The sequence below is a fragment of the Microcebus murinus genome, chromosome 6 (genome assembly GCF_040939455.1).
Source record: "Microcebus murinus isolate Inina chromosome 6, M.murinus_Inina_mat1.0, whole genome shotgun sequence".
In the NCBI taxonomy this organism is placed as follows: Eukaryota; Metazoa; Chordata; class Mammalia; order Primates; family Cheirogaleidae; genus Microcebus; species Microcebus murinus.
The window spans coordinates 30,881,128-30,937,412 of record NC_134109.1 but is presented as its reverse complement, the minus strand read 5'-3'; the positions used below and the strand labels follow the sequence as shown (position 1 = coordinate 30,937,412).

The following is a 56,285-nucleotide window of genomic DNA, read 5'->3' as shown; positions in this document are numbered from 1 at the left end:
TCTATGTATAAGGCTTTGGGGGATGGAAGGGATACAAGTAAGATAACAAATGTCAGCAATTGCTTTCAAACATTATATAAGGACAGAATGGTACTGCTACTGCTATTGTTATAGAACATTTAACCTAGTGTAATTTCCTATTATCCATAACGGAAGGTTGTGACAGTATTTTTGAATCAAATTGAATATAATAAACTTTATTTTCTAGAATGGTGGAAGAGCAGTGGACTTCTCATTGGCTTGAAGTAAATTCCCAGGTCTTGCACTGACTAGCTATGTATCTTGAGCAAGTTATAAACTTAAGCATTGAGTTACCTCATGTATAAAAATGGGAATATTGATACTGCTTTGCACTACTGTGAACATTTGATATTAATTATGCAAAAGGATGGCCCAATGCAGTTCCTGATGCCATGAAAAGCAGAAGATAGTACAGTGTTGTTACGGTTATTTGTGTAGGTTCTGAAGCTAGACTGCTTGGGTTTAAATCCCAGTTCTAGCACTTAATAGCTATACAACCTGGGCAATTTACTTAACCTTTTGATGCCCTACTTACCTCATCTGTAAAATGGGAATAACAGCAGTTATTTTACAGTTGTTTTGAGGCTTAAATGAATACATGCAAAGGGCTTAGAACAATAGCTGGAATGTTGGTAAGAACTCAATAATTGTTAGTGTATTATCATTTGCAATAACCAGTTCCTTATCTCCTATGTCAAAGCCAAGCCTCAAATTGATCATTTAGATTTCTTTCCTCTTTTCTTTGTTCTGTCAGAGATGTTGCTCTAAGAAGTTAGCAGAAAAATAATTTAGCCAACAGTTTCCAAAGCAAGGTGAAAAAAAGATTGTAAAGATTCAATGACAAATTCAACAAGTTTTTATTGAATGCCAATACTGGCTAGGCACAGTTAGGTACACTATTATTTCATTTGCTGTTATCTGGTATCAAATAGCAAAGCTTAAAAGAGATCATCATAGATTTTGATGGCTCATTAACATATTTAATCTGTAGTTATATTCTCTAGTGTTTTATGTCCACATGTCTTCCAAGTTGCTCTTCATAGGGCTCTATTAGTACTGAGAAACTGACTGCTGTTTACATCCACAGATGTAATGTGACATTAGAATCAAAGTAGAAAGGCAGCAAAACAAGGTAAGTTTCATAAGGAAAATAATTTTAGAAGAACATAGCCTGGAGGTAAAATGCACATGTATCCAGTAGAAATTTCATATTCAATCAGCATTGTAGATACAAGATTAAAATGGGATTCAATTCTGTGTCTCCACTTGAAAATCTACACACTAGGAAAAAGGATCATCCCATTTTCCTGTGATTAGTCAATAAATTTAATGATTACAGCAAATACGAAGTTGTTTTGTAAATGACTGTTGGTTGATAATTGACTTGCATTTAGAAAACATACATCCCTCTACCCTTCCTTTCCCCCTGCAAAAAGAAAAAGAACATGAACATTGTGGAAAACTTTTAGAAACAAGACCTAGTATTTGCTATAACTTGATTCCTTAGAAGCAGCAATGCCTTCTTATAATATAGGTTTTTATACAGTATCATTAAGTGCTTCAGGTAAGCAGATCAAGTGCTTTGTATTCTATACATAAATATCAACATCACATGAAAGTCTATGGCAGTTAAGAATCTGGTTCTGATCAGAGTAGAATTCCTTAATACTGTCTTCCTTTTGATCATAATTGCCCTTTTGGATGTAAAGATTTACAGTTAAAAGGGCTTAACCCAGGATAGCAACCAACCTAAACCTATTATAGGTAAGAGGTAGAGAGCTTTATAACTGAATCTTCTAGGTAATGTTAGAAAAATACTTTTAACATCAAGAGCACCCACAAAGATCCCCCCACTCTAATATGCTGAGCTATTTCAGTTTAGAGTGTATCTTATTTATCTTTGTATCTTTAGTACCTAGCACACAGTAAGCAATCTTCAGCTATTTGCTAAACGAAGAGAAAAAAATCCTCTGTTCAAAGATAAATTTCCACCAAAATTGATTAGAATAAAATCTTTGGCTCTACATGAAACTACATGAACTCTACTTCCCCATATACTTGACAGCCTTATAGTTCCTTATGTTCCTTCACTTCTTTAAATATATTTTTAAAATTACTTATTTACTGTCAAAAAACATATGTCCCTAGTTTAAAACTATTAGAATTAGTCCCAGAACTCATCTGATTGGATTACATTTATCTTTCTCAGATTGTTCTGTGGAATCTTCCAGTAATGATGCTTGCAATACGTTTTAGCAGTCTATCAGTTTTCTGGTCTTTATTCAGGCCCAAAGAGAGAAGATGGAAGTGGACTGAGATAAAAAGGATAGTTTTGTATGTGTTTATGTAGTAAATACATTCAAGACCTAAATATGAGACAGAAAGTTCACCTCTGCAACAGACTAGTCTTTTCATAGTTAACTCACCTCTCTAAGCCTTGATTTTCTCATCTCTAAGACAAATTCATTCTAGAATCTTTCTGGTTCCTTAGTAGTGTCAATGTTCTATGACTTGATTCTAATTTTACAGATGTACAAACTGAAACATTCACTAATCATACATTTTGCTGTAGGCTCATCAGTACTTAGCAAATCAGGAGTGAAAGAATGTTCCACTTCTTACTTAGGACAGAAACTCAGAGAGCTGGGCTCTGAAAAGGCCCAAGTGAAGTTTTTCATTTTGGCTGGAGCAATGTCTGTTTATAACTTAATAATTTAATATAGTGGCTAGGTTTAAATGCCATAGAATGTTTTCAACTAAGGTTGCACACTGGAAACACTTGATGAACTTAACTTTACTGCTGCCTCAGTCCCATCCCCCGAGATTCCTACTTAATTGGTTTGGGGTGCAGCCTGGGCATAAGGACTTTTCCAAGCTCTCTGGGTGATTCTAATCTGAGAAAGAGGGACAATTAATTATTGGTACAGAGCAGTGAATCTTAAACTTTAGCATGAATGAGAGTCACTTGGGGGGATTATTAAAACACAGATTTCTGGGTGCCATGCTCAAGAGTTTCTGGGATGAAGTTCAATAACTTGCTTTTCTAACAAGTTCCCAGTAATGCTGCTGCTTTTGTCCAGAGATCTTGCTTTGAGAACCACTACCAGTGAAGAAGTACCATTGATCCCGGCACCAGAAGTCCTGAGTTTAAGTCCTGATTCTATTATTACCACCTATGTAATCACAAGAAGTAATTTATTCTCTCATCTTTAGTCTCTTTCTAAAAATACTTAAATCTCAGAGTTGTGAGGCATGAGCAAATAGTGTACCAATTCAGGTTTGGTACAGTCCCTGACATAGAACACAGTAACAAATATTAACTTCTTTTTTCCATTATACATGGCTAGATGACACAATTAAGTTAAATCAATAACACAGAAGTTAAAACTTTGCAGGAAAAGAAAATAGAGACAATCAAAGCAAACAATATCTTATTGGAATTATATACAATACAGAATAAAAAATATAGAGAAATGTTTTAAAGTATAGGGTTTTAAAAATACCTTTCTTCAATTTTCAAAACTTTGAACATAATATTTAGGTAGTAGAAACATTATTACAATCTATAAAGTGGCAGGAATATTAGATTCAATCTATAAAGAACATAAATTTTTTGACAACCTATAATGGATTCTAATACTATATCTATGATAATTTGTTTTCTATAAAAATCAGAAGAATATAATTAGTGTACCTGCCTAAAACTTTAATATATTGATCTTTAAATGCTATTTGATTTCTGAGACAATCTAAATTATTAAAGTGCATCAGAGCCCCTATTCTCAACCAAAGCAAAACTTCTACCAACAAAGGGATAGGGTTAGTGTTTTTTTTTATTTACATATACCTACAAACAAAAACTAAAGAGCTTTTCTTTCCTGCTTGCCATTTGTTTCACTTTGAATGTCTCAAAGTCCTCTCAGGAGTTAATGTCCAAACCCTGAGAAGAATCCTAGGAGGTAAGCACGCGCACCATGGAAGCGCCTGCACCTTGAGCCACAGAGCAGGCCCTAGAGGCTGTGCCTCCATAGTGTGGCTGGTTGGACTGAGAACTGGAATACTGTCAGTGTTTTTCCGTGGAACCTACCATGAGTCCAGCTGTCTAAGTGAGTCTCAAAGGTACTGAACAGTTCAGGTTAAAAGGCAGAAGAGTTAGGCCAGGATTGTTTAAAGCAAGTTTCTCCAGATACCAACAGTTGACCAAGAGGCAGCCTGGTCTTACTGGACTTTTTATTTTTAAAAGCCTTCTCTTTCCAATCTGGTCTGATGCCATTATGTGAAAGCTTTCTTCTTCTGAATACCTAAAAAAATATGATGGTTGGCTGCATATTTTCTTTGTTACTACAATGTGTTCTGCATGGTACCATTTCTTTTATTATTTTTTTTCCAATTATTAATCTAACAATACTTTTAACTTTTCACCTATTTATGAATTCTCTGAACTATGAATTCTCTGAAGCTTCTCAAGGGTCCTTAACTTGTTTCCTTCCTCCATGGAACTTTCTCAAATGCCCCAATTCTCAGAAATTTTTTTCTCTTTTGGTTTCTGCAATGTAAACTTGACACCAACTTACATTGTCCTGCTTGTGTGGCTAATTCCTTTTTAAGCATTCTCTTCTGATTGGAACCGAAAAGCCCTTTGGGATGGATGATATAAATTTTACTTGTTTGTACAATGTTTTGACAAAGTTGATGTCCAATCAATATTTGTTTAGTTACTAGAGCAACCATGCTAAAAATTGAATAGAATTCATTGCCTGATGGAAAGTCCTCATAATCTTGCTGTCAAAATTATATAAGGCCTACGTATGCCCAGTATATTTAGAGAACGAAAATGACTTTCTTAAAGCTACAAAATTCTCTTGGTTCAGCTATCCTTAGTGCTTAAAACCAACCTTAAATGAATGAACATGAACAAGATACTTCCCGCCTCACCAATGTTGCTGGTATTCCCTAGTATCCATTCATCCATATCCTCCTTCTAGGCCCCATGAAGCACCCACCAAATTTTCCTCTCCCCTAAAGCAAACAAAACATTTTTCCTCCCTTTTCATGCAAAACAACTTATTAATTAAAAGCTATAACCAGTGTTTAGCACCTTCAAAAACTACCAATCCAGGCCCTCTCATTTTAACTAAATCAGAAGCAGAGCTGAGTTCATGCCCATCCTACCAGAGAGGCGGTTCCTTCTCTCAGCTTTGCCTGTTACTAGAAACCAAGAAGACTGGTTGATAGCCTGAGGGTTCAGGTGCTACCTTGGAGGTACTATCTTTTGTTCTTTTGGAATTTTCTCACTGGGTTATTTTGGCCCCATCACCATAGCCCTGACAATTGTTCCAGCTGATTCTTTAACAGGACTGTGAGGTACCAAAAGAGTCACTAGCACAGCCCTGATACTGGTAAAATTTACCTTTACCCCTCAAAGGTTTTTGATAGATTGACACGAGCAGAGCTGGATTATGGCAACTTACCTCACCATTGCTATTATGAGAAGAAATGCCGTTTTTCTAATTTTTAATGAGTCACTTTATTATTTTTTAAATGACCCAGATTGAATGTCCTCTTTTAAGGCTCACTCCCTCATTCCTACTATACATGCTCCCACAAGTATCTTCACTGAGTAGTTTTCTTACCTCTTTACTTCTCCATAGGCATCACTATTATACTATCATCATCCATGTATGTGTGTATGTATGTATTTGCTTTTTAAAAAAAAGTAAAAATGCTCTTCTCATTCTCCTTTTTCTGATATAGGCACTAGGTATGTAGTTAGAAATTAAATAAAGGCCACAAAAACTTTCCAAGAAAGATTATTAAAAAGAAAAATCCTCTCTTCCTCTAATATCACACAGCTGGCCTTTAAGGTATATCCACTAAAAAAAAGGGTATCACCATGGTAACAGGAAGACTGGAACTTTCCCTCTTTGGGTAGTAGCTGAATTTCTATTGAAAGTCTTAGTAAAATATGTAACTCCTCATTTGTTCTAAGCAAGCTTTTTCTTCAGCTTTCCTTTAAACAATACCTTTACTTTTCCAATAGAATATGAAGATTTGAAGATTTTGAACAACAAAGTTCAGGGTTGGTAGCAGTCATTTAAAATCATGTGTTGGCTATGCAGAGAGGAAAAGATATGGGAGAATGGCAGGGGAGGAGGGGAGGAGAAATGTATCTTCATTGGGAACACTGAAAGACAGCAAGTTCTTCAGAGTTATTGCCGGTATCTCATGAAGGCCCAGGCTGCTACCATGGTGAGGGCAAACACTGGCACCAGCACCATAAATATGGGAATACCACTCGGGTCCCCTTCACCTCGATGTCCTATAGGTCCATTCTGCACCTGTAACTGGAAGGGAAAGAAAAATGTTAATTCTAGTGATACTGTGTGTTGAACCACAACTAAAATGTCCAGGTTGACATATTACCTGGGTCTATAGTCTGTTGACCACCCAAAGCTGTAATCCCCAAGCACCATCTAGCAGAAGGATTCCCTCTCTTTGTCCTGAGCTGATGCATCTGTGTCACAGAATTTTTGGAAAGAAAGTAGGTCTGATGGGGAGGTGTTTAACCTTGGACTGCTACTGACCTAAAGGAACCATTGCAGTCAGGTCAGATAACTTCTTTCTGTATTGCCTCCACCTTGCTATCTGTGTATCAGGAAAAAGAAGATCTGAAATTAAACCTACTGCTGGGGTGGGGAGGAGGATCCTTCTGAAAATGCATACTTAGAAAGATTATCAGCGATCAAAATGTAATAGAGCAGATCTGGGCAATGTCAACATAGCTGTAATGCCATCACTTGAATATGCTTTCCAATTCCCAGATGGTACCTACTCTCTCCTAAAATGGGGTCTTGTCCTTCATCTCCTAGTTTGTAATACTAGACAGAGATAAAGGTGAAACCTATATGGAACAGAGGTTAAAAAAACCAAAACTCTGAGGTAAATAAGTAAAAATAAATTATATCCTAGTGGTTATAATTTTCTATTGCCTAAGTGCTTCCTTTTTGAGGTTGGATGGTCTTCATTTCAGTCATTTTTTTCAGGGTGGCTCTTCTTAATACCAACTTTTAATAGCTAACTTGTAATAATTATGGTACCATCTTGTTCTAGTTAGATTTAACCTCCTCATAACAATCCATAAAACTCTGACCCTTCAATCTGAAAGGGAAGACGAACTACCATTATGCCCCTTATTTTACCTCTACATCTTTTATTTGCTGAAGAGATATCCTGAGAGGGCATGGTCAACAGGAAGACATGGTTTTTAGGGCTAGGCCAATTCCCTGAGCAGAAGGGTCTGTTTTATTAGGAATGATTTATGGATGTTTCCTAAAAAATGAACATTGGAAATCACTTCCCACATACCTTCAAAAAGAACTGTAATCATATCTGAAGTGTGTGTCTATATTTACTTGTCTTTATCTAATGCATAGTTCTCCCATGCTTTGGAAACACAGAAGAGCCAAGGTAGAAGCAGCTGATGACCAATACTGTGTCTTACTGACCTGTTTCCTAATCCATTACACCCAGATTCTGCTTGCAACCCTGGTTGTTTTCTCAGACATCTTTCATGTTTTGCCTTCTCTACTTTTTTAGGAGTCCTCTCTATCTTCTTCAGCTTGTGAAGCCTTACTCAGCTGCTGAGTAAGAAAAACCATGCACCAATTTCAGAAGGAGCAACTTAAAGGCATACTGAACCTGTCTTGTGAATACACTCAGAAATCCTCAGTGATATAGGAAGAATTATGTCTACTCAGGCTTCCCTTCACATCATCCAAATTATAAAACACAAGAAAATAAGAAGTAGAGATAGGGACAAGTGCCGCCTTGACTGAATTCTGAATGCCATTTCTTTTTTCTGGGACCCCTCCTTTGAACACTAGGGCTTTGGTCAAGAGGGTCACCCACTTAATAAGTGAATGGTTCATGGCAGTGATAGGAAAAAACATATAGTAGGTACCAGAAAACTCACCGTCTTTGTAGTTGGAGTTTCATTTTATCAATTATTATTTTTTAGAGATAGGATCTTGCTCCATCACCCAGGCAGCGGCCCAATCACCACTCACAGTAATCCTGAACTCTTGGGCTCAAGTGATCCTCCCATCTCAGCCTCCTGAGTAGCTAGGACTACAGGTGCGAGTCACTACACCTGGCTAGTTTTTAAATTTTTTGTAGGGATAGGGTCTGCCTATGTTGCCCAGGCTGGTATGGAACTCCTGGCCTCAAGTGATCCTCCTTTCTTGGCTTCCCAAAGTGCTGGGATTACAGGTGTGAGCCACAGGCTGGACTATAAATTGGTTTTATAAATAAGATCTCAAGGGTAGACATGGTTTCTTTCCTACAAAAAGTAAAATGGACTCTATTTTTTTCATCATCTATTTTAATTTGGTTTTCAAGCTTTATCTTTAAGGCATATTACTTTGAAGCTAGGACCTGGGTTGCATTTCCTTAATGATAAGCAGAAGTACCAGAGGACCCCTTCCTGTGTCAGACAAGCTCTTCAAATGAGTGACAGTAAAACAACAACAAAAAACAACACTGAAGATTACATCCCTAGGTTATTCACAAGAATGGAGCAAAAGCCCGAAGCCACGTCTCTGGCTATAAGTGACACCTACTCTGTGTTGTACTCTCAGGGACACAGCATAGCCTGCATTACGAAAGAGGTCTACAGCATCCTGGTGCAGCAGGTTCTTTAGGTCTTGGCCATTTACCTGTCAAAACAGCAAGAAAGGATAGTAAGAACAGCGTAATTCAACAATTTATTTTCATGAGTCCAAATTTTTAAAAAACAAACTCTTTCAGAGCAAACTCCAAGGGTGAGGAGCATGGGCAAAGTTACTCAGAACTTTTTTTCATTTTCAAAGCTATGTCTTCCTAGAAGTGACTTCCTAGACTGTCACTTCTAGGAACTTGTCCAGAGGCACATAGAATGGAAGTAGCAAAGCTGGAATTCAAATGTAAGCAGTTTGGCTCCAAGCCTTCACTTTAAAACACTAACCTATACAAATTTACATTGTAAGCAAGGATTTTATTTCAGCCACATATCACTACCTATCATATTTATGCTGTAAATTATTGGCAGTTTTGTCATATTTTTAAAAATCTTGGGGTGTATAAAAACATACGGTATTTATGTATTAATATTTTTATTCATTTGTATACACTGTATACACTGAAGTAGCATTAAAACTTAAAAAGCAATTTACTTAAGCACCATTTCATTGACAAGGCCTTTCTAGACAACTTCATTAGATGTGATTTACTTTGAATCTGCATACTATGTATCTCAAAGTTTAAATTGAACTGCCTTATATAACTTTATATTCTCCTGTAAGTAACCTGAAGAGGTGGTATCTCAGCTCATTATTATAACCCCTATAATAGCTGATAAGCACTTTGTACATTTAAGCATAATAAATGTCACATGTTTCCCTGAAGTATGACTGCAAAATGTACACTACAAAAGCCATGAGTACACATGATTCAGTGTGTAATCTTACCCCTCATTTGAGTCTTTCTGTTAACAGGGAAGAAAGACATTGTGACATAGGCAAAAGAAGGTGCTATAAAGGGTATAAGCCAGTTATATCAATATGCCTTTCAACCCTCCCAGTTAAGCCTAAAGGTATTCTAATACAAGAGAAGTTATTCTAATTATTATTCAAAAAACAAAACCCCAAACAAGGCCGGGCCTGGTGGCTCACGCCTATAATCCTAGCACTCTGGCAGACCTAGGCGGGCTGATCACTTGAGGTCAGGAGTTCAAAACCTGAGCAAGAGCAAGACCCTGTCTCTACTAAAAAATAGGAAGAAATTAATTGGCCAACTAAAATATATATAGAAAAAATCAGCCAGGCATGGTGGCGTATGCCTGTAGTCCCAGCTACTTGGGAGGTTGAGGCAGAAGGATTGCTTGAGCCCAGGAGTTTGAGGTTGCTATGAGCTAGGCTGATGCCATGGCATTCTAGCCCAGGCAACAGAGTGAGAGAGACTGTTTAAAAAAAAAAAAAAAAAAAAAAACAAATAACAGACTTTTTAGAAACACAAAGGGAATTCTTTTTTAAAGACCCATTTTTCATCCTTTGACCAAGGTAAACAGCCCCATAAAACATGTCATGATTATGACTTTCTCCCTTGACAATGTCTACTCTGAAGTTGAATTTGCTCTCCAATACTGACCTCCTCTAAGCAGCTGTACATATTCCAGTTGCCTAGTGACTAACCACCAATTTCTGTAGATTTTTACCTCTAAATATCTATGGAATCCACTCGTTTACTAACATAGACCAGTGGTTCTCAAAGTGTGGCCATCATTACTAACATAGACCAGTGGTTCTCAAAGTGTGGCCCCATGACCAGCTGCACTAGTATCACCTGGGAATTTGTTAAAAATGTAAATTTTTAGGCTTCATCCTTTGTTTTAACAAGCTCTTCAAGAGATTCTCAAGTCTGAGTTAGTTTTAACCTAAACTGCCTAAACGGTCTTCTAAGTGGTCTCCACTCCCAGACTACCTCTCTTGCATCTGCAGATTTCGTCAGTGATTTTCCTTTTACTAGAGTAGTAATTTTTCAAATACGGGTCTGTTGACCCATTACAGAAGATTGTGAAATCAATCCAGTGGGTCAGTATATAAGTTTAATATATACTATATAACTAGTATATAATTTTAAAAAAGCAAAATTGGAAGAAAATACAAAATAACAGAATATCACTTATAGAAAATTTTTGTTTCAAATATATATATACACACATACACATTCTTACTTGATGAACAGGAAGTTCCTATTAGTTCCTAATAGTTCCTATTAAGGTCATAATTTAAAAGCTTTGAAAAACACCCACAGCAGTGGTTCTCAAACATTGTTGTGCACAGACTCAACAGATATTGTTATAATGCAGATTTTGATTCTGTAGGTCTGGGGAGTCCTGAGAGTCTGTGTTTCTTTTCTTTTCTTTCTTTAAGAGATAGGGTCTTGCTCTCTTGCCCAGGCTGGAGTACAATGGGGTGATAACAGCTCATTGCAGCCTTGAACCCCTAGGCTAAAGCAATCCTCCCCACCTCAGTCTCTTGAGTAGCTGGGACTACAGGTATGTGTCACCACACTTGGCTAATTTTTCATTTTTTGTAGAGATGGAGTCTCATTATGTTGCCTGGGCTGGTCTCAGACTCCTGGGCTCAAGCAATCCTCCAGCCTTGGCCTCCCAAAGTGTTGGGACTATAGGCATGAGCCATTGTGCCCAGCCAGATGCTGCATTTCTAACAAGCTCTCGGGAGATGGCCAGACTGCTGGTCCTTGGACCTCACTTTAAGTACCAAGAGCAACTAGGTGAGTAATCCTAGAATTGTTAACTTGCTACTTCAACTTCCTTAACTCATGGCATAATAAGTTTTACTGAACCCAAGATATGCAGATTTGCAACATGCTAGAAAATTTTGATGACTCTGAATGTTCAGAAAATCAGGTGGTGTTATTCTATTAATAGTTAACTGATAGGGAAACAAATTTTTTTTGCTTTAACTCTGGTTGTTAGCACTCTTTAAAAATATGTTTCCTATTTTCTGCCTTATGAAATAAGCTGAGTTAAAATTAGTTTTAAGAATTTTGAATTGCCTCAGAATAATCTAAAGTAGGAGTTCTGAGCATAGAGCTCTAATTTAAATGCAGATGGAGAAGCATAGAGAAAGAATGGGTTCAATTGAATGAGCATTGACCTCAGATTATATTCTGGATATTTTAGTTTTTTACCAAGATCCTGAAATGAATTAATTATTTTTAGTCTCTTTTTTCTTCAAGGTTGAAGGAATAAAAAAAAAAATAGATTATCTCGATCCAATTAATCAGGCCCAACCAAAAAAAGTCAATGCATAATAATGAGGTGGTTAATTCACTGAACAATTTATTAGATGTTTACTCTGTACCAGACACAGGCCTAGGTGCTGCACATGGACAGGTGAGAAGGCAAAGACTCTTCCCTAGAGGTAAACTGTCTAATGGATTCTGTTATACCCAAGGGCCATCTGGAAAGTATCCAGCCATTGTTAATATAATGAAAATAGTTTGCCTGCCATCGATGTAACCTGGCAGCCAAGGAGAGTGGGACTGGAAATGTACATATGTGAACAATGACACCTTCACTGTACTAGTCAGTGGGGTGCTAGACACCACTGAGTGAGCATGTGTACTGTGTGGCCATCACATTCAAAATGACTGAGCAAGTACAGCAACAAATCTGCGTCAAATTTTGTGTTAAGCTTGCAGAAACTATTCGGATGATTCAGAAGGCTTTTGGAGACGATGCAATGAGTACAGTGCAAATAAAAGTGTGGCACAAACACTTCAAAATGGTCAAGAATCTGTTGAAAGTGATCCACATTCTGGAAGACCTATAACAAGCAGAACACCTGAGACTGTTGAACATGTGTACAGGTTAGGTTAGAGACTCTGGGAGAACTGTGTGAGGTCCCAAGGCGCCTACTAAATGGACTGAGGTGTCATTGTCCTATGTACAAGTTTCTTCTATCTTGTATCTTATTCAATAAATGTCTCTATTTTTCATATTACATGGCTGCATACTTTCCAAACAGCCCTGGTATTTCAATGTCTCTGCAGCGTCTTTCCAATTAATTTCTAAGCTAAGGCCATAGACCAATCTTTCATTTTCTTTGCAACTTTCTATAGCTCCTGGCATAGTGCTCTGAAGGCCATCAAGTACAATAGTTGATAAATGTTCGTGACTAACCAACTCTTTCATTCACCAAATTAAGGATTGCACTTGAATAGATTATGAAATGCAGCTGGGTAATGGCCCAAGCTGTGCCATTTTGTTATATAATAGATTTGGTTAAAACAGAATATTCAAAAGTGTGGAGCAAAATAACCAGCTACCTTACCCCGAGCTTCATAAAAACATAATGTTCACTAAGGACTGACTATTCTTGACTATCCATCTCCTTTCATTTTGGCAGACATACAGGGAAAATGAGAAACCTAGACAGTTTACATTTTTTTTTTAATGAAAAGAAAATCATCCCAGGTCCGATTGTAACCTATTCCAATATAAAACCTTCCTCACCAACAAACATATACAAAATGAACTATGGGTGAGGAATTTCTAGCCCTTATCTCAATGCTAGGTCGGTTATTCCCTTGCTAGTATCCGTTTTTATTTCGTGATTGTTAGATGCAACATGGCCTTAAAAATCATTTATATTCATTAGTTAAGAAATTTATTTTTTCTTTCTTTTTTAGCTTAAATCATCCACAGTGATCATAAAAATTAAATTTCACTTTTGATGAGAAAGAGGAAGCTACTCATGTAGTTAATTATAGAACTTGAAATCAAAATATTATGTGGGCATTATTTAGGGAGAATGGAAAGATTAAATTGATAGTCAATAAAAACTCACAGGAATTTTACAGATCATTTAATGATACGTCTATTAGTTACCTAAAATGAATATGTGCTAAGGAAGAGAAACATTTTTAGTTTGATTATCTAGTGTCCAAAAGTTAGTAGGAAAAAATGTGGCATATTTTATTTATAACATGGAAAAATAACCCATGTTGAGAATAGGAAAGTTCATAAAAAATAAATGGGAATATAGGCTAATATATAATTTAGCACCATTTTACAGAGACTTCAAAGCCAATAATAAAAGAATACTTAGGTAAATTTAATGGTTATGTCCTGACAGTTCTCTTAAGGATAGAGAGGGAATCCGATGTCATGGGTGAGTGAAACAACAGAATCTGTCTTATAATATTTCCTAAGAAACAGGTCTAGAAAGAAGAATTTTGGAGTAAACTCTTAGAAGGGAAATTGGAGTCAAAGAAATGTAGGCCTAGACAGAGTGGAAAGGATATGCTGCTGCCTTTACTCTTGTACATGCTCCATCTTTTTCTTTGTCTTCTTAATTTCCCTCCTTAAGTCTTCTATTTCTGCCTTTCCTTCCCCTGACATTTTCCCCTCTTCTTTTGTATGCCTTTTCCTGAATGAGCTAGAACATAAACATACAATTCTTTATATCTTATATATCTTTGTAAAATTTATATGCCTTTGTAGTATTTCTTATATTTCTTATGTTTTCATGAAGTAAACTCTTTTCAATGAATTTAGACAGCCACTTTTCTATTCATTGATGTTTATTTCTCACCATCCATCACTACTGCCTGGCCTTTTTAAAACTTGAGGCCTTCTAATAATTTTTTTTCCTCTGTGAGGCAATGGCCCACATAAGAAAGATTCCTCATCTCAGCTTATATCTAATAAATTCCTCAGTATGGAAGCATACTGAGGTTTACATCCTTTTTCTGCTCTTATGGAAAGACTAATTGCAGTTTTTATATATAACCATACATACAATCTATGATTAATACACTAGGCAGTTTTCTCTTTAGGATAACTAATTCTAGCTTCTCATTTACCTTTCAGGAGGTAGCATAATATACTGGTTAAGAGCAGAGGCTCCAAATTCAGACAGACCAAAGTTTTGTCCCCTACTGCTTACTAGTTGTGTGATCTTGGACAAGCTGCTTGACTTCACCAAGCCTCAGTTTCCTTAGCTGCAAAATGGGCATAATAATCATACTCACTTCAGAGGGTTACTATGATATTAAACATCAGACATTTAAAGTTCTTAGCATGCTACTTGGCATTTAGTGCTCAAAAAACTTTTCACCATCCTCATTTTGCAATAATCTATTTTTAACCAAAGCTTTTCAAATAATATGGTGCTCTTCTTAACCCCTATATTGTTTAAGTCCTTCTTCACCCATGGAGCATAGGTGAAGAGAATGTGATTTATGTGTCAAATATTAAAGTGCACAGATTCTAGGTATATGCTACACCTTTATTTTAATAACCCATTCTCAATTTTCCCTTACTGTACCATTGCCAAGTTGATTCATATTTTAAGACTGTCTTTCACCTGGGAGCTACAGGAAATACTTCTAAATTTTTCACTATACTTCTGGGATGAAAGGTAGATTATCATTGTCTCCATCTCACAGATTAATAAATAGGGTCTACAAGAACCTTAATTGACTGAAGAGAGGCAACAGTCCGTAAGAAGGATTCAAATACTGCCATCCACAATACTATATATATATAATATATAAATATTATATTTATATTATATAAGCTAGGATACATTCTTAAGAAACATCCTTGAATTAATTTAAGTAGCTCTATTAACTACCGTGTTTCCTCGAAAATAAGACCTACCCATAAAATAAGCCCTAGCAGGATTTCTAAGCATTTGTGCAACATAAGCCCTAGCCTGAAAATAAGACCTAGTGATGGGCGTGGCTACGCAGCGTATCTGCACAACCCATGCATTTCATCGCAGAGTGGTAAAGAAGATGAGCAGCCCTTCTCATCTGCCCCATGAGAGCTCTATTGCTCGACATGAGTGATTGGGGCCAATGGTTCTAAAGTAAATAGAGTCACAAGAAATTCAGGATAGAATTCGGGGTTTGGAGAGTTATGATGATGTTCCAAAAGGAGACGACTTAACTATATTTGAATAAATGTAGACTGCTGTACCATACTTAAAAAAAATAACACATCCCCTGAAAAAAAGCCCTAGGGTGTCTTCTTGAGGAAAAATAAATATAAGATCCTGTCTTATTTTGGGGGAAACACGGTACTTGTTCTGATTTTCTTTCTTTTCTGGGGACTAAGTTGAGTCATACAGTCCTCTTGAAGAGGTATTCAGAACCATCCTGCTAAGTTTGATCTCTCAAATACTCAGACACCAAATAAAGAAAAGTGGAAGTTCTTTCCTTCCTTTTCTTTGTATCTCTGCCTTCATTTATGGCTACAAAATGGGCTGGATGGGAAAGAAGTATCCAACAAAGTGGCAAATAAGAAGACCATGAGACTTCCCACGTATGGCCTTTAATCATTGATCAATTAAATTGCATAAGAAGTAACTGAAAGGGGAAAATTCAAACAAAACTATAGTAACAAAATTTCTAAAGGAATTAACTGGGCTGGACATGGTGACTCATGCCTGTAATACTAGCACTGTGGATACCACCTGACCAAGACAGGAGGATTGCTTGAGGCCAGGAGTTCGAGACCAGCCTAGCAGCATTGCAAGATCCCATCCCTACAAAAAAAATGGAAAAATTAGCTGGGCATGGTGGCACAGAGCCTATAGTTCCAGCACTCTGGAGGCTGAGGCAGGAGGATTGCCTGAGCCCAGGAGTTTGAGGTTGCAGTGAGCTATAATGACACCACTGTACTCTAGTCCAGGCAACAGAGCAAGATCCTCCCTCTGAAAAATAAAAATAAAAAAGGGATGAATCTGCCTTTTGGAGGGAGGTTCAAAATCAGGTCTCTCAGATTAATACTCAATTCTGACAATCAAGACTTCTTTTAGTCTGTACTACATTCACTTATGTCAACCCTTTCTCAACCTAGCTTTCCTACCCTATTCAATTCATAAGAGAAAGGAGGGAATAGTTTTCTCCTCTTTAAACCATGGATCCACAGCCCATTTGGAAAAGAAGGTAGGAACTTTTGCCATGAGAACCCTTATCCTAGTTCAAATTTCCCTTTAAGTCTCATGCTAGAGTATAAAAAAATTAAAGAAAAGATTTCATCTCTGCCTTTGAGAAATCCCAGAAAAGAATAAAATTAATGATTACGATGTAGTAAATGTCTTAGTAAAGACATTAGCAGGATGAAATGGGAGCACAGTGGACAGAAAATCAAATCAAGTTGCATTCTAATTTTTCACCTAAGTGAAAAAAGCTCTGAGTCTGAAAAGGACACTTAATTCCAAACTTCCTTGTGTCTTTTGAAGTTAAGTTAAATCCAATTATAAGGGCTGACTTTCCCCCAAAGGAAGAAACACATTAGTGTTTTAATCAACAAAAATAGGTGATACATAATGGAAGAAAGACAAAAACTGTGCATTTTAAATATCTTTCCCCATACTAGTCCCTCACTGTTTCCTGCTTTGTTTTTTTTTAACCTGGGCAAGTAACTTCACACTCTTTGCTTAACTTGCCTTGACTCTCAAATGAGGAAAATATTATCATCCATGCCAAATAACAGGGTTGGAAAGGATGACTGATCAAGGTTCCTTCCACTCAACTCTACAATCTGGATATTTCCAAGTCCAAAAAGTCGGCAGGAATCTTCCCAAGGAAGGGGTTGGGAGTAAGACCTAGGGTCTGGGGAGCAAAGGACAGTGAAGAAGGCCGAAGCCAGTTCTCACCGAGAGGATCTTATCACCCTCCTGGAGCCGCCCATCCAGGGCCGCAGCCCCATTCTCTTTGATGCGACTGACGTAGATGCCACTGTCATTGGAGACATACTGTTGATCTGTCCCACCGACGATGTTGAAGCCCAGCCCTGAGAAAATCATGGAGGAGCAAAAGAGATGGGGGTGAAGAAGAAAGAAAGGGATTAGAGAAGGATTAGAGGAGAGGAAAGGCCTACTGGGGAGAAGAGGCTGGCAAGTCAGAATGTGATGTAGCTGGTGAATAGCCATGAGTAAGGTCAGTAATATCACCAACAGAGGTCAAGAGTACTCAGAGTTGCCCATTTAGATCAGGCAGGACTAAAAATACAAACACAGTGATCAACATGGTTTGCTAAATATATTAAAAAAAAGATATATACAGAACTTAGGTAAAGAATAATGATTCCTGTAAGATGTAAGTTCTACTCACATTTGATTATGATTCTGTTGATGGCATTCAGAGGATGCCATCAATTCCTGACATTCCTGATGTTAGATATGTAACAGTGTTAGCTGTGTTCTTGAAAAGAAGCTACGCTTTTTAACCAATTATCAAAGGAACTCCTAATTTAGTGGAAAAGAGATTCCTAACCATACTTTCTCTTCCATATTTTTCTTCTCCCAAGCTCCTAAAGAGTTTATGGATGGCAGTGTTTTTGAAGATGTGGTCTTGGGAGTTTCATTTATTTTTTGTATTTTGGGGTAGAGGGCAGTGGTATAGGTGTTGGCAGAAAATCTCAGAACTAGAAAGGTTCTGCTGCTTCATGGTATGACTAAATCACCAAATTCACTCTTCATTCCTTTTCTACCTTAAGTACAAACAACCACATAAAGGCTGAACACCCCTTATCCAAAATGCTTTTAGGACCAGATGTGTTTTGGATTTTGAATTTTTTCAGATTTTGGAATATTTGAATTATATTAATACTTATCGGTTGAACATCCCTAATCCAAAAATCCAAAATCTGAAATGATCCAATGAGTATTTCCTTTGAGCGTTATTTTGGTGCTCAAAAAGTTGGAGTTTAAAGCATTTTGGATTTAATATTTTTGGATTAAGGGCATTCAATCTATACCTAGGCACAATGATAGACAAGTTTTATTCATGTAGAAAAAACTAACTACCTGTTGATTAGCAACTCCCCATTTCCTCTCTCCCAAAGCCCTGACAAGCACAATTCTCTTTGTTTCTATGAGTTTGAATATTTTAGATGGGCATAAAATTTCCATTGTTCAAGATAAATACGTTCTAGAGATGTGCTATACAACATTGTGCCTATAGTGCCTAAATTGGTATTGTACACTTAAAAATCTGTTAAGAGGGTATATCTAAATTAAATGTTCTTACCACAATAAAATATTAAAAGAAAGAAAACAAGAAAGCAAGCTGACTACCAAAGTGCTATTTCCATGGACCAACGACTAATCTGTGGAAAGGATTTCACTTTACAGAAACCATTGTTATGGTTACCTATGCATTAAAAAAAGAAAAGAAAAAGCAATTTGAACTTTCCTAGGGCTTTCTCAATGTCAGCTAATGGTAGAATTCAGGGCCACAGTGCAAAGAGAAAGGAGATAGTCTGGAAACAATTAAAAAACAAAAATTTGGTGGTGCAAGTGGAATGAATAAGCCATAATCACAGATATTTAAAGAGACATATGTGGGCTTTCTAAAAAGTTCTTCCCATTGGTGGGAGGAAAGCTTACACGTGAAGCTCATAGTATTAACATAAGCAATAGTAAATCAACTGTGATTTAAAGAAAAACATTACCAAAGAAAGCAGCAGCAGGAAGCATCTAATTTAAATGCCACACACTGTGCATGGAGTCTCCTGCAGCTAGAGAATAAAAAGGATATAAGATGCATGATAGAAAGTGCTACTTCTGAAAGATGACAATTTTAACTTCCTTGAAGGGTAGGGTATGAAAAATAGGAGCTTTAAATTACTAAACAGTTTTCTTAGAGCACCCTTAATTTGTCTCCTAAAAGATGGGAAGTTTTGAAGAGGGGACTGTAATTTCAGATGAGATAGAAAGGCAGGTAGAACAAGATTATGCAAGGCTTTGAAATGACTTGAAAACTGTAAGGTTTGAGCAAGGGGGCTGAGGCCAACCAACCTCTTCCAATGCTGAAAAAAACTATTTAGAGAAAATCTTTCATCACTTCTTGATCTTTTGGATAAGATCAAGGGGAGAAAAATCTTCCAATGAAATCCATCCTATCACTGGGTTCTCACCAAACACTATCCCCTCTGGGGATCCTGGGAATGGGAAGCAAGTGTTAAGCAGCTAAATACAATAGAGAAGTTAGCAAGAGGAGGGGCTTTGCTACTGGTTATTTAAGGCTACAGAACAGTATCTAAAAAAAGCAGAGTGGAAGAAATCTTACTGAGATTTACCAAGCACAGTCTACTACTTACCCACGTAAAATTACATTACATAGGTATATTTATAAGCCATGGCTACCCATTGCTACCTCTGTTGTAAATGAACCAAAACACTTAACATGAGAACTCCTGGATTGACCCAAAGCCCTTTGTTCAGCCAGAATATTTACAGAACTGAGCTCATCTATAATTTAAAGCATTGCTGCAGGGAAGGGGAGTTACCCCAGCACTGATTAGTGGCAATACCAATTCAAAGCTGGCTCTACGGATACCTACATAATCCATAGTTCATTTGGTCACTAAAAATTACTGATCATTTACTATGTGTCAGACATGATGCTATGTTCTGAAGAAGACATAAAGCTAAACTGGACAGTGCCTACTTTAACCACAAACTGGAGTTTACCCTTTTTTCCCCTGTCCCTTTTAGATATTACAGAAGCAAATCAAAAGAAGACCTGGTTCCAAGTTCAACTCCATAACTTACCAGATATGTGGATGGAAGCAAGTCAGTTTACCTCTGATCCTCAGCTTCCTTTTCTGTAAAATAAGGATTACAAATTCTGCCCTTTCTACTTCAAAGGGTAATTTTTAGGGGCCAATAACATAAAATTTAAAAATTCTTTATAATCTACATTGCTATATTTGCATAAGGTACTAGGCATACTTGTCAAGAAACTAGTGACTGCTATAGATCCAAACTAGGAAATCAGACGGAGAAAGGATGTAAATACATAGTACAAATGTAAACCCTCATGAGAGATGGGAAGACAGATTTAAAAAGTCCATTCACCTACAAAGAGGAAAAGACTGATAAGAACTCAAACTTATCGAAATTAAGTATATCCATAATCTATGACCTAGAAATCTCCCTCATGAATAATTTCTAGCAAGGGTGACATTTAAAATCTGCAACAGTCAGCCAACATGCACCAACCAATTGGAATAGATGCCATCTGGAAACGAGAAGGGGAAAAGCTATTCAGTACATATCTGCTAATTATCAGCTGCATCCCAGAAAAATCTTTCATAAGTAGAATAACCACATATATGCTGGTTTGTCTGATAGTTTTGGTATATACCTGTTGCCCCAGTGTAGTTATAAGAGTCCCTCTTCAATTTCAAAAGCATCCCATTTGGACAAATGTGATCATCCCATCTACAAAGGGTAATGCAAGAATATGTTCACTGTAGCATATTTTGTGGTAGTATGGAATCGATGATAATTTAGGTGTCCATCCTTCAGGGAATAGATTAAAATATAGTTAAAAGTTATAAGCATTTAATAATCATATATAAAGTTATAAAGATAGGGTTTAAAATGTAATGTTGATATTCATAGCACAACACTTCCTATAAATAAAAGCATATATACACAAAACAATATTACCTATATACAAAAATGCTTGCATATTTAAGAACATGTAAAGACACATTAGAGTGGGTATTTGTGGGGAAAGGATACTGATTAGGATTTAGGTATGAGGAGCAAAATAGAACTAGAGAGGAAGGTACTAATGATAGCAGTGTGCTTTGGAGCTAAAGGGCATAATTAATTTAGCTTTCAGCATCTAAGGTCCAAAAGGGGTTAAGGAGAAAGGGAGAAAGAAAAAACACTGGGACTCGACATAACATTTTAAAAAAGTGAGTGAATAAAAAGTACTGCTTAGTAAACTCTGGTTATAAGGTCCCAAGAAATGTTTTCAATGTAGCAAGATTGAAGTGGGTTACTTGATATCAAATTTAGATAAGCAATCTAAATGCAAAAAAGTAAAAGTGGCATAAGAATGGCACCACTATAGGATTGGGAAAGAAAAATGTCCTAGCAGAAGAGCCTTGGAAGTTAAACAAGAAATACCTTCTTTTGGACTCTTGACTACTCTGTACCCTGAGCATGTTTGTGAGTACGAGCAATAGCAGCTGCAACAGCTAATATTTATTGAGGGCTTAATATGTACCAAGTAATATGCTATGCACTGTACATACATTATCTCATTTAATCTTTTTAACAAACACGAAGTATTACTCACTTTTAACAGATGAATTTAAAAGGTGAGGCATGGAGAGATTAAGCAACTTTACAAAAAGGTCACATGGTTAGCTCTTTGCAAACCCAAGACTCTAAGTCAGGCTGTTTGATTCCAAAGCTTGAGTTTTTAACCATTTTGGTATACTGCATCTTTGCAGAAAATGAACTGTTTTAGGAAAAAAAAATCTTCTAAACATTGCTGGTTATCTTGGGAGCCAACTGGTCTTTGGGCTGGCTATAAATAAGCAATGTTGAGATAATGGTTGTAGAACAGTCCCCAAGGGTACTATACTCCAAAGGAAGAATTCATCACTCTGGAGTTCTATTACTGTAGTCAGGATCCCTATTGCTTACCTTCAGGTTAGATAAGGAAAACCCTTCATTGCATCCAAATTCTTGTCTATAAAATCTAAAAGTTATAAAGTAAAAGACCAGTGTTTAACCTGTTATTCTGGAAATAATAATTCTGAACATAATTAAAACAAAACAAAATAGACCATTAACACCAAGGATTACAGCCACTTGTTGAATTATATAGACCCCACTTTCCCTCTAATTATCTGGAGGCTTTTACTATCCCAAGATCAATCCCACTAATTTCCCCCCAGACATTGATCAAATTCTATTGGACACACAACTCCTGTCTATCTGTATTGTGGTAAAATATATTTAACATAAAATTTAGCATTTCACCCATTTTTAAGTGCGTAATTCAGTAGCATCAAGTACATTCATAATGTTGTGTAACCATTATTACTGTCTATATTCAGAACTTCACCAAATAAAAACTCTCTACTCACTAAACAATAATTCCTCATTCTCCCCTACCCCCAGCCCCTAGTAACTTCTATTACTCTTTCTGTCTATATGAATTTGTCTATTTTAGGTACTTCATATAAGTAGAATCATATAATATTTGTTCTTTTGTATCTTGTTTATTTCACTTAGCTTGTCTTCAAGGTTTATCTATGTTGTAGCATATATCAGAATTTCATTCCTTAAGGCTGAGTAATAGTCCAGTGTACGTATGTATCACATTTTGTTTATCTATTCATCTGTCAGTGGACATTTGTGTTGTTTCCACATTTTGGCTAATGTGAATAATACTGTTATGAACATCAGTGTACAAGCATCTGTTTGATTTCCTCCTTTCAATTCTTTTGGATATACATCTAGCAGTGGAATTGCTGGATCACATGGTAATTCTATGTTTAATAAGTTGAGGAACTGTCAAACTGTTTGCGACAGGGATTGCACCATTTTGCATTCTCACAAGCAATGCACAGGGTTCCAATTTTTCCACACCTTCCCCAACACTTGTCATTTATTTTTATAATAGTCATCCTAATGGATAATAAGTGTTAACTCATCGTGGTCTTGATTTGTATTTCCCTAATGACTATGTTTTCATGTGCTTATTGGCTGTTTGTACCATGTGCTTTGGAGAAAAGTCTATTCAAGTCCTTTGTTCATTTTTGAGTTGTCTTTTATTGTTGTTGTTGAGTTGCAAAAGTTATTTATATATTCTGGATATTATTATCAGACATAAATTTGCAAATATCCTCTCTCATTCTATTGTTTATCTTTAACTCTCCTCATAATGTCCCTTAATGCACAAAAATGTTTAATTTTAATGAAACCTAATTTATTCTTTTTGTTGCCTTTTTTGCTGTCACATCCAAGAAATTACAGCCAAATCCAATGTCATGAAGCTTTTTCCTACCTTTTCTTGTAAGAGATTTATAGTTTTACCTCTTGAATTTAGGTATGTAATGATTTTTTTAATTTCTGTGTGTAGTATAAGGTAAGAATCCAACTTCACTCTTCTGTATATCAATATCCAGTTTTCCCAACACCATCCTGTCATTATTTGGTGATGTGTTTTGTATATATCTGTTAGGTCTAATTTGTTTATAGTGTTCAAATCCTCTATTTCCTTATGGATCTTCTGTTGGTTGTCTTATGCATTACTGAAAATGAAGTCTATTATTTCTTCCTTCAATTCTTTAAATATTTTGGGGCTCTGCTGTTTGGTGCATATACGTTTAGAAATGTTATATCTTCCTAATGAATTGATTTTTTTTAAAAAAATCAATATATAATGTTCTTTATTTGTGATGGTTTTTTTTATTATTTCAGCATATTATGGGGGCACAAATGTTTAGGTTACATGTGTTGCCTTTCCCCTCCTTCCCCCCGGGAGTCAGGGCTTCAAGCGTGTCCATTTCCCAGATGGTACACATCTTGTGATAGTGTTTACCTTAAGTTTATTGTGTATATTTAATACAGTTACCCTAGCTCTCTTTCGGTTACTGTTTCCATGGAATATCTTTTTCCTTCAACCTACTTGCATCTTTAGTTCTAAAGTGAGTCTGCTATAAACAGCATATTGTGGGATCATTTTTTAAATCCATTCTGCCAATATCTACCTTTTGATTGGAGAGTTTAATCTACTTACACTTAAAGAAATTACTAAGGAATGACTTACTTCTGTTATTTGGCTCTTATTTTCTGTATGTCTCACATTGTTTTTTTCAGTCCTTCATTTCATCCATTACTGCTTTCTTTTGTCTTTAATTGCTAATTTTATAATGACACTTTTTGGCACTCTTCTCATTTCCTTTTGTGTATATTCTACAGATATTTTCTTGATGATTACCATGGGGATTACACATAAAATCCAAAACAGATAACAATCTAATTTGAATTGACACCAACTTAACTTTAATTACATATAAAAACTCTGTTCCTCTACAACTCCATTCCCCCTTTACGTTACTGATGTTACAAATTACATGCTCATATATCATTTGCCTAAACATAGATTTATAATTATTTTTTATGTATTTGTGCTTTAAATCCTATAGAAAATAAAAAGTGAATTTATAAACTAAAATTATAGTAATACTAGAATTAGGAAAAGAAGAGCATAGTAAACTCACAGTCAAAGAAAGGAGATAATAAATATCAAAGCAGAGATAAACAATATAAAGTCTAGAAAAACAATACAACCAATAAAACCAAACTTGGTTCTTTTAAAGGATCAACAAAACTTACAAACCTTTATCTACTAAGAAGACTGAAATTACCAAAATAAAAACTGAAGTGAGATTATATTACCAATGCTATAGAGAGAAAAACGATTATAGGAGAATACTATATGAACTGTACATCAACAAATCAAATAACTACCATGTGAAATGGACAAAATCCTTAAAATATATAAGCTATCAAAATGATTCATCAATTAATAGAAAACTACACAGCCCTGTAACAAAGATTTTTGAATCAGTAACCAAAAGTCTCCTAACAGAGTAAAGCCCTGGACCAGATGGTTTTACTTGGTGAATTCTACCGAACATTTTCTAAAACATGAACAGCAATCCTTCTCAAACTACCAAAAATAGAAAAGTCAGAAACAGTTCCTAACACATTCTATAAGATTAGCATTACTTTGATATGAAGGCCAAAGGCACCACATTACACACACACACACATACACAAACCTACAGACCAATATTCCTTATCAATATTTGATGTAAAAATCCTCAATAAAATACTAGCAAACAGAATTCAACAGCACATTAACCCTTTGCACTCGGATGTCGAGTGTGGATAATGTCGAGTGGATGATGAGAAAAAAGCAAGAAGGTGCAAAGGGATAAAAGAGTTATTTACACATCATGACCAAGCAGGACTTATCCCAGGAATGCAAAGGTAGTTCAACATAAGAAAATCAATCAATGTAAAATAGCACATTAAAAGAAGGAAAAAGGAAACATGATCATCTCAATGCAAAAAAGCATTTCACAAAATCCAGCACCTGCTTGTGATTTTAAAAATTTAAAAAATGACCTTCAACAAACTAGTAATAAAAGGGAACTTCCTCAATATGATAAAGGGCATTTAGGAAAAACCTACTGCTAACATCATACACAATAGTGAAAGACTAAAAACTTATCTCCTAAAAGCAGGAATAAGGCAAGAATGTACACTTTTGCTATTCTATCAACATTCTACTAGAAGTTTTAGACATTAGAAGAAAAAAAAGTGAAATAAATGGTATCCAAACTGGGAAGGAAGATGTAAAACTCCTCTTTTCACAAGTGATATGGATATATAGAACATCCTAAAAAATCTCCAAGAGCTAATAAATTAAGAAAATTTGAAGATGTGAGATCAACACAAAATTCAGAGGTATTTTTATATATACTAGCAATGAATAATTAGAAAAGGAAGAAGGCACTTTCATTTACTGTAGCATCAACAAGAATAAAACACTTAGGAATATATTTATCCAAGGAGGTTCAAGACTTACTGAAAACTACAATAACTGAAATACAACATTCACTGGATAGGCTTAAGAGCAGATTGGAGAGCACAGAAAAAAAGTCAGAGAACTTAAAGGCAGATCAGTAGAAAAATACAAATTTGGAAAACAAAGAGAAACAGAATAGAGCCTAAGGTATCCCTGGGATGATAGAAAATAACAAGATACAAGATACATCTAAACATTTATATGTGACAACCATGATGAATGAATAAGGATAGGATTTAACGTCTTACCATAAAACAAACCAAGAAAACTAAACCAGATATATAGAATAAATACTTCCAGGCTAAGGCAGTGTAGGACTAAAATATCTAATAAAAGGGAAATAAATAATGTAGCTCTATAAGCACTCTAACTTTCTGAGTGGAGGTAATTTCTGGATCATGGCCAGAGAGGAAGAACCAAGGAGAGCCTGACAGCCTTACTGAGTTGATGAAATGGAAATCAGAATTTAGGGAAGGTTAGGTTGCTAGAAATTGCAGGGCAGAGTTCTGGAAAAGAGGAAGTTAGATAGGAAGAAAGAGCTTCAGATATCTCCATGTGTCTTTACTGAGTACTAGGCCATTCATATGTAGAGGAAACTCCACAAAGCTAGATAAGTAACAACCAGGAAATTCTAAACGAAATAATACTCAGAGTTCACATAAGGCAGAGAAAACAAGTTCTGACCAGCCAAAATAGAAATACTTAGTGATTTACTTGGCAATTCAGTGAAGATCCACTTAAATCACACCTCATTTGTAGTATTGAATAGTACTTTAGAAACATCCTAGAAAAGCTTAAAATGGGCGTTAAAGAAGTCGAACTGACCTGTAAGTTATTTAGCTGCCTGCTGAAACAAAGTTCAACATTTAATGGAAAAAAAATTGCAGACAATCAATAATGTAACTTTCATATTATATAGAATCTAATTAACACCTGCTAGCCTTCTAAGCAAGAAAAACATCCAAAATCAAGAGGAAAAACCAGTCAATAAAAACAGAGCCAGAAATAAGAGAGCATGAAATAGCAGACAAGGATGTTTAAAAGGTGATTAAAATTATGTGTAAGTAATTCAAGGAACACAAACATAATGAAAACATAAAAGATTTTTTAAAAACAGAACTTAAAGTTTTGAAAAATATAGTGTCTGAAAGAAAAAATGCACTTTATTTGATTAACACAACAGATTTGATACCACAAAAGAAAAGATCAGTAAACTTCCAAACTCAGCAATAGAATCGATCCAAAATAAATCACAGATTAAAACAGTCGGGGGGGAGGCGCGGGGGGCAGATCACAGTAACATGTGGGATAACAGCAAGTGGGTCAATATATTAATGTATGTTTCTAGAGTTCCAGAGGAAAGAAAAACAGGAGTCAGAAAAAACATCTAAAAAACAACTGGTTCACATTTGATGAAAACTATGAACAAATAGATCCAAAAAGCTCAACAAACTCCAAGCAGTATAAATACAAAAGAAAACACCAGCAAGGCATATCATAATCACATTGCTCAAAACCAAGTATGAAGAGAAAAGTTTAAAAGTAGCTAGAGGAAAAAAGAACACACAATGTACAAAAGACTGACAACAGACCTCCTGAAAAACTATGAGACTCAGACAGGGAAGGTCAAGCTGTCTGTATCCAGGGACTATATAAAGGCCATCAGACTGTTCATCTCCTTCCTGAGCATCCTCCTCTTATTGTGTAACCATGTGTCACCAAGGCTTCTAATTATTGGCCCAGTCTCTGGACCAATAGCCCCATTGTCAGGAGGACCCAGGAGCATACTAAATCTGTCTGAGCATCTACAGAGCCCTAGGCATTTCACAAGGTATCACTATGATTGGCTATCCCACAGCAGTGTCCGTGCACCCTGAGGTAAGTATGGTAATATAAACATAAGTAAGGAAAGCAGAGTAAAGCAAGAGGTCAAATGAGTGAGTCAGATGCTAACCATTATGCATGAGTTTGCCTCTTTCATGTCCTCACCCCAGTTGGAAGCACCCCTCCATCCCTTCAAACCCAGACTGGGTGTTGCTTAAAGCTTGGAAAGAATAAAACCTTGGGTCCATCATACCAGAGTAAAGAGGTGTCCCACAGAAGAGGACCCAAGTCCCCAGTGAATGGGCCTGCCTTTAGGCAATCTAAAGTATCTGTTTAAGAAGAAGGAAAAATGAAAATGTTGATATTTTCGCTAACCATTCTTTGGTTATTTGTTTTGTCTATAGGATGGAGAGACAACTCCTTAGTGAGGATTTCCCTGGGCTATTGCTTCTGCTGATCTGTCTCATTGCTGGGTTTGTCATCCTAAACCTTGCTTGGTGCAAATATTCCTGTATGTGATTTCTGAATTTGCAGAAGCTGGTCTCTTGGTTCACCTACAGGATGCAACAAATAACTCTCTGCATTCAGAGTTCCCACATTTCTTTCTTATCCGGCCCTGTATCAGACACTGTATGCGAGGTGACAGTAAGGACCCATAGTCCTACTGGTGTCTTAGATATCAAATGGGGTGAAATCTCTTACCAGGTATCCTCCTCCATTTCCCCTTGTCAATCTTCACAGTTTTGCAGTTGTTGCTTATGCCTTTTTTCACCTGTTGCATTTTTTATTTTTGTAAATCTACTGCCAAACCTTTCAAATGGCATACATAAGTATAAACCTTCATCTAAAACATCACCCCAATTCAGTAGGAAGTAGTCCAACGACTATACTGTCCTCCTCCCATAGAAATGGAAGGATAAAATTGACAGTGGGGAATATGTAACACAGGGAACACCTGAAAATGGTAAAATGTTTTAAGAGTCATCTCTTTTGTATCACCGCCCCACCCTACACTCTTTTCAGAATTAAAACCTGCATCCTTGCCCAAGGCCAGGGGAAGGAGAATGTCCTTTGTTCTTTGTACCACAGGAGATGGCTCAATGGAATTATCTGGGTGGAGGTCACGAGATTGTTTTCACCAGAGATGGGATCTATCAGTTAAACAGCAATAGCACCAAGCTGAAAATTCCTTTTAAAATCTCTGTATTTCTGCTTATAGAGAGGACTATGGTACTTTAGGATGCAAGTCTGTTGTACTCTTTATTTGCTGGCAAATTAGGAAACTTCTCTTTCCTTTCCTCAAATCACTTGTCCTCATTCTTCTGATGCAGCCTCAGGGACAAGTGCTAAACTTTCAGTAACACTTGTCTGTGGTTTATGTTTTCCCAGGTGCATGCTCAAAATCTTGGCTTAAAAAATCTTCACTGATTGAAATTTTTGCTTCAGTCATTTATTTGGTTTGGGAGTATCCCACAGTTTTATATGAGAGGAGAAAGACATTATCTAATTTGTTTTCAAAACATTTCCTAAATGCATTTAATAATTTGTTGGGTCTTTTGTCTATAATAGTCAACTGAGTTTGATTCTATGTGAAATAGAATATGTCTTATGAAGGTCTATAGCTCTTTGGTTACGCTACCTTTTGAGGGTACTTAGCACATGCCTATCATAATTACCCTCCTATTGAACTGTAAAATTCTTAAAAACAGGGATAATTTCTTATTATTTATTCTAGTATCCATGATTCCTAATCATAATGTAGGCACATAGAAAACTCTAAATAATTTTTAAAAATAGTTTCACATTGAGTCTTCTGAAACCAACAGTTCTAATTTTATCTAGGTATATTTTGGATATTTCTCCTCAATAAATAATTTTGCATTTATTCAAATATAGTCACTGGCTACTTTTCTCCCTAGTCACATGGCTTCAAAAAATGTTTCTATAGTTGAACATCTATCAGCTTGCCTTTCTATTTCCCCAAAGTAATTACTAGATATATTAGTTTACAGCTATTCTTAAGTATTGTTTTGAAATGATCTTTAGACTGATGCTTGAAGCAATCTTTAAGAGACTTGTACCATGGGTTTTCCATCTATTCCTTCTCATTTCTGGTATTTTAGCCAGTTTCCTATCCAAATAACACATTATATCTAACCTTATTCTCTCTTTCTTTAGTGGGATTGTATTTACTGAGAAACCTTGTTTATAACTTTTTGATGCTAAAACAGACTGTGTTACTAGTTCTCTTTATTTAAAAACATTCCATTATATTATTCTGATATCCATCAGTTTGCCTAGTCATTTCATGAACATTTACTGACCACTTTGTCATATATTAAACAAAGTATTAGAAAAATAAGAAATGAAATATATATTCTTTGAATCAAAGGAGCTCAGAGTGAAGCAGAGGGAGGAGGAGACACAAGTGAGAAAGCAAATAGAAAAAACAATTATCTATAGTGGCTCCCAGCCTGGATTTTTAAGTCACACAGAAGATCCAAATCTTAAATCTGCCACTTATAAAGCTGTGCTATATAAAAGTTAAGGTCTTCTCATTTGTAAAATGGGAACAATAACAGTTTCATCTGTTCCTTTTAAGGAGGAGCTAAGGTAAAATGCTTAGCTTGGAGATACATGATAGGCAATCTATAAATGGTGTATGATATTGATAATAAGAAAGCATCTATTCTAGGTAAGAAAGGCTTTCTGGAGGTGGTAACTCTTGAATTGAGTCTTAATCAACGAACAGGAAGAAGGAATCAAGATGGAACCCTGGAGAAAGGTTAAGCTTCCACATTAATACTAAAGACTCTCCATAATCCAACCTCTACCTACTTCAGCAACCATTTTGCTTGAATCTCCCTAATGAAATTTCCCTTCTATTCAGGCTGGTTTACTCACTGACCTCAAAATATACTTTGCTTATTTTCTTCTATTTCCTGCTTAGGCTTTACCCATCCCTGGCCCTGGCCCTAGCCTAAAGCCTGGCCATTCTACAAGACAAACATTAAGTTCCACCTTCTTTTAATTGACCACTTGGGTCCTTAGCAGTGGCTCTACTCCTTGAACTTTTCCAGCACAGGGTCAGATTACCATGCTCCCTTCCAAACATCTATGCCCTCTCACTACATACATGCTCATCATACTCCCTAACCATCTGCACCTTTGCTCTGAGATTTAGCTTTCATATAAGAACATTATGTCTCCATTGGACTGTAAATTCCATGAAAGGCTAGACTTTGTATAATCAAGGGAAGATAGGGATATAGCACTTTAGTTTCAGATATATTTGATACATGAAGGAAGGAACAGATCAGAAAACTATTAGCAACAGTTTCAGTCAGGGTTAAGCCCAAAGTACACAACAAGTCTGTAAAGGCTTAAATGCTTGGACTTAACGGGGCTTCTTGGTTTTAGGTCCTCACCTTAATATGTACTCAGCTTTATCAACAGCAAACTATAAAATCTTTCCACTGTAAATTGTGTCAGTCGTTTAAGATGCCTCAAATCCTTCTGGTAGTAAGGCATGATATAACAAAATAAAGGTCAAAAAAAGGTTGGCAATCAACTTCTTAAGCATGACTATTATAGTGGGAGGTAGTATATGGAACAGTAGAATCAAGAGACCTGGGTTAAAATCCTTTGAAACTTACTGGCATTCAAACCTGGGCAAGTCCTTAATCTCTCTGAGATAATTTCTTCCTCTAATAGATAATGTGGACTAAACACTTACCACTCAGGGTTGCTGTGAAGATTAAATGAGTTAATATTTACATAAAGTAACTAGCATACTGCCAGAAAGATAATACTTTCTTAATTATTCATGGCTAAAATATTGTATAAATCCATCATCTTCTGCAAAGCCTTCACAGAAAGAAAACAGAGATTCTCTTCCCTCTTTAAAGATGGTATATGAGGAGTAACTTACTGAAACTCATTGAGGCCTCAGGCCTGAACACAGGAATCCTAATCATGGTACCCAATGTACCATGTACCAATGTACATCAGAGTTGTCTTTATGGCCAATCTCTTCCATTTACAGTGAAAAAAACTATCATTAAAGTCCTATCACACTTTTTAGAGTAACTGAGTTTTATGACTTATTAACAGACTTTCAAGTTTATAAAGGAAAAACTGAGAGCCTTAGAGACTATAAGCAAACTAGACTCCCATAGAACAAAAAGAGACAGCTTTCCATAAAGGATAAAAGGTGAACTGTCCAACCCTTGAAGGCTTTTGAGACTTTGACCACTGCCTTTGAAATTCTTCAGCTAATTCAGTGATATAGTTTGCGCGTTTGTCCTTTCCAAATCTTATGTTGTAATTGACCCCAAATGTTGGAGGTGGGGCCTAGGGAGAGGTGTTTGGGGCATGGGTGCAGATACCTCATGAACAGCTTGGTGTCCTCCCCACAGTAATGAGTGAATTTTGCTTTATTAGTTTTTGCTTTAATAGTTTAAAAGAGCATGGGCACTCCATCCTCTCTTGCTTCCTCTCTCAGCATGTGACATGACTGCTCCCCCTTTGCCTTCTGCAATGAGTAAAAGCTTCCTGAGGCCTTCACCAGAAGCAGGTGCTGATGCCATCCTTCTTGTACAGCCTGCAGAACCGTGAGTTAAATAAACTTCTTTTCTCTATAAATTACCCAGCCTTAGGTAACCCTTTATAGCAACATAAAATGGACTAAGACAACTAGTTAGTCCAAAATGGGAGGAATCATAAAATAACATGTGGAATGGGCAAAAGAATCAAGAACTCTTGTAAGTAGAAGATACCTCTGAAGTCATCTGGTCCAACCCTCTCCTTATACAGTTGAAAAAGTAGACAAAGGAGAGATGCCAAGCTACATGTCAAGCTTCTTTTTGCCTCCTCACTTTATTGTCATAATTTTCCCAAGAGTGCATTATTTCCCTTGCAGTAAGCAGAATCAGAGAATAGATTCATTTGCCTTTTAATATGGGCCCAAACACTGAAATATCCAAGACTCTTTTCCCTGATTGAACCCTGGCACAAAAGGGCAACAGTACACACATTCTTGCAGTTACCTGATTGAACTATCAGGTTCCTGAATAGAAACCTGTACAAAGGCAAAGAATGACAACACTGCCTACAAACAGAAATGCATACTTAGAATTAGAGGCTTTTCATATTTCTTCTATAGAAATAAAGATTTCTATGGAACTACCAAAATTATGTAGAAATTTCTAGTGGTGACTATTGATTTCTTCCCTGTGTATCTTCATGATGATACCATGAAGAAAAGCTGAATTAGACTCAGAGACCAAGAATACCACATACCAGGAAACCAGCTCTGGGGAGTGATAAACAGAAGGAGCTTGAAACCCTTCCTTGTTAAATGAACCAACCAAATTTCAAATGACGAGTTTTATCCAAATTCAATCCTAAATTTGTGGCTCTACTTTCCCAGTAAATTCATTGACTTATATGCCTAAGACATGAAAATGCTTAGGAAAATTCAAGAAGCCACTTAGTGAATAAATCCATTCCATTTTGAATAAATACACATACAATACAGAAATTAAAGCATTGTTGGGTGAAATATATTAGCTAGATATAATCATTCCTTTCAATTAGTGCGGTAGAGCTTGTCCTAATGCCAATGTTTTGGAAAAATGCTAATACTAGGAACTTTAAGTCTGCAAGGTCAACAGGCTTTAGTATTTAGTAAATACGAAAATGGTGAGCTGAACATTAGGCTACACTGTTAAGCAAATGCCAACAAAGATGGAGTGATATTATACTGAATTTTAAAAATATTTAGTGCTTATAACAGGAAAGACAGTATCAGGGCTCTGTTCTGTTCTAGTAAGGAGATTCTGGAAATACTGTGGTTGCCACAGCAAAAGGACTATGTCAAAGTACATTAAATCCTTAAGCAAGAGGGAAGAATCAAATCTCAAACATCACAGGAGGATATATAATAACTGAGGATAATTAGGCTAAAGAAGGAAGAGGCAGATTAGGAGAACTAGATGCCTTTAAAAACTTGCAGAGCAGTCAGAAGAGGAAGTAGCATTGTTATAATTGGCCCTAAGAAAAGAACAAAGATCAATGAATGAAAAGTATAGAAAAACAGATTTTAGCTTAAAAATAACTTTCCATGTTAGCCTCAAAAGTCAATATTAAGAATGAGAGAAGACAAAATTTATATAAAATAGGAAAAAATAAATACAAAAAACTTGGGCATTCTGAATAGGCCTTTGACAAAGTTTAGGAGCCGATATGGAGAGCATGACACTAATCCAAGAAGATTAACAATGAGTTATACTCCCATAAGTAAAACCAACTTTCAATTTTTTGTAACAGGAAGACATAAAGTATGGATCATTCTAAAAGCCATATTTTATAAAGAATAATCAATCAGTGATGATTAAGCTACTGCAAAGTTGCAGATGACAAAAGCTACTACAGATCTATCTAGAAATGAGAACACAAAGGAGTGAAAAAATTTCAGAAACATTTCAGAGATAGAGCTCCTAGTATTTGATTTATTAGAGACTCTTGGAATACAAAATTCAGCAGGACTTACTATGTCAGTCTAGCCATTTATCCATTAACAATAACAATAGTAGCAAACACATACTGCTTACCATATGTCAGGCAATGTTCTAAATATTTTACATAGATTAAGTCATTTTACTCTCACATCACTATGAAGTGTATTGTATAACCATCCCCATTTTACAGATGATGAACTAAGGCTTACATCAGTTAAGTTATTCAGCCAATATATGTCAAAGAACTAGTAAGAGGTTAGATATAAGATTTGGACATAGGTAGTGTAATTCCACAGCTAAAGCTCTTAACTGATAAAATAAACAGCTGTAAAGGAAAGGCAACAAAGTCCAAAGTGGGCAGTATGTAGTAACGTCAAGAGCCCAGGCTAGCGAAGAATGTCAAGGAGGAAGAGGATAGCAGGGATTAAGTTAAGAGGGTAAGTGAGGATTTGGTTATATCAGAATCTCAGGGGGCATTCATTAAAAAAAAAATCCATATTGAATCTAAATCCCTAGAGATGGGACCTAGGAATTAACACTTGAATGTTTTGGTTTTTTAAGCAAAAAAAAAAAAAAAAAAAAAAAAAAAAAGCTCTGGGTAATTTTATGGTAAAACTTCTGTAAATTGGGAACTTTTGTAACAGATCTCTAAGGTCTCTTCCTGCTTTACCACTCTAGCTGATGCCATAAATGAATTTCCCAGAAATAAAGAGAGGGAAGGATCTCAGCTCCAGGAAAACGGCTATGCATTCAGACTTCATACCATTTATGCTCCCACTTTTACTAAACGGTCCCTCATAGGAGCAGGGATAGAGCAGGCAACGGAAGGAAGGGTGTGGTGTCCACAGTGTGCTGGCTTTAAAGCAGGCTGTTTTCCTACGCTTTCTAGCACCATTAGTAAAACTAACCCTTCCAGCCTATAAATATGTGTCGTAATCCTACTGCATGATTAAGTGGATTCCTCAGAACCTGGCTAACGATGGATGCCAATATATTCTAAGTGCCCCAAAGCGTTGCAGGAAACCTCTAGGTTGGGGCCTGCCTACTCCAAGGCCAGGTGAATCTGGCTCGGCAGAAGAGATATCCGCGGTTACACCCGCAGGTCCCTTATTCCCAGATATGACCCGTTCGCACATACCCGAGGGTCCTCTGGTAAGATTGATCTCTTCCTCAGCGACCAAATAATCCACTCCTCCGTTCATGTTTTACTGGTCACCCGGCTTCCTATTGGGGTCAGTTGGGGCTCCGCACAGGTGAAGGTGAATCAACCTAGGCGGCTGCGCTCAAAACACAGCACTTTCGGTTTCAGCAGCCTCCAGACCGGAAGAGGAAGTCGATCGCGGGGAGCGCTGGGAGTCGTGGTCTTCGCCGCCGGCAGATTGCCCTTTCTCACCCGGTTCTCAAAGCAAAGTAGCAGGTGAGCAAGCGACAAATTACCAATCAAATTTGCCTTTGAAAGCAGGTGGGAAGGTGAGGGTGGAGGAGGCAAGTAAAAGCAGGGGACACAAATAAATTGATGTTGTCGAGAAAAAATTAAAAATAAAATATCCTGGCCATCTCTGAAAATCTCCACAAATGTAGAAAAGAAAAAAAAATTCTGTAAGCATCGAACCAGACTGGGATGTGTGTCACAGTGTCACAGGCAATCCACTAATGAGAGTGCAAAGACAGACAAAAATTTCACCTTTTATGTAGCCAAGCAGATACAATCCGTTACATGCATGTTCTCACGTCATGTTAGAGGAGTTGACGACACTGTTTGCTACTCATTCATTGGTAGTTCACCATTGGGGTAGCGATCTGTGCCTGCTCTTTCTCTTACCTTTATCCAAAGAAAAAAATTAAACTTCTCATCTCTATGACAAGTAGGTCCTTTCAGCTTGGAGCAGGGCACTTAGGCTAACCCCCTTTGCATGGGAGATGGGGGCACTGCCTTCTTTGTTAGTTATTAACATTTACGTTTCAAAGAGTTGACTCCCAGGACCTTAAGAAAAAGATTCCTGGGCTGTATCTGAGAAGAGGCTTATTTAGCTTTTAAAAAGATATAGATTAGATATAGATAGATCTTTTTAAAAGATATAAATTTATATCTTTTAAAAAGATATAGATTTATATCTTTTAAAAAGATATAGATATAGATATACATACACAGGAGGGGTTATACTTACAAGTTTGCTCCAGAAAAATCCTTTAAAAAAGGGAGAGGAAAAAAGTCTCTTCCTTTTGGCGACAGGGAGGATTCAATCTTTTCTTTATTATTTTATTTTTCACTCTTACAATAAGATTAGTACAGGGCCTAGGTATGACTTTAGCCCAGCCTTTCTGATTTTTGGGGTCAGACATTCCAAACTGAGTTTGAACAAAACTGCAATGGTCAAAAACACAACAGCCTTAAGAGCCAAGAAGGTGAACTAAATGTGCAAAGAAACCTGGAGTTAGACCACAGGGATTGGTGGGGATGTTAAAGGATTGGAAAGTGCAGGGCCAATATAAAGATATTCAAATTCAGATTAAAAAGCCAAACCAGCAACTACTGTTTACCAAACAAGAGGAGACATAGGTAGATTTGGCAGGAAGGCCTCTTATTTACTCACCCTGAGAGAAGTTAACATGGAATACAGGAAAGAACACAGGAGATGATGTCATTAGACCTGTATGCAAGTTTCAGTTCCATCTTCTTCTAATTTTTTGTCTTTGAGCAAGTAACCCAACATCTCTGAACTCTGTTTCCCTGTCTTAAAAAGAGATTGACAATAGTTCTTTAAAAGATTGTTGAGGGCTGGGCACAGTGGCTCACTCCTATAACTTTAGCAACTCTGGGAAGTTGAGGTGGGAGGATTGCATGAACTCAGGAGTTTAAGACCAGCCTGACCAAGAGTGAGACCCCATCTCTACTAAAAATAGAAAAATTAGCCTCTACCAAAAGTAGAAAAATTAGTATCTACTAAAAATAAAAAAATTAGTCAGGCGTTGTGGTGTGTGCCTGTAGTCCCAGCTACTCGGGAGGCTGAGACAAGAGGATTGCTTGAGCCCAGGAGTTTGAAGTTGCAGTGAGCTATGATGACACCACTGTACTCTCCCCAGGGCAACAGGGTGAGACTCTGTCTCAGAAAAAAAAGAAAAGGAAGGAAGGAAGGAAGGAAGGAAGTTGTTGGCTTGCTTCTCAGCCTTTTGGCCAAGACCACGTGTAAAAGATTGTTGAAAAGATTAAGTGAAGTGAAATTTTCAAAACTACTTTTCTACTTAAAACTTAATTACATCTATGCCACCTTCACTTCCCCAACTTTCATGAGCATATTGATTGAGTGAATAAAATAATCATTAAAGGCAGAGAAGGGTAAGTGAAAAAATATACATATATATAAAAGTAATATTGAAATGCCAAGAGAAAAGAGATCAAAGAGAAATGAGGGAAAAACCAGGAAGTCCACAATGAGGAGATGTGTAAGGAAAAAAACCCACAAAATTTCTTATAGACTACTATGGAGAGAAGCGACCACTCTGTACCTGAAAATTTGGGCAGTGAAAAAAAAAGGGTCACGAAATAAGTTCAGGAAATGCTGACAATAAATAGAATGATGGATGGTACATGTAAGTTGCCTTTATACCCTAATGGAAGTATAATTTTTAAGAATGAGGAAACTTTAATATGTAGTAAAGCAAAAAACAGAGGAAATGAATTTCTATTCAAAAAAATTGAAAAAAAATATAGAATCAGGATAATGATAGATGGCTATCAGTTTGGATATTTGTCCCCTCCAAATCTCATGTTGAAATTTGATACCCAATGTTGGATGTGGGGCCTAGTTACAGTAATAGCTGCTTGTTAAAAAGAGCCTGGCACCTCTCCATCCCCCTTGCTTCCTCTTTTGTCTTGTGATCTCTGCACATGCCATCTCCCTGTTGCCTTCCACTCTGAGTGGAAGCAGCCTGAGGCCCTCCTCAAAAGCAAATACTGATACCATGCTTCTTTCATGTACAGCTTGTACAGCTTGCAGAATTGTGAGCCAAATAAACTTATTTTCTTTATAAATTTCCTAGCCTCCAATGTTCCTTTGTAGCAATGCAAATGGACCAAGGCCATGGGAATATTTAGGAAATGGAAAATGGAACACAGAGTCTGTGAGATGATGACACTGAAGAAAAGGCAATTGTGAAGGAAGGCTGGTGCAGAGATAGGCCCTTAATTCTATATGCAATAGGCTAAGATGGAAGTTTATTACTCTCACACCAAAGAATGCTGGAGATAATACAGACCAGAACTGATAGGAAGGCTCCTCAGTCACCAGAGACCCAAGTTCTTTCCAGCTTTCTATCCCCTCCTCAGCCTCATACCCTGGAATGTAGCTTTATTTCATGGTCCAAGATGGGTAAGATTGTTTTGGGAACCTCAACATACTCACATTTCAAGAAGTTAATAAAGAAAAGGCAAAAAAGACCTTCTGGAAATTTCATACATTTCTTATATATATATATCATTGGCCAGAACCTAGTCACATAGTTATGCTTAACTATAAGAGAGGCCTCTAGAGTATATTTTAATGGGATGGAAATATGCCAACTAAAAACTCAGGGTTATTATTAACTAAAAAAAGAAGCCATTGGCAGTCTCTGACACAAGCTATGACACTTTCTGTCTGAACTAGGCTTTGCATTTAAGGTCTTATGATCTTGAGTTTTTTAAAAGTATGGAACTTATTTAAAAAGTATGGAACTTGGTGGCAAGTTCAATCTATCATTTAAAAGACCAGTGGAAGGCCGGGCGCTGTGGCTCACGCCTGTAATCCTAGCTCTTGGGAGGCCGAGGCGGGCGGATTGCTCAAGGTCAGGAGTTCAAAACCAGCCTGAGCAAGAGCGAGACCCCGTCTCTACTATAAATAGAAAGAAATTAATTGGCCAACTGATATATATATAAAAAATTAGCTGGGCATGGTGGCGCATGCCTGTAGTCCCAGCTACTCGGGAGGCTGAGGCAGAAGGATCACTCAAGCCCAGGAGTTTGAGGTTGCTGTGAGCTAGGCTGACGCCACGGCACTCACTCTAGCCTGGACAACAAAGTGAGACTCTGTCTCAAAAAAAAAAAAAAAAAAAAAAAGACCAGTGGAAACCTTGCCTCACCTTTATTCACACATTGCTCTATTTTTGCACATTTCATGTCATACATTCACTTTTTCTCTCCAATCTCTTGTCTGTTTCATCTCTCTCCTATTTCAATATTTTATCCTGTCAGCCTCTCTGATGACCAGCTCTGATGACCTCTAATGGATGTGCTTGCATTTATGACTTATCCACCTGTCTGACATGGCACTTGTTCCACCTTTTTGCCCTATAACTGACTTCCTTGGTTTCAAACTGTTGCATATTTTGTTTTTTCTATGTTTTGTTCGGCAATTAAACCCCTTTCTGATTGACATTTAAAAAATTTTGTTGTTTTTAGATTTAATCATATTATATTAGTTTGTTAGGGTTACTGTAACAAATGCCAGAGACAGGGTGGCTGAAACAACAGAAATTTATTTTCTCACAGTTCTAGAGGCTGAAAGTTCAAGATCAATGTGCTAGCAGGTTTGTTTCCTCTTAGGCCTCTCTCCTTGTTTTGCAAATGACCATCTTCTCCCTCTGTCTTCATTTGGTCTTTCCTGAGTATAAACACATGTCTATGTAAAAATTTTCTCTTCTTATAAGAACACTAGTCATATGAGATTAGAGCCCACCCTGAAGACCTCCTTTTAACTTAGTTACCTCTTTAAAGACCTTATCTCCAACTATGGTTACATTCTGAGGTACTGGGGTTAAAGCTTCAACAAATGAATTTTGGGGGCACACAATTCATCCTGTATCACAGATTATAGTGAAGTTACCGTTATTGGAAGGTGGCATTGAGTATCTCTGCTCTGGCCCATTACATGTTGGTTTTACAGCTTAACTCTAATAGCAGTATTAATATTATATTATTTCTTAAATTTCCAAGTTCTTTTTTTTTTTTTTTTTTTTTTTTTTTTAGTCACACAAGCCTTCCAGAGAATTTTCCAAGTTCTTGAGGAGAGTTGCACTGCAGGCCCCAACTATTGATGACAGTAGTTATCAGCAAGGCATTTACAGTTGTTTCATCATCTACTGTCCTTTTTGGTTGATACTCTCTATTTTTCTGTGTATATACATTCTCTTTATAAGAAATCTTATTCCTTTCCCTGGCTGTAAATGCCATTATTATGTCAGCCTTCACCTCTCCTCACTGAGTATCAGTGTTTTTTTTTGTTTTTTTTTTTTTTTTTTTCCAAATTAATGGAAACAAGTCTTTATTAAGTAACTTTTAATATCATAAAAATAAAACTCTTATAATTCTTTTCATAGCAAATATTTATATCAGTGGTTTGGCCATCTAAAGTTAAAGGTTTCTAGTTTGTAGTTTTTATTATAGAAATCATGCATACACCTAATATATTTCAATTCCTTGGCTTATTAGCTGCAATGTACAATGCAATAAAATACAAAATATGTGCTTGGTGAACATTTATTCATGTCTATAAGATGGCAACTAGAGATTAAGTTTCAATACTGACATTTAACTATCCTACAAGCAATTATGTCATCAAGGCAACATTTTTAATACTGAAAAAATCAAAAATAAAAACCATTATTTGTAAACTTTTATATGAAATGTAACTATTCAAGTGGAAATAAAAAATAAAATTTTTTTGTTTACTATCAAATACACTTAGGATTTCAATTTTCTTTATACTGAGAAAAAAACTCTTTTGTGTTGACAAAATAACGCTTTTTTTTTTTTTTTTTTTTTTTTGAGACAGAGACTCACTCCGTTGCCTGGGTCAGCCTAGCTCACAGCAACCTCAGACTCCTAGGCTCAAGCAATCCTTCTGCCTCAGCTTCCTGAGTAGCTGGGACTACACCATGTGCCACCAAGCCCAGCTAATTTTTTCCATATATTTTTAGTTGGCTAATTAATTTATTTTTATTTTTAGTAGAGACAGGGTCTCGCTCTTGCTCAGGCTGGTCTCAAACTCCTGACCTTGAGCGATCCTCCTGCCTCGGCCTCCCAGAGTGCTAGGATTACAGGCGTGAGCCACTGTACCCGGCCAAGAAAATAACTCTTTAAAAAATAGTAGAAAAACCCAGTAGTAAAAGTTAAGTATAACTTAAATATATGTTTTGTCTTTTCAATGCCAGCACAGATTTAGGAACATACTGAGGATGAAGTTATAGGCATCAACAGGTGAAATGTACAAGTATATTTAAAAGAAATCTTTCCTTGTGATCAGAAATAGTTTTGTTAGCAGAAAACTTGGTTCCTTAAAGTAAAAAAAAAACTAAAAAAAAAAAAAGAAATAGTTTTGAAATGAAGCAAACTGATTGGAGGTCATCACAGCTGCTTTTGTGAATAGGCCAAGAGCATAATTATGCCTTTCTCCTTCCCCTTCCCCTAAATTACTAAAAAATAAAAATATATTAATAATCTGAAAGACAAATATGGATTGAACATAAAATGTTTCACATTTTGATCCATAGCCTAAAAATTAATTTTTTTTATTTTTTAATTATTTTTGAGGCAGAGTCTCACTTTGTTGCCCAGGCTAGAGTGAGCACTGTGGTGTCAGCCTAGCTCACAGCAACCTCAAACTCCTGGGCTCAAGCAATCCTTCTGCCTCAGCCTCCCGAGTAGCTGGGACTACAGGCATGCACCACCATGCCCGGCTAATTTTTTCTATATATATATTAGTTGGCTAATTAATTTCTTTCTATTCATAGTAGAGACAGGGTCTTGCTCTTGCTCAGGCTGGTTTCGAACTCCTGACCTCAAGCAATCCGCCCGCCTCGGCCTCCCAGAGTGCTAGGATTACAGGCGTGAGCCACCACACCCGGCCTAAAAAATAAAAATATATTAATAATCTGAAAGACAAATATGGATTGAACATAAAATGTTTCACATTTTGATCCATAGCCTAAAATTAATTAATAGCTTGATCAGACTAATGAATGGAATGTTTGCATCCTCAGTTATTAGCCAATATAGGTGCTATCCCAAAATGCTTCCTGATATGAGAAAACCCAGGTGACTATTTCCACATTTACCAAGGGAGACAATGGGTAGGAATTCACAATTGCATTTCTGATTCACTGATCATACCAGCCCTGAGCACTCTAGGTAAAATGAAGATCAATGTAGCAGTTTTGTCTGAAATTATAATCAGTGATCTAGTAAATTGCCATCAGCCCTGTTATTACCAATAAATAATCACAATGCATTAAAAAGTAACTTGCAATCATGCATAATTAGGCCTAAGTTGTTGTAAAATAAAAAACAAGCCTGTTTTGTCTGAACTGGCAGTGTAAAGAAGACAGCACTGAAGTGTCTGAATCATCTGTAATGCCAAGTACTCTCCATAAACTCATAATGTGGTTAGGCTTTGAGATGCACTTTTTTGAAATCTTAGATGTATAAACTTTCATAGGCTCACATAACCTATGATTATCTTCACTCAGACAAATTAAACTTCAGCTTTAGTAATTCTTAGATAAGCTATGTCTCTGGGTCTGAAGGATAGTATAATAATTTAAACCAAAGTAATAGGGAAGAGACCACTTAAGTTTAGTGTTACTGTAGCAGTCTTCTACAAGTTTACTAACAGCTTTAGCCTAACCCCAGTAAAGCCTGATAACAGTCATGAGAATTCATTAGGAAGTTTACTGAGGGGGGTGTGTACCATTATACCCATGCCTTTATGAATCCATATAGAGATACAGTATTTATGTATATATGTGTATAGTTAAGAGTGAATTTGGATTACCTAAGTAACAGTTGTCTGGCAAACTGGACATGATGGCATGCTCTTTTCACAAATTTTGTTGGCACATTCCATGCAGAAGAGGTTGTGGCCCCATGGAAGTAGGGAGGCAATAACTTCCCTCTCAAAGCAAATCATGTAGTCATGCTTTTGTTTTGATTCTGGAGGTGAGCTAGAGGTGGAACCACCACTGGAGGAGGAGCAACTATTGATACAATTAGAAAAAGCAGGGATATATATTGGAAGGCTAACCTAGTTGCCTGTACTGGGTGGTTGTTCCTAACCCTTTGAGCAAGTGGGTGTTCTAGAGTTATCAGTCTTGTGTAACCAAGTTGCCTACTGACATATCAAAATGTAGATGTCTAATTGATATCTTAAATTATCATGATGAAAACAGAATGCCTAATCCCTAATCTTTCCGTTTTGTTAAGTAACTTAATTTATGTTAGAGGCAAGGACCCTCAAAGACCCTCAACTCCCCTATGACTTGTCCTACGCACGGACTTCGCCCTGGAAAATCCCAGCTATAGTTCCAAGAAGAATGCATTCCCTGACGTGCTTGCTCCAGGGCATGCTACCTGCAATGTTCCCGACCACCTGCCAGGTTGGAGATGAGTAACCAGTCAAAGACAGGATACCAATAAGAGGCTGATTGGGGCTGATTAACCCAAACCCAAGCCTCATAGTCGCCCCACTCTATTTTTTTGTTTCTACTTCCTTGTTTCTGTATGCTTATAAAACCTACTAAGAATCTAAGTAAAGCAGACCTTGACAACCATTTGCTTGGTCTCGTTTCTTTCTCTCGCCCATCTCTTTCAGGCACGATCCCCCTCGCCCCGCGAGTAACAGAAGGTCCCTCGGGCCTGGACAAATTTACCCAGTTCATATAACAATCTTAAGAACCAACCATTGATTCTGTTCTTTCCCTTGCACTCACACCCAACCCATCAGAAAGTCCATTTGTCTCTATGTACAAAATATAGTCTATGTCTGACCATCTCTGCTAGTACCATCTTATTACAAACCACTAGTATTTATTGCCTCTACTTCTGCTGTTCTTCCTAAGTTTGTCCTGCTGTTCACTCTCCATCCCCCATTCATTCTTCCCTCAGCTGGAGTAATCTTAGAAAAATGTAAGTTGGATCATGCCATGCTCCTGATTTAAATATTTCAATCAACTCCATCTCACTTAGAAAAAAGTCAATGTCCTTAATATTACCTCTAAGACCCCATGATCTGGCCTCTGTCCAGCTCTCTAATTCATCTACTACCACAACTCCTTGCTCCATTTGTTACTTTGCATATATACTGCACTTTTCTCTGACCCTCAAATAAATTAAGTTTGGTTTTGCGTTAGATCTTTGCATTTGCTATGCCATATACCCCCACTACTTCTTTTCACTGTTTTATCTCCAGTATCTAGAAGAGTTGCCAACACATAGTAGGCCTTCAATAAATAAATAAATTTCAGTGATGATGAAACTTAAATCCAGTCACTTGCTAAATCACACTACTGTTGTCACTTGCTGCCTCATCACCTGCTGCAGCCACTGGTGTGCTAGCTCTGCTGCCTATATTCCTCTCAACTGTTCTCATTAACATCACTGATACCCTCAGAATGAATCCAGAATGTTCAGCTTTACAAGGTGGCCTCATTTCCTTCAGACTGTCAAAAGAAAATATTTTGTCCCATGACTAAGAAATGGCTAAAATGTAAATTCTGCATCTTTGTTCGTGGCTTTTATATGCCCAGGCAAAATCTCTTTAAAATTAGAATTCGTTGCTTCTGGCCTCTGCTGACACTATTTCATGCTTTCATGGCAATTGGCCCTATTGGACACTGCTGTTAGGGGATAAAACCTTTTTATTCTAATATAAACCCAAATGTATTCTTGTCACTGCTATTTATTTATTTATTAGACACAGGGTCTCTTTTTGTCACCCAGACTGAAGTACACTGTTAACATCATCATAGCTTACTGTAACTTTGAGCTCCTGGGGTCAGGTGATCCCTTGCCTCAGCCTACAGAGTATCTGGGACTACAGGCACATGCCACCATGCCCAGCTAGTTTTAAAATTTTTTTTTTTTTTTTTTTTTTTTTTTTTGAGACAGGGTTTCACTGTGTTGCCCAGGATGGTCTTGAACTCTTGGCCTCAAATGATCCTCTTGTCTCTGTGTGAGCCACCACTCCTGGACTCACGTGTTTATTAATTGTGTTGTTCTTTTCCTTTTAGAAGGAGTTGGCCTGCCTAGCGTATTTGGTCATATTCCCCAGACTTCCTTTCTAATAACTGATATGGACATGATATTTTTATGGCCTTATGAAACGAATCTTCAATCTTACTACTTAAAAAAAAAAAACAAAAAAACTGGAGCTGGGTGTGGTGGCTCAGCACTTTGGACGGCAGAGGTGGGAGGATTGCTTGAGCCTAGGGAGTTTGAGGTTGCAGTGAGCTATGATTACACTATTGCACTCCAGCCTGGGTGAGAGAGGGAGACCCTGTTTCTAGGGAAAACAAAATTAATTGCCACTATTTCATGTTCAATACTATTTCAATATAAGTATTCTGCTTCTCACCTACATAATCTTTCATGCCTTCTCTGAATTAGTCTACGTTTCTTATTCTAGTCACCTAACTGGTTTCCATTTTTAGTTAACTAACTTGTTAATAAAATTTGACATATGCCTCCTTCCTTGTCCCTCCCTCTCCCTCACCAAAAAAATTTGACATATATTTGAGATAAATTTGTCTAAGAAATATATATATATATATTTTGTAGACAGAGTCTTGCTCTCTTGCTCCAGCTAGACTTCAGTGACATCATTATAGTTCACTGCAACCTCAAACTCCTTGGCTCAAGCAATCCTCTTGCCTTAGCCTCCCGAGTAGCTGGGACTATAGGTGTTTGCCACGACGCCCAGCTAATATATATATATATATATATATATATGTATATATATATATATATATATAAATAATTTTTTTTTTTTTTAGTGCAGGCAGGGTCTTGCTCAGGCTGGTCTCAAACTCCTGGCTTCAAGTGATCCTCCTGCCTCAGCCTCCCAAAGTGCTAGGATCACAAATGTGAGCCACCAACTTGGCCTAAGAAATTTTTGATAAGTCTCATAGTTCTTTCATTTAATACATTTAGAAAAACCATCTGTTCCTGTTCTTTTATTCTCTATTTAGGTAAATTGTATCACTATATACCAAAGGACCTAAGTACAAAACCTGGGATATCCCAGACTGCTTTCTCTCTCTAACCGCCTTCCTTTCTCTGTCAGTCAGTTTGTATGTTTAAGTATCAAAATCTTTTTTTCTTCATTCTCAAGCTAATTTCTTTAATTCCTACCCTTTTTAATTTTGTCTGTATTGTTTTAGAAACCTCTTAAATCATCTCTTTGACTGCAGTTTTGTCCCTTAAATTCATCCTCTGCTTGTTTCCAGGTTATCTTTCTAGAATTCAAATTTTATTTTGACTCTCCTGCTTAAAATCCATCATTGACTTCTCTTAGTCTTTAGGTAAAAGCCAAATTTCTTAGTAGGGCACACAGTGATTTATGATCTGATTTTATCCACCTTTCTAGCTTCATTTCTCACATTTTCTTGCTATAAAAATGTAAATTTGATTACATTGTGTCCCCACCAAAATCCTTCACTGGCTTTCTATCTCACTTATAAGACAAATCAAAGTCATTGCCTATAAGGGTCTATGTAATTTGACCTCTTCTTAGCTCTTTAACTCATCTACCACCACAGGGTCCTGACAGCCCTTTCCCCCAACTTTGCAACCACATTGGCTTTCTCTCTACATTTCAAAGGAGTTTGTTCTTGCTTTCAGTCTTAGCACTTACTGGGTCATCTGCTCCAAGAACTTCACATGCCTGGTTCCTTAATTCACATCTGGGCTAAAATGGCACCCCATTAGTGAAGCCTTTCAGACTGCTAAATACTCAGTAGTAGCCTTTTCACTTTTATGATAGAATTTATCACTATGTCTCTGTCTTATTCATCTATATGTTTACTTATCTTCAATCTCCCTCTCAACAGAATTTAAGTTCATATCAAGTCATGCGCAATTACAAGCAATTTCTCATATTTGCCATATTTGTTCAAACTCTTTGCCATTTTATATGCTATTTATTCCCTTGACTATCTTGACTATCTTTCCATCCATTCTTCTTGGGTAATTCTGATTTATCCTTACAATTTAGTAGGGAGCTTATCTATTCCAGGAAGACTTCCTTGACACTTTCTGCTTCCTTGACACTTCCCAGATAAGATTAGTTTAGTTGCCTTACATGGGGATACCTCCAGTTTCTCATGCCATACATTTTATTTACCTTTCTACTTAACTTAGATTTTAGATGTAGGAATTGTGTGTTTCCTATTTATATCCCCTGTGTAATGATGTATATATAGTGGTTATTCACTAAATATTTATTGAATTAATAAATTAATGAATTGTCCTAGAATTGAACCAGAGGACATTTGTGTGACAGGATCAACTTCTCACAATTTACTTGCCAACTATTAACTATTATTTCTGAGTAGACTGTAGGATCTCTTCTCAGATACCTTATTCTTTCTAAACCAGTTCTTCCTCCATGCCCACTCCCCTGTAATAGTGTAGCCTTTATCATCTCTTAGTTTGTGAGACTTACTTCCAGTTCCTTGGTATAACCTTCGATCTTAAAGCCTGCTTTATAATTTAACTAAAGGTAAGGGGAAGGCGGGTTTGTTTAAATGTACATTTGATTTAATCTTCACAACGACCTTCAGAGTAAGTACTGTTAAGTCTACTTTATAAAAGAGGAAACCAAGGATGGGGAAGATTTTAACTTGCCTAAGGGTGCATGAGTAGGAAAAAGCATTATCAAGATCGGAATTTAGGGCTTAAATGTCTATGTTTATTCTAGTACATCTCCCTCCTCCAGAGAACTCAGAGACCCTAATGCAATTAGGATTCATGATAGCTTCTTATAATAATTGGGATTTCACAAGGTAAGTATGTAGATTAGGTCCCTGCTTGACCAACTACATTTAAAACCATTTTCAGGATTTCAAATTGATTTCTCATAGGGAGGTGAAATTAGCAAAATAGTAGTGAGAGTTATAGTAATGGTGGTCATAATGTGATGCATTGTGCTATGTCAACTTGATTAAGCTAGAAATTCAATTGCTCACAATCCTCTTCACTGTGTGGTTCTAATTTAGACTTGACCAAAAGCAAAACATTTGTTTGGTTTGAAAGGCAGGAGTGAAGTAGTAGTTTTTGAAGGTCTTTTACCTTCAAATGAACATAGTATAATGGACAGATGCAGAGGTATCTGATGGGTTCTAGGCTGTCCTTATTTTTCTGTGTTCCATGTACAACCTTTTTCCTGATTCCTGGCTTAGGTGATGAAGAGCAGCCCCAGGCCTACTACCAGAAACTTGGGGCCATCAGTGGTGCCTTACCGGTTTTGGAGTTTACAGTATTGCTGTTCCAGTCTGATCAATTTACCTCAGCCACACAGTTGTGGCCTTTGAAACTAATCTGTGTCATATATTCAGCTTTTTGGATCATTTGTTACCTGACAATGGTGCACATTTTATCTCTAAAGCCATTCAAAAGTGGTCTTATGGTAAGGTATTCAACAATCCTTCCACATTCTCTACCATCCACAGACATCTAATACTGTTTAGTGTTGAAGTGGCCTCTCCAAATATTGATTCAAAAAGATTTCTGTCTTTACCTCCTTCACCTGCTCCTGGCTCACACATTTTCATAAGTTTGTGAGGGGTCAAGACATTGCATACCTGCAAGGCCCACACCCCCAGTGAAGCCGGAACCAACATCCGGCTTCTGGAAACTGTTGCTTGCTTGCCACGGAAACTGTCGCTTGCTTGCTTGTTTGCGCCAACTTTGCATTGTTCGAACCCCTGTATAGTGGGGCTACCAGCCAACCAATCATGTTAAAGGTCAATGCATGATCCACGTGTGATCAGCCACTGCATAGCGTATGCACCATAGGGATAAAAGGCACGCTGCAACCCCGGTCGGGGTCCTTGCCTACCAGAGTGGCCACTGCGTTGGTGCTCAAGGCTTGGACCCTGGCTAGCCAGCAAATAAACTCCTCTTGTGTGTTTGCATCCTCGGTGTCTCTGTCTCTCTGTTGGGTAGGGTGGTGAGAGGTAGTCGACTCCCAACAAGTTGATTTAGTTACTGAATGCAACTGTCTCTAAAAACGATCCTCCCCTCTTGAGTGTTTCCTAGGTCATAACGAAGACAAAAAAGTTGGAAGATTATATAGCACTATTTTGAAAATTCTGGATTCTTCGGTGACCATTCCTAGGCATGGTGCATCTTTCATTCCTTTGGTATGCCCCCTGGCAGTACATCCTCTGTGTGGCAGTTTGGCCAGAAATGGGGTCAGGGTATTTAAGCTTAATTATCATTCAATTTCATAACAATTCCTTTGTCCCTCTTGAACTAGACCCTTCCAGAAGGAAGCTCTGGGTCCAGAGCTTTTTATATCTTTTTAAAATCTATTTTTAAAAAGTAAATGTTTAGGCCGGGCGCTGTGGCTCACGCCTGTAATCCTAGCTCTTGGGAGGCCGAGGCGGGCGGATTGCTCAAGGTCAGGAGTTCAAAACCAGCCTGAGCAAGAGTGAGACCCCGTCTCTACTATAAATAGAAAGAAATTAATTGGCCAACTGATATATATATAAAAAATTAGCCGGGCATGGTGGCACATGCCTGTAGTCCCAGCTACTCGGGAGGCTGAGGCAGGAGGATCGCTTGAGCCCAGGAGTTTGAGGTTGCTGTGAGCTAGGCTGACGCCACGGCACTCACTCTAGCCTGGGCAGCAAAGTGAGACTCTGTCTCAAAAAAAAAAAAAAAAAAAAAAAAAAAAAAAAAAAAGTAAATGTTTAGCTACAGGTATGAAAAATACCAATTTTGTAGCAGTAGAGATAGAGCAACAACCTTAGAATTTGAGGGGGAAATATCTTAGACCCTAGGAAGAATGGGGGAGAAAGGGTCATTCATGATCTTTATCTTTTATTTATTTTTTATTTATTTATTTATTTTTGAGACAGAGTCTCACTTTGTTGCCCAGGCTAGAGTGAGTGTTGTGGCATCAGCTTAGCTCACAGCAACCTCACTCTCCTGGGCTCAAGCGATCCTTCTGCCTCAGCCTCCCAAGTAGCTGGGACTACAGGCATGCACCACCATGCCTGGCTAATTTTTTGTATATATATTTTTAGTAGGTCAATTAATTTCTTTCTATTTTTAGTAGAGACGAGGTCTCGCTCAGGTTCGTTTTGAACTCCTGACCTAGAGCAATCCGCTCGCCTTGGCCTCCCAGAATGCTAGCATTATAGGCGTGAGCCACGCACCTGGCCACCTTTATCTTTTAGAACTGCACTGGAACCTTCCTCATGAAGGAAAATGTTCTAATGAATCTCTCTTAAACTCTTGCAAGCATCTAAAATTTAATTAACTACTCAGTTGTTCATCCTATACTAGACAGTTCTGATCATGATTTGACTACCATTCCTCTTAATCTTACAAAGAAGGATGTTGGAAAAAACAGAGATGGACACAGTTCCTGCACCTCCTATGCAAAACACCTGTCAGCACCTTCAGGTGTCTTTCTTACCTCCATTCCCATAACCATCATTCAGTCAGTCTTGGGGTGGGTGAATACCACCTGACTGGTTGGGTAGACAAACAGGATGAACTGGAGTTACTGTCCTTACTCCCTCCCAAAACAAGGACTATATATATTAAATTATTTAAGCTAAACTGGGAACTTTAAGGCTTACCAGTGGCTAGAAGACCACATTAGACATACTGGCAACCTATGTCCTCCAACTAATATAGGTGCCATGTGGAAGGACCCAAAAGTTGTAAGCAGTGCTTTCTGTCTAGGGGTATTATGTATACATTTGTAGCTGTATTTTTTTGTCTGTATACCAAGCATTAACCTCCCTCCCTCCAGAAAATACTTGCATCTGAGGGATAGTCACAAGAGACTTTTAAGTGTTTAAGGAAACATCACCAGTAGATCATGTAGCCCTCAGACAACTGAAGAGTTCTCTCCAAAGTGAGGATATCGTTTTTATTTGGGGAATACCTGTGGTTATTGGGGGGAAGTTGCCAGACTCTATTTTTGCACACTCTGCAGGCAGTTTCTCATACAGTGCCAAGAAATTTGTTAAAGACTTCAGCTGGAGTGACCAATGACACCATCTCAGGCCTGGAAGGAATTCAAGTCAGCCTCAACTCACTGGCCAAGGTTGTTAAGGATAGTAGAATTGCCCTAGCCTTCTGTTTGTGGGCCAAGGCAGAGTATTTGTAATTGCTAGATCCTACTGTACCTAGATTAATGCTGTGGGCCAAGAAACTTAAGAAGCAAGCTACCTGGCTTGCTAAGATAGTCCGCTATAGTGTATGAGATTTGTTCATCTGATTGGGACCTTGGGGAAGGGGAAATGGTTGAGATCAATACTGTAGGAGGGCATAATCCTGCTGTTTGTAGTCCTAATGATAGTATCCTTATAATTAAATGCAAATTGAATGTATTTGATCCCAGACTCTATTTGTCAGATTAATTATAGCAGAAAACAAAGTGGCACACTCAGGGAAAATTCATCAAAAGCCACAACAATATAGAAAAATACAAAACTATAAAACTCCTAGAAAAAAATTGGGAGAAAATCCATGTGATCTTAGATTTGGTGATGAATTTTTAGATACAACACCAAAGGCCATGATCCATGAAAAAAAGAATTGATAAGTTGAACTTTATTAAACTAAAAATTTCTGCTCTTAAAAAGACACTGGTCAAGACAATCAAAAGACAGGTCACAGAATGGGAGAAAATATTTGCAAATGACATATCTAATAAAATACTGTTGTGCAAAATACACAAATGCTGAAAATGCAACAATAAGAAAACAAATAACCTGATTTTAAAAATGATCTAAAGACCTTAACAGACACCTCACCAAAGAAGAAATGACAGGCCAGGTGTTGTGGTTCACACTTGTAATCCTAGCACTTTGGGAGGCTGAGGTGGGAGAATCACTTGAGACCTGGGATTTGAGATCAGCCTGAGCAAGAGACCCATCTCTACAAAAATAATTTTTTAAATAGCCAGGTGTGGTGGCGTGCACTTCTCAGAATGCTGAGGCAGGAGGATCTTTGAGCTTATGAGTCTGATGTTGTAATGAGCTATGATGATACCATGGCACTCTAGCCTGGGCAACAGAGCAAAGCCCTGTGTCAAAAAAGAAGAAGGAGAAAAGAAGAAGAAATGGCATATGGCAATATGCATATGAAAATATGCTCCACATCATCTTTCATAAGAAATGACAATTTAAATGACAATGAGATATACTACATACCTGTTAGAATGGCCAAAATACAGAACACTGATAATATTGAATGCTGATGATGATGTGGAGCAAGGAGAACACTCATTCATTGCTGGTGGGAATGCAAAATGGTACAATGGTACTTTGGAAGACAGTTTGGCAGTTTCTTATAAAACTGAACATACTCTTACAATATCATTCAGCAATTATATTCCTTAACATTTACCCAAAGGATCTGAAAACTTATGTCCACACATAAACTTGCACATGGACGTTTATAGCAGCTTATAGCAGCAATGTTGTGGGTTTGATTCCAGATCAGCACAATAAAGTGAATATTGCAATAAAACAATTCACACAATTTTTTTTGGTTCCCTAGTGCATATAAAAATTATGTTTATACTATACTAGTGTATATAAAATAGTGCATATAAAAATTATGTTTACACTATACTGTAGTCTATTAAATATACAATAGCATTATGTCTTTAAAAATGTATATATCTTAATTAAGAAATATTGCTAAAAACCCTAATGATCATTGAGCCTTCAGTGAGTCATAATCATTTTGTTGACGGAGGGTCTCACCTCAGTGTTGATGGCTGCTGACTGATCAGGGTGGTGGTTGCTAAAAGTTGGAGCGATTATAGCAATTTCTTAAAATAAGACAACAATGAGGTTTGTTGCATTGATTGACTCTTTCACAAAAGATTTCTCTGCAATATGTGATTTTGTTTGATAGCATTTTATTCATAGTAGAACTTTCAAAATTAGAGTCAAACCCTGAACCTGCTTTATCAACTAGATTTATGGCCTACTCTGAACCCTTTGTTGTCATCTCAACAATGTTCAGAGTATCTTCACAAGGAGCCAATTCCATCCCAATAAATCCCTTTCCATTGATCATCCCTAAAAAGCAACCCTGTGTACATTAAAGTTTTATCATGAAATTGCAACAATGCAGTCATATCTTCAGGCTTCACTTATAATTCTAGTATCTTGCTATTTCTACCACATCTGTAGTGAAGACTTGAATCCCTCTAAGTCTTTCATGAGGGTTGGAATCAACTTTTTTCAAATTCCTGTTAATGCTGCTATTTTGACCTCCTCCCATGAATTGTGAATGTTCTTAATGACATGTAGAATGATGTGTCCTTTCCAGAAGGTTTTCAATTGACGCCCAGATCCATCAGAGGAATCACTGCTTATGAGAGTTATAGCCTTATGAAATGTATTATTCAAATAATAAGACTTGAATGTCAAAATTACTTTTTGATCCATGGGCTGCTGAGTGGATCTTGTGTTAGCAGGCATGAAAACAACATTAATCTTCTTGTACATCTCCATTAGAGCTCTTGGGTGATTAGGTGCATTGTCAATGAGTAGTAATATTTTGAAATGAATCTTTTTTTCTGAGCAGGAGGTCTCAACAGTGGGCTTAAAATATTCAGTAAACCATGCTATAAGCAGATATGATGTCATTCAGGCTTTGTTGTTCCATTTCTAGAGCACAGGCAGAGTATATTTGGCATAATTCTTAAGAACCTTAGGATTTTCACAATGATCAGTGAGCACTGGCTTCAACTTGAAATCACCAGCTGAATTAGACCCTAACAAGAGAGTCAACCTGTCCTTTGAAGTTTTAAAGCCAGGCATTGACTTTTCCTCTAGCTATGAAGGTCCTAGATGGCATTGTCTTCTAATAGGAGGCTCCTCCCTCTATACTGAAAATCTATTGTTTACTGTAGCCACCTTCATCATTGATCTCAGCTAGATCTTCTTAATAACTTGCTGCAGCTTCTACATCAGCATTTGCTGTTTCACATTGCACTTTTATGTGTGGTGACAGCTTCTTTCCTTAAACCTCATGAACCAACCTCTGCTAGATTCAAACTTTTCTTCTTTGGTTTCCTTACCTCTCTTAGCCTTCATAGAATTGAATAGAGTTAGGACCTTTTTCTGTATTAGGCTTTGGCTTAAGGCATTGTTCTTGCTGGTTTGATCTATCAACACCACTCAAGCTTTCTCTATATCAGCAATATGACTATCTCACTTTCTTATCATTTGTGTGTTCACTGGAATAGCACTTTTAATTTCATTTAAGAACTTTTCTTTTGTATTCATATGTTGGCTAATTGGTGCAAGGGACTTAGCTTTCAGCTATCTTGGCTTTTGACATGTCTTTGTCACAGAGCATAATCATTTCTAGCTTGTGATATAAAGTGAGAGATGTGCAACTCTTCCTTTCACTTGAACACTTAGTCCATTGTAGGGCTATTAATTGGCCTACTTTCAATATTGTGTGTCAGGGAATAAGGAGGCCTAGAGAGAGGGGGAGAGATTAGGGAATGGCTGATTGATGAAGCAGTCATAACACACACAACATTTATTTATTGTTTGCCGTCTCATATGAGCGCTGTTTATGGTGTCCCCAAACAATTAGAATAATAACAGAAAATAATCATAAGAGATATAATAATAATTACAACATTTGAAATATTGCAAGAATTACCAAAATATGACACAACAATGCCCAGCCTAGAATCTTATTCCCTGCAAAACTAAGTTTTGCATACGAAGGAGAAATCAAGACATTCTCAGATAAGCAAAGACTGAGGGAATTAACCAAGACAAGGCCAGCCCTTCAAGAAGTACTCAAAACAGTGTTACCCATAGATCAGCACAATAAACACTCATGAATGTAAATCTACTCAAAGCTAAAGATCAAAGCCCAGAAACCACAATGGCTAAAGAGAGAAAACAAAGCAACAAAGTTCAAACCAACATAATGTACAGAAATCTGCCCCACCTATCAGTTATCTCAATAAATGTGAATGGCTTGAACTCCCCACTCAAGAGACATTGGCTGGCCAAATGGATAAAAAAATACAAGCCAAGTATCTGCTGCCTTCAGGAAACACATCTAACCTGAAAGGATGCAGTTAGACTAAAGGTAAAGGGGTGGAGAACAATATTTCAAGCAAACAGAAGCCAAAAGAAAGCTGGTGTGGTGGTGCTGATTACAGATAACTTAGCTTTTAAATCAACAAAAGTAATAAAAGACAAAGAAGGTCACTATATAATGGTGAAGGGTACAGTTCAACAAGAAGACATAACAATTCTAAATATATATGCACCCAACCTTGGTGCACCCGGATTCATAAAGCAAACTCTACTTGACCTAAACAAATGGATGAACGACAACACCATAATAGTAGGATATTTTAACACCCCACTGACAGCACAGGATAGATCCTCCAAACAGAAAATCAACAAAGAAATAATGGACTTAAATGGGCCTGACTGACATTTACAGGACATTCTACCCCACAACCACTGAATATAGGTTCTTCTCATCAGCTCCTGGGTCATTCTCTAAGATTGACCATATTCTAGGAATAAAAGCACGTCTTAAACAATTAAAAAAAAATTATACCAGTATCTTTTCAGACCACAATGGAATAAAAGCAGAAATCAATCCTAACAGTTCTCATTTCTACACAAAGTCATGGAAACTAAACAATATTATGAATGATCACTTCATAAAGGAGGAAATCAAGACAGAAATCAAAAGAGTCTTTGAACTAAATGACAAAGGTGACACAAGTTACCAAAACCTGTGGGACACAGCTAAAGCAGTCCTGAGAGGAAAGTTTATTTCCATAAAGGCCCATATCCAAAAGTCTAAAAGATCACAAATACACAACCTAATGAATCATCTCAAAGAGCTGGAAAAAGAAGAACAGACCA

At 37.1% G+C, this 56,285-nt stretch overlaps 1 protein-coding gene and 1 pseudogene across 2 annotated transcripts; both read right to left on the bottom strand.

Annotated features, from left to right (window-relative positions):
* Positions 1-861: 861 nt before the first annotated feature.
* SYNJ2BP (synaptojanin 2 binding protein) lies at positions 862-35,687 on the bottom strand. Of its 2 annotated transcripts, XM_012781205.3 has the most exons (5): positions 35,500-35,687; positions 20,752-20,828; positions 17,256-17,392; positions 8,640-8,735; positions 862-6,365 (listed from the first exon to the last, which is right to left on the bottom strand). In XM_012781205.3, the coding sequence occupies exons 2-5, from the start codon at positions 20,798-20,800 to the stop codon at positions 6,231-6,233; spliced, it is 417 nt and encodes a 138-aa protein (XP_012636659.1). In that variant the 5' UTR covers positions 20,801-20,828; positions 35,500-35,687; the 3' UTR covers positions 862-6,230. The 2 variants fall into 2 exon arrangements, with proteins under 2 accessions (XP_012636659.1, XP_012636657.1); XM_012781203.3 differs by lacking the exon at positions 20,752-20,828.
* A 7,460-nt stretch (positions 35,688-43,147) lies between these two features.
* Positions 43,148-44,761, bottom strand: LOC142871531 (RNA-binding E3 ubiquitin-protein ligase MEX3C-like; annotated as a pseudogene).
* Positions 44,762-56,285: the final 11,524 nt, after the last annotated feature.

Coding starts and splice junctions, on each gene's coding strand:
- SYNJ2BP (XM_012781203.3), bottom strand. CDS start 35,563: ATGAACGGAGGAGTGGATTATTTGGTCGCTGAGGAAGAGATCAATCTT. Junction 17,393..35,499: donor TCTTACCAGAGGACCCTCGG/GTATGTGCGAAC, acceptor TGATTTTCTCAG/GGCTGGGCTTCAACATCGTC. Junction 8,736..17,255: donor AGGGTGATAAGATCCTCTCG/GTGAGAACTGGC, acceptor CTGTTTTGACAG/GTAAATGGCCAAGACCTAAA.